Source organism: Procambarus clarkii, chromosome 29 (genome assembly GCF_040958095.1).
Source record: "Procambarus clarkii isolate CNS0578487 chromosome 29, FALCON_Pclarkii_2.0, whole genome shotgun sequence".
NCBI classification, from domain to species: domain Eukaryota; kingdom Metazoa; phylum Arthropoda; class Malacostraca; order Decapoda; family Cambaridae; genus Procambarus; species Procambarus clarkii.
In genome coordinates, this window is record NC_091178.1 from 19496546 (window position 1) to 19568634 (window position 72089).

General features: G+C 42.6%; 1 long non-coding RNA gene across 1 annotated transcript; it reads right to left on the bottom strand.

The window, feature by feature from the left end:
- Window positions 1–29715: 29715 nt before the first annotated feature.
- Window positions 29716–59479, bottom strand: LOC138369736 (uncharacterized). Its single transcript, XR_011229907.1, has 3 exons — window positions 59305–59479; window positions 35235–35485; window positions 29716–30344 (listed from the first exon to the last, which is right to left on the bottom strand). It is a non-coding gene; the product is annotated as an uncharacterized lncRNA (long non-coding RNA).
- Between the last annotated feature and the right edge of the window lie 12610 nt (window positions 59480–72089).

A 72089-nucleotide genomic window follows, 5' to 3' on the forward strand; every position in this document is an offset into this window, starting at 1 on the left:
AACGGAAACAACGTACAAAAAACGCAATCAAATCATAACATAGAACGAAAAGGTAATGTAAAGGATTTGGATGTACTCATGTCCTAAGACCATACATTTAAAGATCACAATAAAGTAGCCGTCACAACTTCAAGACAAATCACAGGGAGATAACAAGAACCTTTCACACTAAACATTTTATACCGATGATGAAACTTTTCAAGACGATAGTGCTTTCTAGAGTTGAATACTGCTGCACAATGAAAGCCCCTTTCAAAGCCGGAGAAATTGCTGACCTGGAGAGCGTGCAGAGATCCTTTACTGCTAGAATCCACTATTGTAATGTGGGTTGGTGGTGTTGTCACGTTGTTGATCCTTCTTTACAGACAACCCAACCCACAACTCGGAATGCTTATACTTTACCAGGAGATCACACTGGGTGCTTCTGGCTCATGGAGAGGGGCTCAACGTCCCACATTTAGGGGATGCGGCTCCAACACTCAGCCTCGTTGTCACGTGCACACACCCACTCGAGCCGCTGTGACTCCCCACTTTTTCCTTATGAGATATGATCTCCTCAATCCTCATTGACTTATTAGTATTACCTTCAACCCTGTCCACAGCAGTGGTTCTTGGTTCTTTCTCTCTCTCTCCTTCTTTACTACCTCCTGGAAAGCCTCACTAGGACAAGGTCAGACACTAGCAAATTGGAATATTTTTAATAGACAGAGCACATACACAATACATATACACATATAATAATAATGAATCATACACTCTACACTATTTCAGTCAGGTTGCACTCCAACACCATCAGAACTCTATCATCAGCTTATCAAGTAGTATCCTATCTCCTGGTTCACCACCTAATATTACCAACCTCCTCAAGTAGGTCAAGTCTTATAATACAATGTTGTACTATCAGCAAGAGAAATATATATATATATATTCGTATATTTTGGTAGCAGTCTTTCCTGTAGACATATATTATTAAATATGACGGAAAAAGTAAGATTAATAATTCTAACACGAATTTTCTCAATCTTTCGTACATTACGCTTCACTGTTGGAGGTAAATCAAAAATCACTTCTCCAAAATTCATTTTTATTTCTAGTCTGACGCGACACGGGCGCGTTTCGTAAAACTTATTACATTTTCAAAGACTTCACAAATACACAACTGATTAGAACGTATCTCTGATTTTATATCTACATTTGAGTGAGGTGGTAAGGGTGATGTGGCATTAACACAAGACAGAACAGGAGGGGATATTAATAGGGTATTAAAAGTATCAACACAAGACAGAACAGAAACAATGGGTATTGAATAGAAGTGTTTGTAGAAAGCCTATTGGTCCATATTTCTTGATGCTTCTATATTGGAGCGGAGTCTTGAGGTGGGTAGAATATAGTTGTGCAATAATTGGCTGTTGATTGCTGGTGTTGACTTCTTGATGTGTAGTGCCTCGCAAACGTCAAGCCGCCTGCTATCGCTGTATCTATCGATGATTTCTGTGTTGTTTACTAGGATTTCTCTGGCGATGGTTTGGTTATGGGAAGAGATTATATGTTCCTTAATGGAGCCCTGTTGCTTATGCATCGTTAAACGCCTAGAAAGAGATGTTGTTGTCTTGCCTATATACTGGGTTTTTTGGAGCTTACAGTCCCCAAGTGGGCATTTGAAGGCATAGACGACATTAGTCTCTTTTAAAGCGTTCTGTTTTGTGTCTGGAGAGTTTCTCATGAGTAGGCTGGCCGTTTTTCTGGTTTTATAGTAAAACGTCAGTTGTATCCTCTGATTTTTGTCTGTAGGGATAACGTTTCTATTAACAATATCTTTCAGGACTCTTTCCTCCGTTTTATGAGCTGTGGAAAAGAAGTTCCTGTAAAATAGTCTAATAGGGGGTATAGGTGTTGTGTTAGTTGTCTCTTCAGAGGTTGCATGGCTTTTCACTTTCCTTCTTATGATGTCTTCGATGAAACCATTGGAGAAGCCGTTATTGACTAGGACCTGCCTTACCCTACAGAGTTCTTCGTCGACTTGCTTCCATTCTGAGCTGTGGCTGAGAGCACGGTCGACGTATGCGTTAACAACACTCCTCTTGTACCTGTCAGGGCAGTCGCTGTTGGCATTTAGGCACATTCCTATGTTTGTTTCCTTAGTGTAGACTGCAGTGTGGAAACCTCCGCCCTTTTCCATGACTGTTACATCTAGAAAAGGCAGCTTCCCATCCTTTTCCGTCTCGTAAGTGAAACGCAGCACGGAACTCTGCTCAAATGCCTCCTTCAGCTTCTGCAGATGTCTGACATCAGGTACCTGTGTAAAAATGTCGTCAACATACCTGCAGTATATGGCCGGTTTCAAGTTCATGTCGACTAAGACTTTTTGCTCGATGGTACCCATGTAGAAGTTTGCAAACAGGACACCTAGGGGAGAACCCATGGCGACCCCATCTACTTGCTTATACATGTGCCCATCCGGGCTCAAGAAGGGTGCCTCTTTAGTACAAGCTTGGAGTAGTTTCCTCAGAATACTTTCTGGCATGTCAAGAGGAGTACAGGCTGGATCACGATACACTCTGTCGGCTATCATTCCGATTGTCTCGTCCACAGGTACGTTGGTAAACAGCGATTCTACGTCCAACGGGGCTCTTATCCCTGTGGCCCGTGTGCCCCGCAGTAAGTCCACAAATTCCTTTGGAGACTTCAGGCTGAAGGCGCAAGGAACATAAGGAGTCAGCAGGCCGTTGAGTCGCTTTGCCAGTCTGTACGTGGGTGTGGGTATCTGGCTAATGATTGAAATAGAAATCCGGACTCCACCTGCCAAAGATCATTGGGGAATATAAACCTGGATATGCGTATGGAAATGTCAAGACGCACAAGCCTGGAAACCCACTTCGGCCAATCATTAGCCAGATACCCACACCCACGTACAGACTGGCAAAGCGACTCAACGGCCTGCTGACTCCTTATGTTCCTTGCGCCTTCAGCCTGAAGTCTCCAAAGGAATTTGTGGACTTACTGCGGGGCACACGGGCCTCAGGGATAAGAGCCTCGTTGGACGTAGAATCGCTGTTTACCAACGTACCTGTGGACGAGACAATCGGAATGATAGCCGACAGAGTGTATCGTGATCCAGCCTGTACTCCTCTTGACATGCCAGAAAGTATTCTGAGGAAACTACTCCAAGCTTGTACTAAAGAGGCACCCTTCTTGAGCCCGGATGGGCACTTGTATAAGCAAGTAGATGGGGTCGCCATGGGTTCTCCCCTAGGTGTCCTGTTTGCAAACTTCTACATGGGTACCATCGAGCAAAAAGTCTTAGTCGACATGAACTTGAAACCGGCCATATACTGCAGGTATGTTGACGACATTTTTACACAGGTACCTGATGTCAGACATCTGCAGAAGCTGAAGGAGGCATTTGAGCAGAGTTTCGTGCTGCGTTTCACTTACGAGACGGAAAAGGATGGGAAGCTGCCTTTTCTAGATGTAACAGTCATGGAAAAGGGCGGAGGTTTCCACACTGCAGTCTACACTAAGGAAACAAACATAGGGATGTGCCTAAATGCCAACGGCGACTGCCCTGACAGGTACAAGAGGAGTGTTGTTAACGCATACGTCGACCGTGCTCTCAGCCACAGCTCAGAATGGAAGCAAGTCGACGAAGAACTCTGTAGGGTAAGGCAGGTCCTAGTCAATAACGGCTTCTCCAATGGTTTCATCGAAGACATCATAAGAAGGAAAGTGAAAAGCCATGCAACCTCTAAAGAGACAACTAACACAACACCTATACCCCCTATTAGACTATTTTACAGGAACTTCTTTTCCACAGCTCATAAAACGGAGGAAAGGGTCCTGAAAGATATTGTTAATAGAAACGTTATCCCTACAGACAAAAATCAGAGGATACAACTGACGATTTACTATAAAACCAGAAAAACGGCCAGCCTACTCATGAGAAACTCTCCAGACACAAAACAGAACGCTTTAAAAGAGACTAATGTCATCTATGCCTTCAAATGCCCACTTGGGGACTGTAAGCTCCAAAAAACCCAGTATATAGGCAAGACAACAACATCTCTTTCTAGGCGTTTAACGATGCATAAGCAACAGGGCTCCATTAAGGAACATATAATCTCTTCCCACAACCAAACCATCGCCAGAGAAATCCTAGTAAACAACACAGAAATCATCGATAGATACAGCGATAGCAGGCGGCTTGACGTTTGTGAGGCACTACACATCAAGAAGTCAACACCAGCAATCAACAGCCAATTAATGCACAACTATAATCTACCCACCTCAAGACTCCGCTCCAATATAGAAGCATCAAGAAATATGGACCAATAGGCTTTCTACAATCACTTCTATTCAATACCCATTGTTTCGTGTTCTGTCTTGTGTTGATGAAATTAATACCCTATTAATACCACCTCTTGTTCTGTCTTGTGTTGATGAAATTAATACCCTATTAATGCCACCTCACCCCATCCACCTCTCTCAAATGTAGATATAAAAACTGAGATGCGTAAGTTCTATTCAGTTGTGTATTTGTAAACTAAAGTCTTTGAAAATGTAATAAGTTTTACGAAACGCGCTCGTGTCGCGTCAGACTAGAAATAAAAATGAATTTTGGAGAATTGATTTTTGATTTACCTCCAACAGTGAAAAGAAATGTACGAAAGATTGAAAAAATTCGTGTTAGAATTATTAATCTTACTTTTTCCGTCATATTTAATAATATATGTCTACAGGAAAGACTGCTACCAAAATATACTAATATATATATATATATATATATATATATATATATATATATATATATATATATATATATATATATATATATATATATATATATATATATATATATATATATGTCGTACCTAATAGCCAGAACGCACTTCTCAGCCTACTATTCAAGGCCCGATTTGCTTAATAAGCCAAGTTTTCATGAATTAATGTTTTTTCGTCTACCTAACCTACCTAACCTAACCTAACCTAGCTTTTTTTGGCTACCTAACCTAACCTTACCTATAAATATAGGTTAGGTTAGGTTAGGTAGGGTTGGTTAGGTTCGGTCATATATCTACGTTAATTTTAACTCCAATAAAAAAAATTGACCTCATACATAGAGAAAAGGGTTGCTTTATCATTTCATAAGAAAAAAATTATAGTAAATATATTAATTCAGGAAAACTTGGCTTATTAGGCAAATCGGGCCTTGAATAGTAGGCTGAGAAGTGAGTTCTGGCTACTAGGTACGACATATATATATATATAACTGTACTTAACATGTACAATGTCTTAACATATATACATGTATTATATTGTATATAATGTACTCTCTTGTGGTTCGTGATATATCAGAATATATCCATGACGAAGTTTTTATACAAACTTATTTCTTGTCCTTTGTCAGACCTCAGCACAAAGTGTGTCGCACCTGAGAATAGGTCATGCTGAGGCTGACACCTGAATAAATCAAAGTATCCATGTGGCTAAGAATAACAAAAGCAATTACAGAACCAACCTATTTAAATGTGTTGGGTTTTCGATAGTTCGATCCCAACAGTGTACAACACACACTATGTTGTAATGTGTGTCTGCAAAAAAATAAGAGGGGTTACTCTACGGTTACAGAGCTGCTGTTCCTCATTTCCTTCTGGGATTGATCGGTTGAGTACTGTTCTCTCCTCTCTCCCTGCACTTCTTCCTTGCATCTGTTATCATGATTGGAAAACGGAAACAACGTACAAAAAACGCAATCAAATCATAACATAGAACGAAAAGGTAATGTAAAGGATTTGGATGTACTCATGTCCTAAGACCATACATTTAAAGATCACAATAAAGTAGCCGTCACAACTTCAAGACAAATCACAGGGAGATAACAAGAACCTTTCACACTAAACATTTTATACCGATGATGAAACTTTTCAAGACGATAGTGCTTTCTAGAGTTGAATACTGCTGCACAATGAAAGCCCCTTTCAAAGCCGGAGAAATTGCTGACCTGGAGAGCGTGCAGAGATCCTTTACTGCTAGAATCCACTATTGTAATGTGGGTTGGTGGTGTTGTCACGTTGTTGATCCTTCTTTACAGACAACCCAACCCACAACTCGGAATGCTTATACTTTACCAGGAGATCACACTGGGTGCTTCTGGCTCATGGAGAGGGGCTCAACGTCCCACATTTAGGGGATGCGGCTCCAACACTCAGCCTCGTTGTCACGTGCACACACCCACTCGAGCCGCTGTGACTCCCCACTTTTTCCTTATGAGATATGATCTCCTCAATCCTCATTGACTTATTAGTATTACCTTCAACCCTGTCCACAGCAGTGGTTCTTGGTTCTTTCTCTCTCTCTCCTTCTTTACTACCTCCTGGAAAGCCTCACTAGGACAAGGTCAGACACTAGCAAATTGGAATATTTTTACTAGACAGAGCACATACACAATACATATACACATATAATAATAATGAATCATACACTCTACACTATTTCAGTCAGGTTGCACTCCAACACCATCAGAACTCTATCATCAGCTTATCAAGTAGTATCCTATCTCCTGGTTCACCACCTAATATTACCAACCTCCTCAAGTAGGTCAAGTCTTATAATACAATGTTGTACTATCGGCAAGAGAAATATATATATATATATTCGTATATTTTGGTAGCAGTCTTTCCTGTAGACATATATTATTAAATATGACCGAAAAAGTAAGATTAATAATTCTAACACGAATTTTCTCAATCTTTCGTACATTACGCTTCACTGTTGGAGGTAAATCAAAAATCACTTCTCCAAAATTCATTTTTATTTCTAGTCTGACGCGACACGGGCGCGTTTCGTAAAACTTATTACATTTTCAAAGACTTCACAAATACACAACTGATTAGAACGTATCTCTGATTTTATATCTACATTTGAGTGAGGTGGTAAGGGTGATGTGGCATTAACACAAGACAGAACAGGAGGGGATATTAATAGGGTATTAAAAGTATCAACACAAGACAGAACAGAAACAATGGGTATTGAATAGAAGTGTTTGTAGAAAGCCTATTGGTCCATATTTCTTGATGCTTCTATATTGGAGCGGAGTCTTGAGGTGGGTAGAATATAGTTGTGCAATAATTGGCTGTTGATTGCTGGTGTTGACTTCTTGATGTGTAGTGCCTCGCAAACGTCAAGCCGCCTGCTATCGCTGTATCTATCGATGATTTCTGTGTTGTTTACTAGGATTTCTCTGGCGATGGTTTGGTTATGGGAAGAGATTATATGTTCCTTAATGGAGCCCTGTTGCTTATGCATCGTTAAACGCCTAGAAAGAGATGTTGTTGTCTTGCCTATATACTGGGTTTTTTGGAGCTTACAGTCCCCAAGTGGGCATTTGAAGGCATAGACGACATTAGTCTCTTTTAAAGCGTTCTGTTTTGTGTCTGGAGAGTTTCTCATGAGTAGGCTGGCCGTTTTTCTGGTTTTATAGTAAATCGTCAGTTGTATCCTCTGATTTTTGTCTGTAGGGATAACGTTTCTATTAACAATATCTTTCAGGACTCTTTCCTCCGTTTTATGAGCTGTGGAAAAGAAGTTCCTGTAAAATAGTCTAATAGGGGGTATAGGTGTTGTGTTAGTTGTCTCTTCAGAGGTTGCATGGCTTTTCACTTTCCTTCTTATGATGTCTTCGATGAAACCATTGGAGAAGCCGTTATTGACTAGGACCTGCCTTACCCTACAGAGTTCTTCGTCGACTTGCTTCCATTCTGAGCTGTGGCTGAGAGCACGGTCGACGTATGCGTTAACAACACTCCTCTTGTACCTGTCAGGGCAGTCGCTGTTGGCATTTAGGCACATTCCTATGTTTGTTTCCTTAGTGTAGACTGCAGTGTGGAAACCTCCGCCCTTTTCCATGACTGTTACATCTAGAAAAGGCAGCTTCCCATCCTTTTCCGTCTCGTAAGTGAAACGCAGCACGGAACTCTGCTCAAATGCCTCCTTCAGCTTCTGCAGATGTCTGACATCAGGTACCTGTGTAAAAATGTCGTCAACATACCTGCAGTATATGGCCGGTTTCAAGTTCATGTCGACTAAGACTTTTTGCTCGATGGTACCCATGTAGAAGTTTGCAAACAGGACACCTAGGGGAGAACCCATGGCGACCCCATCTACTTGCTTATACATGTGCCCATCCGGGCTCAAGAAGGGTGCCTCTTTAGTACAAGCTTGGAGTAGTTTCCTCAGAATACTTTCTGGCATGTCAAGAGGAGTACAGGCTGGATCACGATACACTCTGTCGGCTATCATTCCGATTGTCTCGTCCACAGGTACGTTGGTAAACAGCGATTCTACGTCCAACGGGGCTCTTATCCCTGTGGCCCGTGTGCCCCGCAGTAAGTCCACAAATTCCTTTGGAGACTTCAGGCTGAAGGCGCAAGGAACATAAGGAGTCAGCAGGCCGTTGAGTCGCTTTGCCAGTCTGTACGTGGGTGTGGGTATCTGGCTAATGATTGAAATAGAAATCCGGACTCCACCTGCCAAAGATCATTGGGGAATATAAACCTGGATATGCGTATGGAAATGTCAAGACGCACAAGCCTGGAAACCCACTTCGGCCAATCATTAGCCAGATACCCACACCCACGTACAGACTGTCATTTATCTATTTTCTTATTCACTGCCCATAATTTTAAACTGTTTATTAAATCCGACTAACTATTTCACATCTGTATCTTTACCTCTATGTTTCCAGGACCTTCCAATCAGGTCAGGCTTGATAGAATAATTCTCAAAGGGGAGACTCGTTTTTCGGCTTCCTGGGATCATAACACTCCCTCCCCCTTGTTTTTGAGAATTATTCTAGTGGCTAGGCTCGAGATAACGCATCAGCTACTACATTGTCTCGCCCTCTTATGTGCGTTATCACCAGGTCATACTCTTGGAACAATAAAAACCACCTGGTTAACCTCTTGTTGGCATTCTTCATTTTCCTCAGGAAAACTAGGGGATTATGGTCTGTATACACCGACACTGGGTGTCCTCCCATACTCACATACACTTCAAAATGTTTCAATGCCATCACCATAGCCAAAGTCTCTTTCTCGACCGTACTGTACGACCTCTGGTGCTTAATGAACTTCTTCGAGAAGAAGGACACAGGGCAGTAAATTCCATCATTCTGCTGCGTCAATACAGCTCCAGCCCCTATATCACTGGCATCTACAAATAACGTAAACGGCACTCCAAAATCTGGCGACACTAGTACAGGCGCCGCGGTCAACAGTCTTTTGGTCTTTTCAAACGCTTCTTGTGCTGTTCCATTCCACTCCCACTTCTTGCTCTTTGATAGCAGACTCGTCATAGAAGCGGCTATGGTGGAGAAATTTTCGCAGAACTTCCGGTAATATCCAATCATACCGAGGTATCTCAACAATTCTTTCTTACTCCTGGGCACCGGGAAATTGTCAATAGCCTCCACCTTTGTTCTTACCGGAGCAACCTCGCTTTGCCCTACTATATATCCAAGGTACTCCAGGCGGGCTCTCCCGAACTCGCTTTTTGCTAAGTTGATCGTCATGTTGGCCTTCTCCAATCGATCAAACAAATCTAAAAATCGATCCACGTGATCCTTCCAGGAAACAGCGAACACTACAATATCATCGATGTACACTGCACATCCAGTTGCACCTCGTAATACCTGATTCATTATTCGTTGGAAACAACTACCACTATTCTTCATTCCGAACGGCACCACTTTATATTGGTACAAGCCGTCGGGTGTCACGAACGCTTAGATCCTCTTGGCCTCCTTGGACAGGGGTATCTGGTAGTATCCCTTCAGCAGGTCTATTTTCGACACATACCGTGCACTCCCAATCCGATCTATGCAATCGTCAATGCGTGGTCTCGGGAATGAGTCAGCGACTGTGACTGCATTCACTTTCCTGTAATCGGTGCAGAACCGGTACGTGCCATCACTCTTCTTCACAAGGAGGCACGGTGAACTCCAGTCACTGTCGCTAACCTCTGCCAAGTCGTTACCTAGCAGATACTTCACTTCTGCTCTCATCGCCGCGACTTTCTCCGGGTTAACTCTGTAAGGGTGCTGCTTGATGGGGTCAGCACTCCCTACATTTACCTCGTGCACCGTTCCGCTGTGTCTTCTGGGCACGTCTGTGAATAACGACTTATTCCTCTGGAGGATCTCCGCTAGTTCCTGACGTTGGTCATCCTCCAAATGACCCAAACGTTCATCTATCATGACCAGGCTTTCCGTATTCGATATCTTCTCGCCATCGGCCATCTCTAACTTACAGTTCTCCTCCTCTATTCCTTTGCCGTCTTCCACGCAAAGCACAGTCGTCTGCAACAGGGTTTCCATCTGTTCTTCACCGCCTAGAGGCTTATCTCTTTCATAGTACCTCTTTTCATGTTCACGTGGCAAACCTGTGACTTCCTCGGACGATCTGACATGTGGATTACATAATTCACATCCCCTAACGCCTTCTGGATGGTATATGGTCCACAAAATCTTGACTCGTATATACTCCCTTTCACCGGCAGGAGGACTAACACCTGATCTCCTTCTTGAAATCTCCTGCCCTTCGCCTTCCTGTCGTGATATCTTACCATCTCTGCCTGGGACGTTCTCAAATTTTCCTTGGCCAAATCTCTGGCCCTAGAGAGTCGCTCTCTAAAAGTTTTCACATATTGTCCCACATCCACCTTAGGCCTATCCGCGATGAGCTGCTCCTTCAGCGCACCCACTGGGCTCCTCACGGAGTGTCCATACACCAGTTGAAATGGAGTGAATCCGAGTGATTCTACTACCGCATCCCTGATGGCGAACAACACGGATGGTAATGCCTCGTCTCAACTACTCCCTTCCTCAGCGCAGTATATCCTCAACAAGCTCTTGAGCGTTCCAAGGAAACGTTCCAAAGCTCCCTGCGACTGAGGGTGATACGGTGACAAGCGCACTTGCTCTACCCTTCATCCTTTCACAGTTTCCCTAAACAACTTCGACTGGAAGACACTCCCCTGGTCCGTCTGGATAACCTTGGGCATTCCTACCCACGCAATGTAGGTCTGTAGTCTATTCAGAACGGCTCTCGACGTCACTCTTCTCAGGGGGGATCGCTTCTGGGAAATGGGTGGCTGTGCACATTATGGTCAGCAAATACTCGTGGCCTTTTCTGGTCCTTGGCAACGGACCTACACAGTCTCTCAAGACTCTCTCAAAAGGCTCGCCAAATGCCAGTTTGAGCTTTAAAGGTGCCTTCGGTATAGCCGGAGTCGGCTTACCTGCACGTTGGCATGCCAAACATGTCCTACAATACTTCTTTACCTCCTTCCACACGTTCGGCCAGTAGAAGTGCTCCTGCACCTTATTTAAGGTCTTCTTCACCCCTAAGTGCCCTGCCATATCTACGGAGTGGGCTAGTTCTAGCACTGCTGCCCTAAACTCCTTCGGCACTAACACTTGGTGCTTCTCCAACCATACCTTATCTGCGCCGGCTTTGTCTGGTCGCCACTTCCTCATTAGTACGTCATCGTCCAAGTAGTAATACACGGGGGACTCTGGACATGAGTTTCCCCCTTTTGCCTCCCTGATTAGACCTATAAACTCCTCTTTCTGAGCCCTAATCAGGTCCGCTCGGTTCACGCTGAACCTATCAGGTAGGGTCATCTTCACTTCCTGTCTCCTCGAATCCTCATTCTTCTGAGCTGGATCTTCACCTAACAGCCCAGACATGTCCATGTTGACCTCCTCCCTTAGTGGAGTCAACACTACCACATTATCTTCAGTGTCATCATCAGCGGCTACATCCGACTCTGTCACTACACAGGCCGGGTATACGATGACTTGACTGTCCTCTGCCTCATCTTCAAGGATGCTGGCTAGATCTATCTTGTCCGGCGTTCCACTTGTACCGCGGTCCTTCTGGTTCACCTCCGGCACAGCTTTTACTATCAGCTCTGGCAACACCTTGGACCCACACAAGTCATTCCCCAGGATCACTTGGACTCCTGGAACAGGTATGTTGGGGCACACTCCCAACATCACCTCCTCCGCCAAATAATCTGACTTCAACTTAACAGCACACACGGGCATGTCACTCTTAGACAACAACCCATGAACCTTTATCCTCCTACTGCCAGCTAACAGTCGATCATTTCCTATTAGGCCTCTCAGAATCAAGCTCTGATTGGCTCCAATATCCCTGAGGATACTGACCTCCACCTCGGGTTGACCCTCTATGCCGACCCAACCTTTACTAATGAACGGCCTATACCGCTCGTTCATCAAATCTTCCTTCTGTGGTTTATCTTGTTGTACATCAACGTACTTCTTCTGGGGATCACATGTGGTCAGGGTCACGACTCTCTTGCCCTGCCGACAATCTCTCATCATGTGACCTGATCTGTTGCACTTGTAGCATCTCATTTGGGAGAAATCTCTCCTATACGCCCCCGAGTGGTTCTGACTCTGCCTACTCGTATTGGAGTTCCTCGGGCGAGACGTACTACTCGTACTCTGTGGAGCTTCATTGGACTCTTGTCTCCTCTGCACATTTTTTATTTTCCTGCTTACCTCCAGCAGGCGGACTCGACAACTTTTCTTCCTGGGGCTTAAAACTAGCTGGTCTGCTCGTCTGCCCCCAAAAACTTCTTCCTCCCCAGACTCCACTGGGTCTGCTATTGCTGCGTCTCGCCTCACTTCTCACTCTGTTCTCCCTCAAGCTCTTGTATGCTTCAGTAATCATATCTGCTCTATCTGCGTCATCTTTCACCTCCTTTATACCTGCTTCTTGGATCTTGAACTTTGTTTCGGGATGCATTATCTCCAAGAACTTCTCCATGACCATCAGTTGCTTCAGGTCAGCATAAGATCCAACTCCAGCAGCCTCAATCCACTTCTGGAATCGTCTTTCCAGAAACCTTGCTGTCTCAGCAAAGGTACATGCTCCAACTTTGATCATCTCTCTGAAGCGCTTCCTATAAGCTTCTGGGGTTAGCTGAAACGAGCGCAATATGCTGCTCTTTACTGTGGCCTAATCCTGGCACTCTTCCAGTGACAATTGGGTATATGCCTCCCTGGCTGCACCGGTCAATCTTAACTGGACCAGCTGGGCCCATTCCTCCTGTGTCCACTCCTTGATACTGGCTACTTTTTCAAAATGCTCGAAGAAGCTCTCTGCCTCTTCGGGAACAAACAAAGGAATGTCCTTCTCCCTAACCCTAACATCTGGTGAGTGTGATACCTGGGTGGTGCTCTCTGGCAACCCATGTTCAATCCTTTGTTCAGCCAAGGTTCTGTTCGCTTCTATCTGCATCTGTTTTGTTTTCTCTTTTTTTTCTCCGCCTCTAGCCTGGCTTTCTCTTTTTCTTTCTCTTGTTCCAACTCCAGTTCCCTCATTCTGGTTTTCTCTTTTTCTTCCTCCACCTCTAGCCTGACTTTCTCTTTATCCCTCTCGGCTTCATTTTTCATCTGGAGTTCTAATTTCATCTTTTAAAGCTGGAACTATCTCTCCTCACGCTGCATCTGGAGCTCTAACTGGAACCTCTCCAAGCTCCTATTTCGGCTACTCCTGCTACTGCGGCTACTCTTGCTGCTCCTACTCGATCCCTGGGATCTCACTTCATCCTGCCCATCATCCTCCTTTCCACTTCCAGCTCCTTTTTGGGCTTCTTGTTCTGCCGCTTCACTTTTGGCTCTCAACTGTCTCAGGATCTCATCCTTCATCCCAGCTACTTTAGATGCTTTCAACCTAATGCCACATTTTTTTGCTATTTGTTTTAATTGATCCCTCGTGCAACCTTCCAAGTCTTCTGGCTTGCCTGACTCCACAAACGCTTGCACCTTATCCATCTTGTTCTGTGAGTCTTCCCAATAGAGAGAATATACACCTGCGGTCACACAGTTTATCTATTTCAGCAAGGCGTGTACAAATCCACTCTTGGACAGGGTGTGGGTGTGTCAGTTCACTCTCCCGGACACAGGCCCCCAATTTATTGTAGTGTGGGTTGGTGGTGTTGTCACGTTGTTGATCCTTCTTTACGGACAACCCAACCCACAACTCGGTGGAGTGCTTATACTTTACCAGGAGATCACACTGGGCGCTTCTGGCTCTTGGAGAGGGGCTCAACGTCCCACATTTAGGGGATGCGGCTCCAACACTAAGCCTCGTTGTCACGTGCACACACCTACTCGAGCCGCTGTGACTCCCCACTTTCTCCTTATGAGATATGATCTCCTCAATCCCCTTTGACTTATTAGTATTATCTTTTACCCTGTCCACAGCAGTGGTTTTTGGTTCTTTCTATCTCTCTCTCTCTCCTTCTTTACTACCTCCTGGGAAGCCTCACTAGGACAAGGTCAGACACTAGCAAATTTGAATACATTTACTGGACAGAGAACATACACAATACATATACACATATAATAATAATGAATCCCACACTCTATACTATTTCAGTCAGGTTGCACTCCAACAAGATCAGAAATCTATCCTTAGGTTATCAAGTGGTATCCTATCTCCTGGTTCACCACCTAATATTACCAACCTCCTCAAGTAGGTCAAATCCTATAATTCAATGTTGTACTATCAGCAAGAGAATATATATATATATATATATATATATATATATATATATATATATATATATATATATATATATATATATATATATATATATATATATATATATATATATATGTCGTACCTAGTAGCCAGAACGCACTTCTCAGCCTACTATGCAAGGCCCGATTTGCCTAATAAGCCAAGTTTTCCTGAATTAATATATTTTCTCTAATTTTTTTCGTATGAAATGATAAAGTTACCCATTTCATTATGTATGAGGTAAATTTTTTTTATTGGAGTTAAAATTAACGTAGATATATGACCGAACCTAACCAACCCTACCTAACCTAACCTAATCTATCTCTATAGGCTAGGTTAGGTTAGGTAGCCGAAAAAGTTAGGTTAGGTTAGGTTAGGTAGGTTAGGTAGTCGAAAAACAATTAATTCATGAAAACGTGGCTTATTAGGCAAATCGGGCCTTGCATATTAGGCTGAGAAGTGCGTTCTGGCTACTAGGTACGACATATATATATATATATATATATATATATATATATATATATATATATATATATATATATATATATATATATATATATAAACATGTACAAGGAAAATCAGCGTATGAGTGCAATAACATATATATATCAGCATAAACGTTCCTTGATACACAACTATGATCAATCGATCACCCTATCAGTCCTAGAACACATACATCTGTAGGTAATCCAGCCTACGTCTGTAACTATGCTTCAGTATAAACACTCCTCAGCACAAGAACGGCAAACAATCACTCACCTCTCACTGCGTCTTGCACGCTAACGACAACCAAACACTATCACCTCCCTACAAGTATTCATTTAGAACTTCCCTTCCACATCTGGAAGTTCACTACCCTGATCTCTTCAGGTTCTTCCGGGTTTAACTACCAGGATCCGCTGCAGCTCCTCCAGGCTGCTACCATGAAGTTTTCCTTGAGCAACTACGGTGTTTGACCACTTCTGCTAGGGTGCTCCCCAGCTCTCCTGGCTGCTACACCATGAAGTTTCTTCAAACAACTATGGTGCTTCACCACCTCTACAGAAGCACGTGACACTCCTCTTCACTGCTTCTCCTCCAGCTCGAGGTCCTCTCCTCCACTACCTCGGAGTCTCATCAACTGCTCCCTCTGTGTTGGCTTCGAAGTTCTCAGCAACTTCTTCCCCAAAGACAAACCTGCAACCACAGGTTGCCTCAAGTTGAGTGTCGCTGCAAACCTGCAGCGACACTCCAATAAAAATGTTTCCCCTCAAACACATAAACAAAAATAACCACACAATATGTTTGCCTCCAACATCTATCTGCTCTCTACATACTGTGAGAGTGGACTCCCCCGTTTTGGGCTGGTCCATGCTCCACCTCGCCCGGCGGTCCTCACTCACTCTGGGAGGGTCCTCTGCCCTCAGGAGCTGGGCTCCCTCAGTCATCTGCCAGCGCTCAGAGGGGACGGACGTCGCTCCGTGTTCCTCCCTCTCCTCTCTCTTTTTTTAGGCCTTCTGCCTTATCAAAACATGTTTAACTTATCAATAAAAATTGCTACTGTCGCCGGGCACATGACCAACTACAAGTAATCACTATGAACTGGCTTAAATCGTGCTTACCACAGATTGCCTAGTCGAGGGCGCTCCTCCCTCTGACAGAGTCTGGTCAGGGCACTCCCACGGCCCACGATAATGTCTCTGGGCGGCTTAATAAACACTCCTCGCCATCCAGGACTTGAGACCACAATGTCCCAGCTCGATTCCACAGCTGGCACGTCTGCACACTTCTCCTCTCATGGAGATATATCACTAGGGGTTCCTTTCTGACGGGAGCTCAAACGGAGCACGGCTTCCCCCTGCGATGTCGGGCTCTTAAGTGAGCTCAAAGTTCTCCAGAAGCGAGTCTCACGCCTCCAGCAGATTATCCACATCTCCTAACCAGTCATTTATCTATTTTCTTATTCACTGCCCATTATCTTAAACTGTTTATTAAATCCGACTAACTATTTCACATCTGTATCTTTACCTCTATGTTTCCTGGACCTTCCAATCAGGTCAGGCTTGATAGAATAATTCTCAAAGGGGAGACTCGTTTTTCGGCTACCTGGGATCATAACACCACTCGGTAAAACATCTAAACCATTGGGACCGACTAAAGAGCCTAAATCTGTATTCTCTTGAGCGCCGGTGGGAGAGATACATAATAATATACACATGGAAAATAGTTGAGGGGCTGGTCCCGAACCCGCACACAGAAATAACATCACATGAGACCAGAAGGCATGACAGGATGTGCAGAATACCCCCCCCCCCCCATTGAAAAGCAGAGGTGCAACAGTGAGAGAAAACTCTATCAACATCAGAGGCCTGAGTCTGTTCAACATGCTTCCACTACACATAAGAGGCATAACTGGCCGACCCCTCACAGTGTTCAAGAGAGAACTTGACAAACACCTCCAATGGATTCCTAATCAACCAGGCTGTGACTCATACGTCAGGCTGCAAGCAGCCGCGTCCAACAGCCTTGTTGACCAGTCCAGCAACGAGGAGACCTGGTCGACGACCGGGCCGCGGGGTCGTTGAGCCCCGAAATCACCTCAAGGTAACCTCAAGGTAAGTTACGATGCTCTCGGTCCTTGTCATGTCCCTCTTAAGGAATATATATTTGTACTCCCTTATACTTAACAGTTGACTCTTCTTTGCTCCGATTTTCTGTTTTTTGGTCTTGTTTGTGAACACTATATTTAACAGTTGATCTCTGTCCTTGAGGTACCAACCTAGCCTAAAAAAAAACATTTTGTGTTTTTTTTCAGCCCCCTCCATCTGTATCTCCTTTAGGAACTCGATCACTGCTGTTTTATACTTAACTTTCCATTCTGACTGGAACCCTCTTGTATTTTAATGCCTACTACTACTACTGGGTGTGTAATTACTTAAGTGTAATTACCAAAGTGTAGTTACAGGATGAGAGCTACACCTGTGTCCCATCGTCCCAGTATTCTTTGTCATATAATGCTTTGAAACTACTGACGGTTCTCGCCTCCCCTACTTTCTCACATAAATTGTTCCAACCGTTTATAACTCTGTATGTAAAAGAAAACTTTCTAAACAAAAATTTATATCTTTGTCTCGTTAGCTCTGTGACCTCTTGCCGGTTTCAAGAATTCGTCTTTGTCAATTTGGTTGAGTTCTGTAATTATTTTGTAAGTGGTGATCATATCGCCTCTTTCTTCTGGATTCTACCTTTGGCATATAAAACGCTTCTACCTTCCCTTCACAACTCTTGTTTTTCAGTTCTGGAAGCCATTTTGTAGCATGCCTTTACACCTTTTCTAGTTTATTGATGCTACTTGAGATATGGGCACCATACTATTGCTATATATTCTAGTTTTGGTTTCACAAAAGTCAAGAACAGTTTCTCTAGTATTTCACCATTCATGTAATTAAAAACGATTCTGAGGTTAGAAAGCGCAGCATACTCCTTGCACAATGTTTGTGTGCGTGTGCGTGTGTGTGTGTGTGTGTGTGTGTGTGTGTGTGTGTGTGTGTGTGTGTGTGTGTGTGTGTGTGTGTGTGTGTGTGTGTGTGTGTGTGTGTGTGTGTGTGTGTGTGTGTGTGTGTGTGTGTGTGTGTGTGTGTCTGTGTGTATGTGTGTGTGTGTGTGTGTGTGTGTGTGTGTGTGTGTGTGTGTGTGTACTCGCCTATTTGTGCTTGCGGGGGTTGAGCTTTGGCTCTTTGGTCCCGCTTCTCAACTGTCAATCAACTGGTGTACAAATTCCTGAGCCTACTCGACTCTATCATATCTACATCTAAAACTGTGTATGGAGTCAGCCTCCACCACATCACTGCCTAATGCATTCCATCCGTTAACTACTCTGACACTAAAAAAAGTTCTTTCTATCATCCCTGTGGCTCATGTGGGTACTCAGTTTCCGCCTGTGTCCCCTTGTTCGAGTCCCACCTGTGTTGAATAGTTTATCCTTGTTTACCCTTGTAAGGGAGCCGGTCGGCCGAGCGGATAGCACGCTGGATTTGTGATCCTGTGGTCCTGGGTTTGATCCCAGGCGCCGGCGAGAAACAATGGGCAGAGTTTCTTTCACCCTATGCCCCTGTAACCTAGCAGTAAAATAGTACTGACTAACACCCAGTACCTGGGTGTTAGTCAGCTGTCACGGGCTGCTTCCTGGGGTGGAGGCCTGGTCGAGGACCGGGCCGCGGGGACACTAAAAAGCCCCGAAATCATCTCAAGATAACCTCAAGATCAAGATAACCCGGTCGATTCCCCTAAGGATTTTGTAGGTTGTGATCATGTCTCCCCTTACTCTTCTGTCTTCCAGTGTCGTAAGGTGCATTTCCCGCAGCCTTTCCTCGTAACTCATGCCTCTTAGTTCTGGGACTAGTCTAGTGGCATACCTTTGGACTTTTTCCAGCTTCGTCTTGTGCTTGACAAGGTACAGGCTCCATGCTGGGGCCGCATACTCCAGGATTGGTCTTAAATATGTGGTGTACAAGATTCTGAATGATTCCTTACACAGGTTCCTGAATGCTGTTCTGATGTTTGCCAGCCTCGCATATGCCGCAGACGTTATTCTCTTTATGTGGGCTTCAGGAGACAGGTTTGGTGTGATATCAACCCCTAGATCTTTCTCTCTGTTCGTTTCATTAAGTACTTCATTTCCTGTTCTGTATCCTGTGTCTGGCTTCCTGTTTCCACTGCCTAGTTTCATTACTTGGCATTTACTCGGGTTGAACTTCAACAGCCATTTGTTGGACCATTCACTCAGTCTGTCCAGGTCATCTTGTAGCCTCCTACTATCATCCTCAGTGTCAATCCTCCTCATAATTTTTGCATCATCGGCAAACATTGAGAGAAACGATTCTATACCCTCTGGGAGATCATTTACAATTATCAGAAACAGTATAGGTCCAAGGACTGACCCCTGCGGGACTCCACTCTTAACGTCTCGCCAATCTGAGACCTCACCCCTCACACTGACTCGTTGTCTCCTGTTGCTTAGGTACTCCTTTATTCAATGGAGTACCTTCCCTTTCACTCCAGCCTGCATCTCCAGCTTTTTCACTAACCTCTTGTGTGGCACTGTATCAAAGGCTTTCTGACAATCCAAAAATATGCAGTCTGCCCACCCTTCTCTTTCTTGCCTTATTTTTGTTGCTTGGTCGTAGAATTCAAGTAACCCTGTGAGGCAGGACCTGCCATCCCTGAACCCATGTTGATGCTGTGTTACAAAGTTCTTTCGCTTCAGATGCTCCACTAGCTTTTTTCGCACAATCTTCTCCATCAGCTTGCATGGTACGCAGGTTAGGGACACTGGCCTGTAATTCAGTGCCTCTTGTCTATCCCCTTTCTTGTATATCGGAACTACGTTAGCTGCTTTCCAAATTTCTGGCAGTTCCCCTGTTGCCAGTGATTTGTTATACACTATGGAGAGTGGTAGGCACAGTTCTTCTCCTCCTTCCTTTAGTATCCAAGGGGAGATTCCATCTGGGCCTGTAGCCTTTGTCACATCCAACTCTAGTAAACACTTCCTTACTTCACCGCTGGTAATCTCAAACTCGTCCAGTGGTTCCTGGTTAGTTATTCCCTCTCTTATCTCTGGAATTTCTTGTGTGTGTGTGTGTGTGTGTGTGTGTGTGTGTGTGTGTGTGTGTGTGTGTGTGTGTGTGTGTGTGTGTGTGTGTGTGTGTGTGTGTGTGTGTGTGTGTGTGTGTGTGTGTGTGTGTGTGTGTGTGTGTGTGTGTGTACTATTACCTAAGTGTAGTTACAGGATGAGAGCTACACTCGTGGTGTCCCGTCTACCCAGCACTCTTTGTCATATAACGCTTTAAAACTACTGACGTTCTTGGCATCCACCACCGTCTCACCTAAGTGTGTGTGTAAGTGTGTGTGTGTGTGTGTACTCACCTAGTTGTACTCACCTAGTTGTGTTTGCGGGGGTTGAGCTCTGGCTCTTTGGTCCCGCCTCTCAACCGTCAATCAACAGGTGTACAGATTCCTGAGCCTATCGGGCTCTATCATATCTACATTTGAAACTGTGTATGGAGTCAGCCTCCACCACATCACTTCCTAATGCATTCCATTTGTCAACCACTCTGACACTAAAAAAGTTCCTTCTAATATCTCTGTGGCTCATTTGGGCACTCAGTTTCCACCTGTGTCCCCTTGTGCGTGTTCCCCTTGTGTTAAATAGACTGTCTTTATCTACCCTATCAATTCCCTTCAGAATCTTGAATGTGGTGATCATGTCCCCCTAACTCTTCTGTCTTCCAACGAAGTGAGGTTTAATTCCCGTAGTCTCTCCTCGTAGCTCATACCTCTCAGCTCGGGTACTAGTCTGGTGGCAAACCTTTGAACCTTTTCCAGTTTAGTCTTTTCCTTGACTAGATATGGACTCCATGCTGGGGCTGCATACTCCAGGATTGGCCTGACATATGTGGTATACAAAGTTCTGAATGATTCTTTACACAAGTTTCTGAATGCCGTTCGTATGTTGGCCAGCCTGGCATATGCCGCTGATGTTATCCGCTTGATATGTGCTGCAGGAGACAGGTCTGGCGTGATATCAACCCCCAAGTCTTTTTCCTTCTTTGACTCCTGAAGAATTTCCTCTCCCAGATGATACCTTGTATCTGGCCTCCTGCTCCCTACACCTATCTTCATTACATTACATTTGGTTGGGTTGAACTCTAACAACCAACCTGTGTGTGTGTGCGTGTGTGTGTGTGTGTGTGTGTACTCACCTAGTTGTATTCACCTAGTTGTGTTGGCGGAGGTTGAGCTCTGGCTCTTTGGACCCGCGTCTCAACTATCAATCAACTGGTGTACAGATTCCTGAGTCTATTGGGCTCTATCATATCTATATTTGAAACTGTGTATGGAGTCAGCCTCCACCACAACACTACTTAATGCATTCCATTTGTTAACTACGCTGACACTGAAAAAAATCTTTCTAACGTCTCTGTGGCTCATCTGGGTTCTAAGTTTCCACCTGTGTCCCCTTGTTCGTGTTCCATCCGCGCTAAAGAGTTTGTCTTTGTCCACCCTGTCAATTCCCCTGAGAATTTTGTAGGTGGTTATCATGTCTCCCTTTACTTTTCTTTTTTCCAGAGTTGTGAGGTTCAGCTCCCTTAGCCTTTCCTCGTAACTCATTCCTCTCAGTTCTAGGACCAGTCTGGTGGCATACCTCTGATTCTTCTCTAGCTTCGTCTTGTGTTTAACTAGGTATGGACTCCAGGCTGGAGCTGCATACTCCAGGATTGGTCTTTCATAAGTAGTATACAGGGTCCTGAACGATTCCTTACACAAGTTTCTAAAGGCAGTTCTTATATTGTCCAGTCTAGCATATGCCGCTGATGATATCCTTTTAACGTGGGCTTCTGGGGACAGGTACGGTGTGATATCGACCCCCAGATCCTTTTCTCTATTTGACTCTTGCAGGATTTCACCTCCCAGATGGTACCTTGTGTTCAGCCTTCTGCTCCCTTCCCCTAATTTCATTACTTTACACTTTCCCGAGTTGAACTTTAGCAGCCATTTTCTAGACCATTCCTCCAGTTTGTCCAGGTCGTCCTGTAGTCTCTGTCTATCTTCATTTGTTTTGATTCTTCTCATAATTTTTGCATCATCAGCAAACATTGAGAGTAATGGGTCTATACCCTCTGGAAGGTCGTTTACATATATTAGAAACAGGATGGGTCCGAGTACAGAGCCCTGTGAAACCCCGCTGGTGACTTCTCGCCACTCTGATGCCTCCCCCCTCACCGTTACTCACTGTTTCCTGTTGCTTAGATACTCCCTTATCCACTGGAGCACCCTACCTTTTACTCCTGCCTGCTGCTCCAACTTTTGTAAGAGCCTTTTGTGAGGTACTATGTCAAAGGCTTTCTGACAGTCCAAGAAAATGAAGCCTGGCCACCCTTCTCTTTCCTGCCTAATTTGTGTTGCTTGGTCATAGTTGGCACACAGGCCTATTAGGCCTGTGAGGCACGATTTACCATCTCTGAACCCATGCTGGTGGTGTGTTACAAAGCTGTTTCCCTCCAGATGCTCTACGAGCCTTTTCCTCACAATCTTCTTCATCACCTTGCATGGTATACAAGTTAGGGAAACTGGCCTGTAGTTCAATGCCATTTGCCTGTCACCCTTCTTGTATACTGGGACTACATTAGCTGTCTTCCAGCTTTCCTGAAGGTCTCCCGTTCCAGTGACCTGTTATACACCATAGAGAGTGGCACACTTAGTGCTTCTGCACCTTCTTTTAGAATCCACGGTGAGATTCTGTCAGGCCCAACAGCCTTTGACACATTCAGCTCTAATAGATTCCTTTTGACCTCATCACTGGTGAGGTAAATTTCCTCCAAGGTTGTTCGGTTTGCGTCCTCATTTAGTGCAGGGACCTCTCCTTGTTCTATTGTGAAGACCTCCTGGAATCTCTTGTTGAGTTCTTCACACACCTCTTTGTCGTTCTCTGTGTATCTGTTCTCCCCTTTTCTCAGTTGGATCACTTGTTCCTTTACTGCTGTTTTCCTCCTGATGTGGCTGTGGAGCAGTTTGGTGGGGTCTTAGCTTTACTCACGATGTCATTTTCGTACTGTCTCTCTGCTTCTCTCCTCACTCTGCTGTACTCATTTCTGGCCCTCTGGTATCTCTCCCTGCTCTCTTGTGTTCTGTTGTTCCTGTAGTTTCTCCGTGTTCTTTTACTCAATTGCTTTGTTGCCGCACATTCCTGATTGAACCACGGATTCTTCTGTTGCTTTTCATTTTTCACTTTTTGGACTGGGATAAACCTGTCTGCAGCCTCCGGACACTTTTGAGTGACATAATCCATCAAATCCTGTACAGTCTTTTCTCTGAGTTCTGTTTCCCATGGTATCCCCATTAGGATGTTCCTCATCTTGTCATATTTTCCTCTTCGGTAATTTAGTCTTTTTCCTTCCAATCCCATCCTTGGATAGGTTATTCCTACTTCCACCAGATACTCAAATATCAATACACTGTGGTCACTCATTCCTATGGGGGCTTCATATTTGACTTCCCTTATTTCTGAGTCATTTAAGGTGAATATCAGGTCGAGTCTAGCTAGTTCGTCATTTCCTCTCATTCTTATGGGTCCCTTGACATGTTGGCTCAGAAAGTTCGTTGTACTCACTTCCAAGAGTTTAGATCTCCATGTGTCTTCACCTCCATGAAGGTCCCCATTCTCCCAGTCTATCTTTCCATGATTGAAATCGCCCACGATTAAGAGTCTGGATCCATTCTTGCAGGCATCTGAAGCTGCTCTCTCTGTTATGTTAATGGTAGTCATGTTGTTTCTGTCGAACTCTTGTCTGTTTCTTCTGTCATTTAATGGAGGGTTTTAAATGACTGCTATATAAACTATATAAAATAAATATCAAACTATATACTACTACTACTATACTATATAAAAGTCCTTTGGAAGCACAGCATTTGTTATGACTCCTGACAATTTTGTTTCTGTGAGTCCTATTACATCTGCATTTTCTTCCTGCGCCCTTTCTGCCAGTTCAATTGCTTTGTTGGTAATCCCAACGATGTTTGAGTACATTACCTTGAAGCTCACTTTCCTGTATTCATTTTAACCCACCCTCCCCACTAGTGCAGGAAGCTGTTCCATGGGCATTGCTGCTTGGGTAGGCTCATCCTCCTGTTGGGTAGTTACCAGGGGTTCTGAGGGAGGTGGGGGTGGGGGGAATCAGGGGCAGGGGGAGGATGGCTTAGAACTGGGGTGGGGGATGGAGGACTTAATTCGTGTCTGGGCCGGCTTGGGGCAGGAGGAAGAAAAGTGGGTGGCAGGGAAGGGGGTACTCAGGGTAGAGAGGGAGGGTGGAATGGTAGAACTCCCCACCAATAGGGTGGTGAGTTGGGACGTTGCAGTCCACTCTGGGGTTCCCGAGTTGCTGGGTTGGGGCTCCACACTCCCCACTGGAATTGCTGGGTTGGGGCTCCACACTCCCCACTGGGATTGCTGGGTTGGGGCTCCACACTCCCCACTGGGATTGCTGGGTTGGGGGTTGAGGTTCCCTGGCTCCTTTCCCTCTGCCTGTGCCTGTTCCTTGCATCTGCTGCCTGTATTATCTCTTTCCTGGTCATGTCCCTCTGAAGGAGTACCTGTCTGTAATTCGTTACATATTTCAGTTTACTCATTTTGCTAGGATGTCCTCTTTGATGCACTCTTTGCGTGTGTGTGTGTGTGTGTGTGTGTGTGTGTGTGTGTGTGTGTGTGTGTGTGTGTGTGTGTGTGTGTGTGTGTGTGTGTGTGTGTGTGTGTGTGTGTGTGTGTGTGTGTGTGTGTGTGTACTCACCTAGTTGTGCTTACGGGGGTTGAGCTCTGGCTCTTTGGTCCCGCCTCTCAACCGTCAATCAACAGGTGTACAGGTTCCTGAGCCTATTGCGCTCTATCATATCTACACTTAAAACTGTGTATGGAGTCAGCCTCCACCACATCAATTCCTAATGCATTCCATTTGTCAACCACTCTGACACTAAAAAATTTCTTTCTAATATCTCTGTGGCTCATTTGGGCACTCAGTTTCCACCTGTGTCTCCTCGTGCGTGTGCCCCTTGTGTTAAATAACCTGTCTTTATCAACCCTGTCGATTCCCTTGAGAATCTTGAATGTGGTGATCATGTCCCCTCTTACTCTTCTGTCTTCCAACGAAATGAGGTTTAATTCCCGTAGTCTCTCCTCGTAGCTCATACCTCTCAGCTCGGGTACTAGTCTGGTGGCAAACCTTTGAACCTTTTCCAGTTTAGTCTTATGCTTGACTAGATATGGAATCCATGCTGGAGCCGCATACTCTAGAATTGGTCTGACATATGTGGTCTATAATGTTCTGAAAAATTCCTTACACAAGTTTCTTAAGGCCGTTCTTATGTTGGCCAACAGGCATATGCTGCTGATGTTATCCTCTTGATATGAGCTTCAGGGGACAGATCTGGCGTGATATCAACCCCCAGGTCTTTCTCTCTCTCTGACTCTTGAAGAATTTCATCTCCCAAATGATACCTTGTATCTGGTCTCCTGCTTCCTACCCCTATCTTCATTATATTACATTTGCTTGGGTTAAACTCTAACAGCCATTTGTTCGACCAATCCTGCAGCTTGTCTAGGTCTTCTTGAAGCCTCAAGCTGTCCTCCTCTGTCTTAATCCTTCTCATAATTTTGGCGTCGTCAGCAAACATAGAGAGGAATGAGTCTGTACCCTCTGGGGGTTCATTTACGTATATCAGAAACAGGATAGGTCCAAGTACAGAGCCCTGTGAGACTCCACTGGTGACTTCACGCCATTCTGAGGTCTCACCATTCACTGTAACTCTCTGCTTCCTATTGCTTAGGTACTCCCTTATCCACTGGAGCGCCCTACCAGTTACTCCAGCCTGTTTCTCCAGCTTATGCATCAACCTTTTATGGGGTACTGTGTCAAAGGCTTTCCGACAGTCCAAAAAAATGCAGTCCGCCATCCTTCTCTTTCGTGCTTAATCTTTGTCACCTAATCGTAGAATTCTATCAAGCCTGTAAGGCAAGATTTGCCCTCCCTGAACCCATGCTGATGGGTTGTCACGAAGTCTCTTCTCTCCAGATGTGTTACTAGGTTTTTTCTCTCAATCTTCTCCATCACCTTTCATGGTATACAAGTTAAGGACACTGGCCTGTAGTTCCGTGCCTCTTGTCTGTCACCCTTTTTGTATATTGGTACTACATTAGCAGTCTTCCATATTTCTGGTAGGTCTCCCGTTTCCAGTGACCTACTATACACTATTGAGAGTGGCAAGCAAAGTGCTCCTGCGCACTCTTTCAATACCCATGGTGAGATTCCGTCCGACCCAACAGCTTTTCTCACATCCAGCTCCAATAGGTGCTTCTTGACCTCATCTCTTGTAATTTCGAACCTATCCAAGGTCACCTGGTTTGCTGCCACCTCTCCTAGCGCCGTGACTTCTCCCTGTTCTATTGTAAAGACCTCCTGGAACCTTTTGTTGAGTTCTTCACACACCTCTTTGTCATTCTCTGTGCACCTGTCCTCGCCCACCCTAAGTTTCATCACCTGTTCCTTCACTGTTGCCTTCCTCCTGATGTGACTGTGTAGTAGCTTTGGTTCGGTCTTGGCTTTATTAGCTATATCATTTTCATACCTTTTCTCAGCTGCTCTTCTCACACTGACATACTCGTTCCTGGTTCTCTGGTATCTCTACTTTCTGGTGTTCTGTTATTACGGAAGTTCCTCCATGCCCTTTTATTCAGCTCCTTTGCTTTCATACATTCCCTATTAAACCACGGATTCTTTCTTTGCTTCTCTGTGTTTTCCTGTCGGGCTGGGACAAACCTGCTTACAGCTTCCTGACATTTTTGGGTGACATAGTCCATCATGTCTTGTACGGACTTGGTTCTGAGTTCTGTGTCCCATGGTATATCCCTTAGGAATTTATTCATCTCCTCATAGTTTCCCTTTCGGTACGCCAGCCCTTTGATTCCCAGTTCTTTTTTGGGGGTGATAATTCCCAGCTCAACCAGGTACTCAAAGCTCAATACACTATGATCACTAAGTATGTGTGTGTGTGTGTGTGTGTGTGTGTGTGTGTTTACTAGTTGTGTTTACTAGTTGTGTTTTTACGGGGGTTGAGCTTTGCTCTTTCGGCCCGCCTCTCAACTGTCAATCAACTGTTTACTAACTATTTTTTTTTCCACACCACACACACACACACACCCCAGGAAGCAGCCCGTGACAGCTGACTAACTCCCAGGTACCTATTTACTGCTAGGTAACAGGGGCACTTAGGGTGAAAGAAATTTTGCCCATTTGTTTCTGCCTTGTGCGGGAATCGAACCCGCGCCACAGAATTACGAGTCCTGTGCGCTATCCACCAGGCTACGAGGCCCCTGTGTGTGTGTGTGTGTGTGTGTGTGTGTGTGTGTGTGTGTGTGTGTGTGTGTGTGTGTGTGTGTGTGTGTGTGTGTGTGTATTTACTATTTGCGTCGAGTTAATAGCTCGATCCTGTAGAACCCGCCTTTCTAGCCAATCTATTTTTTTTCTCTATTATATCTACATATATATTTCTCTCTAACACACACACACACACACACACACACACACACACACACACATATCCCCTGGAAGAAGCCCGTAGCAGCTGTCTAACTTCCAGGTATCTGCTTATTGCTAGGTGAATAGAACATCAGGGTGAAAGAAACTCTGCCCATTTTTTTTGCCTTCGTCAGGGATCGAACCCGGGCCTTAGGACTACGACTCCGGAGCGCTGTCTATTCAGTCACGAGGCCCCCCTATTTAGTGTGTGCGTGTGTGAATCTATATGTGTGTGTGGGTATCTCTGTGTATGTTAGTTACACTTTCAAGTGTAGAAACACTTTATATGTGTTTCTAACACTTTGTAAGTGTGTTGCACACACTTACACAGTTAGTGTGTGTGCGGGACTGAGTGTGTCTATGGGGACTAAGGTCTAGCTCTTTATGCCCAGCTTAATAGCCGTGTATCAGTTGCGTTTCAGGGACCATCAGTTAGTTTCTTACACGTTGTTCAATGTCAACCAACCTTTTTTGACTAGTTGTATATGAAAAGGGCTGCAACTGTTCTAAGTTTCAGTATCGCAGCCTAAATAGAAAGAGAGATTTTTTTCAACGAATGTTACACATTTTCAATAAGCCTCTACATCCACAAGTTTCAAATGAAATCATTTCTATGACACTCTTCTATCACATTAGTACATAATAAAGGATCTGTATGAGCGGATTTTCCAAAATATTTTTAGTTTTACTAATACAAATAGTCAAAGTTCCCCCAAATTATGCAAATATATCATGTTTATTACTATTTATAAAATCAATAAATGGACTTAGGAAAAAACGCTTTATACAGATTGTAGAGACATAAACTCTACATATAAGATGTAAGTTTCATATAATATGAATAAAACAGTGAAAGAGTAGAGGTTACGTTTATGTTACTTGAAAAGAAATGATTAAAAAATGAAGTCTAAGGTGCTGCCATCTGTGGCTGATGTTGCCATCAAACAATTTTCTCCAAAATTGGCACCCTTACAGATAGTCTTACGTGCAGTCAGGTGTATAAGTTTCATGCAAATCGTCCGGTAAACAAACCAAAAAAAGAAAAAAAAAAAAAGATCTGTAAAAAAAATTTTCAGGATAAAACTAATTACTAAATATTTTATTATATGCTATTGTGGTAGCTGAGAGTCATAGACATGATTTTAGTTGACACTTGTGTTTGATGTTATTTTTTTAACATTTTGGAAAATTGCTGACTCATAATTAAATAATTTTTTCTCCCTTCCTATTTATGCTACGATGCTGAGACTCGGACCAGATGAAACCCTTTTCATATACAACTAGTCAAAAAAGTTTGATTGAAATCGAACTAGTTTTCATTGAGCTGCATATTTGGAAATGATGCCACCTTCAACTTAACTACTCTGACTTTCAAATTCTTTGTCGAATTGGGCCTTAAAGTTGTGGATGAATGTGGTTTCTACAATTTCCTCTTTTACAGCATTCCACTTGTTAACAACCCGTACAGGGTACGAGTACTTTCTTACGTCCCTTCGGCTCGTTTGCGCTTCCAGCTCCATCTCTGTCCTCTTGTCCTGCTTTCTCTCAGTCTGAAGATGCTATCCATGTCCACCTTATTTGTGTCAAACATTAAATTATGTAAAACGTTTAATAATGTCAAATGTTTTGGAGTGACGGACCTTTAGGAAAGTCAAAAGTTTTCTAGTCATCAAATCTTTAGTATTATCAAAGGTTCAGTTGTGCCAAACGTTTAGTTGGGGTAAACGTTTAGGAGTGTCAAATGCTTTATAGTATCACACGTTAAATTAGCTTAAAATGCTAAATAGTGTCAAATTTTTTAAATTTGTAGGAGAGTTAAACAAAGTCAAGGACGTTTCCATGAAAGATTCTAAATCATAAAATTTATTTCATTATACCAAAATAACAGAAGATTTATGTTGAAGATTAATTAACATTTTACTTAAAATTTCGGGAACCTAATATATCCAGGATAATAATAATAATAATCCATGACAAATTTGTAATGTATATTTTACAGCCTCTAATGTATATTTTATAAATAATTATCATTAGTACTATTATGTTCCTTTTAACTCGTGGCAGACGGTGAGGGCCTCAGCCAGCAAGGGCGAGAGAGAGCCACCTACACAATGCTGTATCCGCCGTCAGCGACCCCAGCCACTTGCCCAGGAGACCAACTTCGTCATTTCTGGCTTCTGTCTTCCTGTCTTTCAAGTCATTGGAAGTCTTATACCAAAATATGTTCTCCCCGTCCGCGATGACTGCCGTAGACAGTGATGTGGTTGTCATGGAGGTAGTTGGTGGCAGTGGTGTTCCAGTTGACAGTCCCATTGCGGTGTGAACCATCCTAACCCTGTTAGTCATCGTCGATGGTGCTAACATCATTCTCTGGATCTGAACCATGTTTGAAGTCGTCGTCGTCGTAGTTATGGTTACACTAAAGTTGTTTATGACGGTGTTGTTGATCTGGATGCCACTGCCGAGAGACGGGCAGAAAGTTCCCACCAAGACGTACACACCAAGTCTGGCCACGACGCTTAGCACTGCCAGGATGATCACGCCATAGACGTCAACGAACCTTCTTCCACTGTTGCCTTCCACGTGGGTCGAGTTGCCTCTTGGTGTATCAAGACGGCTGCTACTATATCTGAACGAGGGAAGAGAGAATATATATATATATATATATATATATATATATAAACACCATTTATGAGCATGAGAGTGACATAGATCTAAGCCACAAGTCTCATGTCTCTGACAAATATTTCCCGCTTTAAATTGTTACAAGAAAGTCAGTAACAGTTCTGGAATTGTGGGTTAAACATACTGTAAGTTGGTAATATTTCAGCAAGATGGTCACAATATTGTAAAGTTAGTAACTGTACAGTGAAGCTGGTATCAGTGTGTGTGTACAGGTGTCAACTTTGTGTGTCTTTGTTCTTTGTCGTGTAAGCTCGTTCTTTGTCCAGTATTCTTGTTCTTTGTCAAGTATGCTTGTTTTTTGTTATGTATGATTGTTCTTTGTTATATATGGTTCTGAAGTACAATAGTTTGAGTGCTCAGTCGATTAAGGCAGTGTCTGAGATGCTCCCAGACGCAGGTTCGAATCCGCGTCGCGGCCCTTGTGGATTTGTTCATTTGATGCATCACGTTAGTGTGATCTCTGTGTGTAAGTTTGAGTGTTCCTCCGGACGCAGGTTTTTAGCTCCTTCTGTGTGTGTGTGTGTGTGTGTGTGTGTGTGTGTGTGTGTGTGTGTGTGTGTGTGTGTGTGTGTGTGTGTGTGTGTGTGTGTGTGTGTGTGTGTTTTACTAGTTGTGTTTTTTTTTACGGGGGTTGAGCTTTGCTCTTTCGGCCCGCCTCTCAACTGTCAATCAACTGTTTACTAACTACTTTTTTTTTTCCACACCACACACACACACCCCAGGAAGCAGCCCGTGACAGTTGACTAACTCCCAGGTACCTATTTACTGCTAGGTAACAGGGGCACTTAGGGTGAAAGAAACTTTGCCCATTTGTTTCTGCCTCGTGCGGGAATCGAACCCGCGCCACAGAATTACGAGTCCTGCGCGCTATCCACCAGGCTACGAGGCCCCCTGTGTGTGTGTGTGTGTGTGTGTGTGTGTGTGTGTGTGTGTGTGTGTGTGTGTGTGTGTGTGTACTTACCTAATTGTGCTTGCGGGGGTTGAGCTTTGGCTCTTTGGTCCCGCCTCTCAACTGTCAATCAACTGGTGTACAGATTCCTGAGCCTATTGGGCTCTATCATATCTACATTTGAAACTGTGTATGGAGTCAGCCTCCACCACATCACTTCCTAGTGCATTCCATTTATTAACTACTCTGAGACTGAAAAAATTCTTTCTAACGTCTCTGTGGCTCATCTGGGTACTAAGTTTCCACCTGTGTCCCCTTGTTCGTGTCCCACCCGTGCAGAAGAGTTTGTCTTTGTCCACCCTGTCAATTCCCCTGAGAATTTTGTAGGTGGTTATCATGTCTCCCCTTACTCTTCTGTTTTCCAGGGATGTGACGTTCTGCTCCTTTAGCCTTTCCTCGTAGCTCATTCCTCTCAGTTCCGGGACGAGCCTGGTGGCATACAGCTGAATTTTCTCTAACTTTGTCTTGTGTTTAACTAGGTATGGACTCCAGGCTGGAGCTGCATACTCCAGGATTGGTCTTACATAAGTGGTACACAGGGTCCTGAGCGATTCCTTACACAAGTTTCTTAAGGTAGTTCTTATGTTGGCCAGTCTAGCATATGCCGCTGATGATATTCTTTTGATGTGGGCCTCTGGGGACAGGTTCGGTGTGATATCAACTCCTAGATCTTTCTCTCTATTTGACTCTCGCAGGATTTCACCTCCCAGATGATACCTTGTGTTCAGCCTCCTGCATCCTTCGCTTAATTTCATTACCTTACACTTTCCTGAGTTGAACTTTAGCAGCCATTTTCTAGACTATTCCTCCAGTTTGTCCAGGTCATCCTGTAGTCTCTGTCTATCTTCATTCGTCTTGATTCTTCTCATAATTTTTGCATCAACAGCAAACATTGAGAGGAACGAGTCTATACCCTCCAGAAGATCGTTTACATATTTTAGAAACAGGATGGGTCCAAGTACTGAGCCCTGTGGGACTCCACTGGTGACATCTCGCCACTCTGATGTCTCCCCATCTTACCGTTACTCGCTGTTTCCTGTGGCTTAAGTACTCCCTTATCCACTGGAGCACCTTACCTTTTACTCCTGCCTGATGCTCCAACTTTTTTAACAGCCTTTTATGGGGTGCTGTGTCAGAGGCTTTCTGGCAGTCCAGGAAAATGCAGTCGGCCCACCCTTCTCTTTCCTGCATAATTTTTGTTGCCTGGTCATAGAATTCTATTAAACCTGTGAGGCACGATTTACCATCCCTGAACCCATGTTGGTGATACGTTACAAAGTTATTTCCTCCAGGTGCTCTACGTGCGTTTTCCTCACGATCTTCTCCATCTCCTTGCATGGTATACAAGTTAGGGAAACTGGCCTGTAGTTCAGTGCCTCCTGCCTGTCACCCTTCTTGTATATTGGGACTACATTGGCTGTCTTCCAACTTTCTGGTAAGTCTCCTATTTCCAGTGACCTATTATTCACCATGGAGAGTGGCATACTTAGTGCTTCTGCACCTTCCTTTAGTATCCATGGTGAGATTCTGTCAGGCCCAACAGCCTTTGTCACATCCAGCTTCAGCAGACACCTTTTGACCTCATCACTGGTGAGGTCAAATTCTTCCAAGGTTGCTTGGTTTGCCTCCTCCTCATTTAGTGCAGGGGCTTCTCCTTGTTCTATTGTGAAGACCCCCTGGAATCTCTTGTTGAGTTCTTCACACACCTCCTTGTCATTCTCTGTGTATCTGTTCTCCCCTTTTCGCAGTTTCATCACTTGTTCCTTCACTGCTGTTTTCCTCCTGATGTGGCTGTGGAGCAGCTTTGGCTGGGTCTTGGCTTTACTCGCTATGTCATTTTCAAACTGTCTCTCTGCTTCCCTCCTCACTCTGATGTACTCATTTCTGGCCCTCTGGTATCTCTCCCTGCTCTCCGGTGTTCTGTTATTTCTGTAGTTTCTTCATGTTATTTTACTTAGTTGCTTCGCTACCTTGCATTCCTGCATGAACCACGGGTTTTTCTGTTGTTTCTAGTTTTTCTCCTTTTGGATGGGGATAAACTTGTCTGCAGCTTCCTGGCACTTCTGGGCGACAAAACCCATCATGTCCTCCACATTCCTTTCTCTAAGTTCAGTTGTTATGGTATTCCTCTGAGGAAGTTCCTCATCTCGTCATATTTTCCTCTTCGGTAATTTAGTCTTTTACCCTCCGATCCCATCCTTGAATAGGTTATCCCTACCTCCACCAAGCACTCAAAAGTCAGTACACTGTGGTCACTCATTCCTATGGGGGCTTCAACTTTGACTTCCCTTATTTCTGACTCATTCAGGGTGAATATCAATTCGAGTCTGGCTGGTTCATCATTGCCTCTCACTCTTGTGGGTTCCTTGACATGCTGGCTCAGAAAGTTCCTTGTTGCCACTTCCAAGAGTTCAGCTCTCCACGTATCTGCACCACCATGTGGTCCCCATTCTCCCAGTCTATCTTTCCTTTGGTTGAAATCGCCCATGATTAAGAGTCTTGAGCCATTCCTGCAGGCAACTGAAGCTGCTCTCTCTATCATATTAATGGTTGCCATGTTGTTCCTATCAAACTCCTGTCAAGGTCTTCTGTCATTTAGGGGAGGGTTGTAAATGACTGTCACTATTATCTTAGGTCCACCCATTGTTATAGTTCCACTCACCTAGTTGTGTTTGCGGGGGTTGAGCTCTGGCTCTTTGGTCCCGCCTCTCAACCGTCAATCAACTGATGTACAGATTCCTGAGCCTACTGGGCTCTGTCATATCTACATTTGAAACTATGTATGGAGTCAGCCTCCACCACATCACTTTCTAGTGCATTCCATTTACTAACTACTCTGACACTGAAAAATTCTTTCTAATGTCTCTGTGGCTCATTTGGGTACTCAGCTTCCACCTGTGTCCCCTTGTGCGTGTGCCACCCGTGTTAAATAATCCATCCTTGTCCACCTGCGTATGTGTGTGTGTATGTGCGTGTGTGTGTGTGTGTGTGTGTGTGTGTGTGTGTGTGTGTGTGTGTGTGTGTGTGTGTGTGTGTGTGTGTGTGTGTGTGTGTGTGTGTGTGTGTGTGTGTGTGTGTGTGTGTGTGTGTGTGTATGTGTGTGTGTGTACTCACCTATTTGTGCTTGCGGGGGTTGAGCTTTGGCTCTTTGGTCCCGCCTCTCAGCTGTCAATCAACTGGTGTACAGATTCCTGAGCCTACTGGGCTCTATCATATCTACATTTAAAACTGTGTATGGAGTCAGCCTCCACCACATCACTGCCTAATGCATTCCATCCGTTAACTACTCTGACACTGAAAAAGTTCCTTCTAACGTCTCTGTGGCTCATGTGAGTACTCAGTTTCCACCTGTGTCCCCTTGTTCGCGTCCCACCAGTGTTGAATAGTTTATCCTTGTTTACCCGGTCGATTCCTCTGAGGATTTTGTAGGTTGTGATCATGTCTCCCCTTACTCTTCTGTCTTCCAGTGTCGTAAGGTGCATTTCCCGCACCTTACGACACATGTTAGTAAACACTAACATGCACGTCAGTAGCCTAGATAACATTGTTCACAACTACATCTCAAGACACGTTAACATGGCTCTTCTTAAGGGCTATTATATTGACATAAAACACACATACATACACACACACACACACACATATATATATATACACACACACACACACAAGGTGCCTTACGGCACCTTGTGTGTGTGTGTGTGTGTGTGTGTGTGTATATATATATGTGTGTATGTATGTGTGTTTTATGTCAATATAATAGCCCTTAAGAAGAGCCATGTTAACGTGTCTTGAGGTGTAGTTGTGAACAATGTTATCTAGGCTACTGACGTGCATGTTAGTGTTTACTAAAGGTGTGTCAGTCTCTGGTACCCGGTTACCCACTTGTCAGTAAGGTTGTCAAGGTGTGGACTCCAGTTGTCATCACCAAGCCCGAGGTCGGTGACGTGGTCCTCGAAGGAGCTAATGAGATATGTACTCTGCAGGAATTTCCTTGGGATCGAGAAGTGGTTTGTAGCGGAAGCGTGAAGTCCTGAGTCAGCATGGGTCTCCTGAGAGTGACTACCACTACCTGTGGTAGTCATCAGCACCACCACTACCACCACTACACCAACGTTCTCCAGCAGCCATAACTTCTGTAAGAATAAAGAGAGAGGTCTTGACTGGTTATTGAGGCTCACAAAACTCACTCAGGAGGCCGAGACTCTTAACAGATACACTGTTATTAATTCGGCGAGTACGAAGCTTTAATATTTCATATCTCTGTACTGACAATACAAATAATATTATTAATAAATGATAACTATGCAATAATAAATATATATGTATTATCCTTTCATATCTCTCCCTCTTCTTCCCACTTCTCAACCCTCCCTCCACCTGGGACGCGACGGTGTGTGTGGCGGCGGTTGGAAGGCAAGTATGGATAAGTGGGGTGGAGGAGGAGTGTTCTTGGAGTAGCAGGAATTAATCAGCCACCCATCAACAGTGTCTCCATGCAACCCGTTCTCGCACTTTCGTATAGTCAATATTAACTTATTAAATACGTGCATATGTGACACACTAAACATACTAGTTTACCTTGAAATGCTTCATAGAAAACACCGACCTTACCTAACCTTCTTAGTATGTTAAGATAAGCATCTTATTGTTGTGTAATTACAATTATTACTTAACCTATTATAGGTATAGGTTAAGTAATAATTGTAATTACGAAGCTTTATATGTGTAATTACAATTGTTACTTAACCTATTATAGGTATAGGTTAAGTAATAATTGTAATTACGAAGCATTACGATGCTTATCTTAACATACTAAGAAGGTTAGGTAAGGTCGGTGTTTTCTATGAAGCTTTTCAAGGTAAACTAGTATGTTTAGTGTGTCACATATGCACGTATTAAATAAGTCAATATTGACTGTAAGAAAGTGAGAGAACGGGTTGCTTGATTTCTGTCAGAAATCATCGATAGATACAGCGATAGCAGGCGGCTTGACGTCTGCGAGGCACTACACATCAAGAAGTCAACACCAGCAATCAACAGCCAATTAATGCACAACTATATTCTACCCACTTCAAGTCTCCGCTCCAATATAGAAGCATCAAGAAATATGGACCAATAGGCTTTCTACAATTACTTCCATTCAATACCCATTGTTTCGTGTTCTGTCTTGTGTTTGAATTTAATACCCATTCAATACCCATTGTTTCGTGTTCTGTCTTGTGTTTGAATTTAATACCCATTCAATACCCATTGTTGAAAGTTTGGTTTCACCTCATCCACCTCACCCAAATGTAGATATAAACTCGAAAGATGTGTAAGCTCTATTCAGTTTCAGTTGTGTGTTTGTAAACTAAAGTCTTTGAAAATGTAATAAGTTTTACGAAACGCGCTCAAGTGTCGCGTCAGACTAGAAATAAAAATGAATTTTGGAGAATTGATCTTTGAATTACCATCAACAGTGAAAAGAAGCATAAGAAAGATAGAGAAAATTCGTGTTAGAATTATTAATCTTACTTTTTCGGTCATATTTAATAATATATGTCTACAGGAAAGACTGCTACCAATATATATATATATATATATATATATATATATATATATATATATATATATATATATATATATATATATATATATATATATATATATATATATTTATATATATATATATATATATATATATATATATATATATATATATATATATATATATATATATTTATATATATATATATATATATATATATATATGTCGTACCTAGTAGCCAGAACTCACTTCTCAGCCTACTATTCAAGGCCCGATTTGCCTAATAAGCCTAGTTTTCCTGAATTAATATATTTACTATAATTTTTTTCTTATGAAATGATAAAGCAACCCTTTTCTCTATGTATGAGGTCAATTTTTTTTTATTGGAGTTAAAATTAACGTAGATATATGACCGAACCTAACCAACCCTACCTAACCTAACCTAACCTATATTTATAGGTAAGGTTAGGTTAGGTAGCCAAAAAAAGCTAGGTTAGGTTAGGTTAGGTAGACGAAAAAACATTAATTCATGAAAACTTGGCTTATTAGGCAAATCGGGCCTTGAATAGTAGGCTGAGAAGTGCGTTCTGGCTATTAGGTACGACATATATATATATATATATATATATATATATATATATATATATATATATATATATATATATTGTTTTTATTCCTGTATTTATTATTATTATAAAATTATATAAGGTTATTATCAAAACAAAAAATATATATATATATACATATATATATATATGTCGTACCCAGTAGCCAGAACTCACTTCTCAGCCTACTATACATGGCCCGATTTGCCTAATAAGCCAAGTTTTCCTGAATTAATATATTTTCTCTAAATTTTTTCTTATGAAATGAAAAAGCTACCCATTTCATTATGTATGAGGTCAATTTTTTTCATTGGAGTTAAAATTAACGTAGATATATGACCGAACCTAACCAACCCTACCTAACCTAACCTAACCTATCTCTATAGGTTAGGTTAGGTTATGTAGCCGAAAAAGTTAGGTTAGGTTAGGTTAGGTAGGTTCGGTAGTCGAAAAACAATTAATTCATGAAAACTTGGCTTATTAGGCAAATCGGGCCTTGCATAGTAGGCTGAGAAGTGAGTTCTGGCTACTAGGCACGACATATATATATATATGTATATATATATAGATTTTTTGTTTTGATAATAACCTTATATAATTTTATAATAATAATAAATACAGGAATAAAACCAATATATATATATATATATATATATATATATATATATATATATATATATATATATATATATATATATATATATATATATATATGTCGTACCTAGTAGCCAGAACTCACTTTTTGCCCTACTATTCAAGGCCCGATTTGCCTAATAAGCCAAGTTTTCATGAATTAATTGTTTTTCGGCAACCTAACCTACCTAACCTAACCTAACCTAACTTTTTCCGCTACCTAACCTAACCTAACCTATAAAGATAGGTTAGGTTAGGTTAGGTAGGGTTGGTTAGGTTCGGTCATATATCTATGTTAATTTTAACTCAAATAAAAAAAAATTGACCTCATACATAATGAAATGGGTAGCTTTATCATTTCATAAGAAAAAAATTAGAAAAAATATATTAATTCAGGAAAACTTGGCTTATTAGGCAAATCGGGCCTTGAATAGTAGGCCAAAAAGTGAGTTCTGGCTACTAGGTACGACATATATATATATATATATATATTTGTTTTGTTTTAGTAACACCCGCAACATAGGTGCTCACCGGTGTATTCTCTGGTCATGTTAGCACCTTCTAACCTGAAGATGTTGGAGGCAAGGCTTTACAACAGCACCTCGTTAACGCTTTATGCTATCACGTTCCATTAATATTTTATCTCAGCTTCCAAAAATAATTTTTTTTTTAGTGGTCTTACTAAGTCTCGCCAAAGATGTGTAGCATTTTCCAGGCACTATGATTATGCCGTTCATGATATCTTTTCGAAATTCTAATATTGAGGTTTCAATTTTGTTTATATTCTGGAATATGAAAACACAGTGAATTTCCTTTAATCTGCTCTGATAGTTGTACTTAGAGTTAATCATTTTGTGAAGATTTCTATCCTTGAATGGCAGTAAATTACTGGGTACTGTATTATTAGGTGATGCAGGGAAAACTCTTATATTATATTTACTTTTTTGTATTTTTGCAAATTTTTACGTCTAAGCTTTTCTTTGTTAAGTATCATCATTTTCACGAATCCCTTATTCTATATTTGGTTTTATATGCTTTCTGTTAATTATGGCTTAATATAATTTCTTTCAGGCATTCTTCAATTGTGTTCGAACACTTGTTATTTATTTAATTTGTTTTATACTTTCCGTCAGTGAACTGTTTTTCTAAATATACTTCATAAATATGTTGATCTTTAGGCTACTATTCTTCATTAAATTGTTTTAGTTCACATGTTCCACCTCGCAACACCACACATGACGACAGAAGGTTTGTAGAATAGAACCAGTGAAGAGCAGAGGTGCCATAGGCACAATCAGAGAACACTGTATAAACATCAGAGGTCCGCGGTTGTTCAACGTCCCCCCAGCAAGCATAAGAAATATTGCCGGAACAACCGTGGACATTTTCAAGAGGAAACTAGATTTATTCCTCCAAGGAGTGCCGGACCAACCTGGCTGTGGTAGGTATGTGGGCCTGCGGGCCGCTCCAAGCAACAGCCTGGTGGACCAAACTCTCACAAGTCGAGCCTGGCCTCGGGCCGGGCTTGGGAAGTAGAAGAACTCCCAGAACCCCATCAACCAGGTATCAACCAGGTTTAGCATGATAAGGTCAGACAGAAGGTTGGTTTACGGTGACAGTCAATTGTCGCAGTATTTCTGAATGTATTAACGACCCGCGATGGTAGAATGTTGGACGGAGCTTACAGACGTAAGCCTAGCTTACACGAGAGCTTAATATTAACCATTTTAATGTTGGATCATTTTAATCCACATTATGTATTTCATGGAATAAAATCGAGATATCAAAACTTATATTTATCTTTAATTATTTCATGTCTTCCTGGAGGTTATTTTATATTTTTTCGTGTAAGTGCGTAAATAAAACAACCAGTCCTCATGAGTTTTGTACCCTCATGGTAATCACTTCAAAATCACTACACAATTAATGCTATTATCTACTCCTCATCCATGGTTATGTTAGGTTAAGATTAGATTAGGTTAGGATACCAAGAGTTTTGTTTGGCAATATTATGTTAGAACAGTGTGTTATTTTCAAACATGTGAAATATGAAATTTGAACATTATTTGATTATATATAGAATTTCACATTAAAGAAATCTTAGGCCTTATTGCATACCAAAGTACACGAATTTACCATAGACTTTCTATATTTTAAAACATCGATATATAATGCAATAAAGTTACAGATTTAGCATATGAATGAATGACAACGATTCACTTGCCAGTTAACAAGAAGACTACTATTGTAACCCTAATATGCTTTCTGATCATCATATGCATGTAGATAAATATCCGGGTTATGTAAGAGAGAAGTTGATGTTGACCAGACCACACACTAGAAGGTGAAGGGACGACGAGGCACAGTGAAGTTAACGACATCATCAAGAGGAGCCTCACCACAGCTGGATGCCCAGCTGAAAGAGAGCCCCGTTACCTAACGCCCCGTAACTCTGATGCTCTTATTGGTCGCCCGGATGGTAACACAGTGAACCCCTGGAAGAATGGCAAGCAGTTGGTATGGGACTACACGTGCGTATCAACCCTGGCTAACACCTACATTAACCTCAGTGTTGCACAACCAGGTGGCGCTGCCACCCACAGGGAAGCAGCCAAATCCCGTAAGTATAGAGAACTGGAACACCACTACAATTTTGTCCCCATTGCTTCTGAGACACTCGGCGCCTGGGGTAAAAGTGCAACCAGTTTTTTGAAGGAACTGGGTTCTAGGCTCATTGAAACAAGTAGGGACCCTACAGCTGCCAGCTTTCTTTTCCAGCTCCTCAGCGTGGCGATACAGAGGGGAAATGCGCACTGCATCCAGGGTTCCTGCCTGCCATCTGAGGAGCTGGAGGAACTCGACAACCTATGATAACCATCTTTGTAACCTATATGTAACTCCTTTTTTGTAACAAAGTTCAAATAAAGCAAATATATGTGTACATACAAAAGAATGGGGGTGGTAGGAGAAGATAATATTGGTGTTCAGTGAAAAACCACAAGGTCTCCTCTGAATACTTTATATTTTCTTCTCCGAGGCTATGGGTCCCCACAGGCACCAGAGGTGGTACCCTCACAAACATTTATATGTACATATATATATATATATATATATATATATATATATATATATATATATATATATATATATATATATATAATCTTTGGACAACACCCACCAGTGGGACTCGAACCCAGAAAGCACAACTACCTTCCAGTAGCAGGCATAACTAGTATGCTTTAACCCACTACACCATCAGACCTTTCAAAAGAAGTAGATAGTTCGAGATATATATATCTCAAACATCTCTACTTCCCGAAGGCACCAGATGAGTGTGGGGTCAGTCTGCATTTTCCATCAAGCCACTGTCAATGTGAGAGAACTCGTGTCCAGCTTATAAGCCTATACTTGCATAAACCACAAGTGAAGATTAAATAATCTTTGGACAACACCCACCAGTGGGACTCGAACCCAGAAAGCACAACTACCTTCCAGTAGCAGGCATAACTAGTATGCTTTAACCCACTACACCATCAGACCTTTCAAAAGAAGTAGATAGTTCGAGATATATATATCTCAAACATCTCTACTTCCCGAAGGCACCAGATGAGTGTGGGGTCAGTCTGCATTTTCCATCAAGCCACTGTCAATGTGAGAGAACTCGTGTCCAGCTTATAAGCCTATACTTGCATAAACCACAAGTGAAGATTAAATAATCTTTGGACAACACCCACCAGTGGGACTCGAACCCAGAAAGCACAACTACCTTCCAGTAGCAGGCATAACTAGTATGCTTTAACCCACTACACCATCAGACCTTTCAAAAGAAGTAGATAGTTCGAGATATATATATCTCAAACATCTCTACTTCCCGAAGGCACCAGATACTAGTTATGCCTGCTACTGGAAGGTAGTTGTGCTTTCTGGGTTCGAGTCCCACTGGTGGGTGTTGTCCAAAGATTATTTAATCTTCACTTGTGGTTTATGCAAGTATAGGCTTATAAGCTGGACACGAGTTCTCTCACATTGACAGTGGCTTGATGGAAAATGCAGACTGACCCCACACTCATCTGGTGCCTTCGGGAAGTAGAGATGTTTGAGATATATATATCTCGAACTATCTACTTCTTTTGAAAGGTCTGATGGTGTAGTGGGTTAAAGCATACTAGTTATGCCTGCTACTGGAAGGTAGTTGTGCTTTCTGGGTTCGAGTCCCACTGGTGGGTGTTGTCCAAAGATTATTTAATCTTCACTTGTGGTTTATGCAAGTATAGGCTTATAAGCTGGACACGAGTTCTCTCACATTGACAGTGGCTTGATGGAAAATGCAGACTGACCCCACACTCATCTGGTGCCTTCGGGAAGTAGAGATGTTTGAGATATATATATCTCGAACTATCTACTTCTTTTGAAAGGTCTGATGGTGTAGTGGGTTAAAGCATACTAGTTATGCCTGCTACTGGAAGGTAGTTGTGCTTTCTGGGTTCGAGTCCCACTGGTGGGTGTTGTCCAAAGATTATTTAATATTCACTTGTGGTTTATGCAAGTATAGGCTTATAAGCTGGACACGAGTTCTCTCACATTGACAGTGGCTTGATGGAAAATGCAGACTGACCCCACACTCATCTGGTGCCTTCGGGAAGTAGAGATGTTTGAGATATATATATCTCGAACTATCTACTTCTTTTGAAAGGTCTGATGGTGTAGTGGGTTAAAGCATACTAGTTATGCCTGCTACTGGAAGGTAGTTGTGCTTTCTGGGTTCGAGTCCCACTGGTGGGTGTTGTCCAAAGATTATTTAATCTTCACTTGTGGTTTATGCAAGTATAGGCTTATAAGCTGGACACGAGTTCTCTCACATTGACAGTGGCTTGATGGAAAATGCAGACTGACCCCACACTCATCTGGTGCCTTCGGGAAGTAGAGATGTTTGAGATATATATATCTCGAACTATCTACTTCTTTTGAAAGGTCTGATGGTGTAGTGGGTTAAAGCATACTAGTTATGCCTGCTACTGGAAGGTAGTTGTGCTTTCTGGGTTCGAGTCCCACTGGTGGGTGTTGTCCAAAGATTATTTAATCTTCACTTGTGGTTTATGCAAGTATAGGCTTATATATATATATATATATATATATATATATATATATATATATATATATATATATATATATATATATATATATATATATATATATATGTCGTACCTCGTAGCCAGAACTCACTTTTTGGCCTACTATGCAAGTCCCGATTTGCCTAATAAGCCAAGTATTCCTGAATTAATATATTTTTTTCTAATTTTTTTCTTATGAAATGATAAAGCTACCCATTTCATTATGTATGAGGTCAATTTTTTTTTATTGGAGTTAAAATTAACGTAGATATATGACCGAACCTAACCAACCCTACCTAACCTAACCTAACCTATCTTTATAGGTGAGGTTTGGTTAGGTAGCCAATAAAGTTAGGTTAGGTTAGGTTAGGTAGGTTAGGTAGTCGAAAAACAATTAATTCATGAAAACTTGGCTTATTAGGCAAATCGGGCCTTGCATTATTGGCTGAGAAGTGCGTTCTGGCTACTAGGTACGACATATATATATATATATATATATATATATATATATATATATATATATATATATATATATATATATATATATATTATTAAATATGACCGAAAAAGTAAGATTAATAATTCTAACACGAATTTTCTCAATATTTCTTATATTTCTTCTCACTGTTGATGGTAATTGAAAAATCAATTCTCCAAAATTCATTTTTATTTCTAGTCTGACGCGACACTTGAACGCGCTTCGTAATAACTTATTACATTTTCAAAGACTTTAATTTACACACACAACTATAACTTGCAAACACTAAACAGAGTTTAAACAGCTTTGATTTTATACCTGCATTTGGGTGAGGTGATATGTTACAACATTTTTGGATGAGGTGAAAACAAACTTTCAACACAAGACAGAACACGAAACAATGGGTATAATATTTTGTAAGTTAAAGGGAAGAATAGAATTAACTGCAATGGGCCTATTGGCCCATATTTCTTGATGCTTCTATATTGGTGCGGAGTATTGAAGTGGGTAGAATATAATTGTGCATTAATTGGCTGTTGATTGCTGGTGTCGACTTCTTAATGTGTTGCCTCGCAGATATCAAGCCGCCTGTATCGCTGTATCTATCGATGATTTCCATGTTTTTCTTAAGACTTCTCTGGTGATGGTCTGGTTGTGAGAAGAGATTATATGTTCCTTAATGGAGCCCTGTTGCTTATGCATCGTTAATCGCCTGGAAAGAGATGTTGTTGTCTTGCCTATATACTGAATTCTTTGAGGCTTACAGTCCCCAAGTGGGCATTTGAAGGCATAGACGACATTGGTCTCTTTTAAAGCGTTCTGTTTTGTGTCTGGAGAGCTTCTCATGAGTAGGTTGGCCGTTTTCTTGGTTTTATAGTAAATCGTCAATTGTATCTTCTGATTTTTTTCTGTAGGGATAACGTTTCTATATATATATATATATATATATATGGCACAACTCTCCTAAACACGAGAGTTAAGTATACAACTTTAGAACATTTAGGACTGTTCTAAAGTTGTATATATATATATATATATATATATATATATATATATATATATATATATATATATATATATATATATATATATATATATATATATATATATATATATATATATATATATATATATATATATATAGTAGGCATCCTTCAGTCTCGGGAGACTATGGAGTTGCGCCCTAGTTGTCAATCCTGGTGCAGCGTCTGGTGTGACTGATGAGGCCAATCCGAGAGTGGCAGTCCATCCCACACCGAGCACAAACGAAGTCCGATTCTGGTCTGTCTTCCTGGTTACCGGCTTTCCTTCTCTGTCTCTTTGCCTCCGATTCCTTGGCAAGTGACTCCTCGAACTTGGAGAGACCTCGTTGAACAGACTGCCTCCAGGCTGAACGGTCTGCAGCCAGTGTCTCCCATATAGCAAGATCGACATCCATGGCTTTCAGGTCCCTTTTACATACGTCTTTGTACCGTAGCTGGGGCTTGCCTACTGGACGCTTTCCCTGCCTCAGCTCTCCATACAGGAGATCCTTGGGGATCCTGCCGTCGCCCATTCGCACAACGTGCCCGAGCCAGCGCATTCGTCTCTGTTTCAGCATTGTGTACATGCTGGTGATTCTTGCTCTCCCCAAGACGTTGTTGTTTGTCACCTTGTCCTGCCAGATGATGTCCAAGATGTGTCTAAGGCAGCGCATGTGGTAGGCATTCAGCCGTCTTTCCTGACGGGCACGGAGTGTCCAAGACTCACTGCCATAAAGGAGAGTGCTCAGGACACAGGATCTGTAAACCTGAATCTTAGTATACTCAGTCAGCCTATTGTTGGCCCACACTCTCTTTGTCAGTTTGGACATGGTAGTAGATGCCTTACCGATGCGTTTGTTTAGCTCCGTATCAAGAGAGAGGGAGTCAGAGATTGTGGAGCCCAGGTACACGAAGTCGTGAACAACTTCCAGTTTGGAATCAGAGATGCCGATGTCAGGTGGGGAGTCCACTCCTTGTCCCATGACTTGTGTTTTCTTCAGACTGATGGTGAGTCCGAAAGCCTGAGAGGCCTCGCTGAAGCGGGTTATGAGCCGTTGGAGGTCTTCAGCTGAGTGGGCAGTGACTGCTGCGTCGTCGGCAAAGAGGAAGTCGCGCAGACACCTCAGCCGAACCTTTGTCTTGGCTCTCAGCCTGGCGAGGTTAAAGAGCTTCCCATCCGACCTGGTCCGGAGGTAAATGCCTTCCGTGACAGATCCGAAGGCGTGCCGCAGCATAACTGCGAAGAAAATCCCGAATAGGGTTGGAGCCAGTACGCAGCCCTGCTTTACTCCACTTCGGATGTCAAAGGCGCCTGATGTTAGGCCATCAAAGACCACGCTGCCCCTCATGTTCTCATGGAAAGATCTGATGATGCTGAGGAGCCTGGGTGGGCATCCGATCTTGGGGAGGATCTTGAACAGGCCATCCCTGCTGACGAGGTCGAAGGCCTTCGTCAGGTCTATGAAGGCTACAAAGAGTGGCTGCTTCTGTTCCCTGCATTTCTCCTGCAGTTGTCTGAGGGAAAAGACCATGTCGATGGTGGACCTGCCAGCTCTGAATCCACATTGTGATTCTGGATAAACTCTCTCTGCAAGTACTTGGAGCCTCTTCAATGCGACTCGAGCAAACAGCTTTCCGACAATACTGAGGAGGGAGATTCCACGGTAGTTGTTGCAGTCGCCTCTGTCACCTTTATTCTTATACAGTGTGACGATGTTGGCATCCCTCATGTCCTGTGGCACCTCTCCTTCTTCCCAGCAGAGGCAGAGAATTTCGTGCAGCTCCATGAGCAGGCTACCTCTGCAGCACTTCAACGTCTCAGCAGGAATGCCATCTTTGCCAGGAGCTTTACCAGAAGCAAGGGAGTCTAGGGCATCGCTGAGTTCTTCCAGGGTCGGTTCACTGTCGAGCTCCATTAACACAGGCAGACACTCAATGGCGCTCAGGGCATCTTCGGTGACCACATTGTCCCTGGCGTATAGCTCAGAGTAGTGCTCGACCCAGCGCTTCAGCTGCAGTGTCTGGTCCTGAATCACCTCGCCAGTGGCAGATTTCAGAGGAGCGGTCTTCCTCTGGATTGGGCCAAGGGCCTGCTTGATGCCGTCATACATTCCCCTTACATTCCCTGTATCCGCTGCAGTCTGTATCTGGGAGCAGAGCTGGAGCCAATAGTTGTTGGCACATCGCCTGGCGCTCTGCTGCACTTTGCAGCGGACGGCCCGAAGGATCTGTAAGTTGCACCGACTTGGGCAGGCTTTGTAGGCTGCCAAGGCGTTTCTCTTCTCTTCGATTACAGGTGTCATCTCTTCCGAGTGAGCCTCGAACCAGTCTGCCGACCTGCTGGTCTTCTTGCCAAAGGTGGAAATGGCAGCGTTGAACACAGCGTCTCTGAAGTGCTCCCATCTTTTACAGGCAGTGACCCCAGCTGGGCCAGGAAGAGCTTCCTCGAGCACGTGTGCAAAATCTTCCACCTTGTCCTGGTTGCGGGTCTTGGTGGTGTCGATGCGAGGTCTGCCCGCCTTTTTCGAGTGATGAATCTTCTTTGGTTGCATCTTGACCCTGCTACATACCAGGGAGTGGTCGGTGTCACAGACAGCACTCTGGTAGCTACGCGTAATCTTGACGCTGGGTAGACTTGCACGCCTGGTAAGAATCAGGTCAAGCTGGTGCCAGTGCTTGGATCTGGGGTGTCTCCAAGATACTCGGTGTTGAGGCTTTGTGCCGAAGAACGTGTTGGTGACACAAAGACCATGAAGGCAGCAGAGTTCTAGCAGACGTTGCCCGTTCTCATTCATCCTTCCTATGCCGAATTGACCCAGGCAAGTGGGCCAAATGTTGTGCTCGGCACCCACTCTGGCGTTGAAGTCGCCGAGGATGAACAGTGGCTCCTTTACAGGGATTCTCGCTATGACTCTGTTGAGGTTATCGTAGAATTTCTCCTTTGCCTCTGCTGGAGAAGTCAGGGTTGGTGCATATGCACTAATTACATTGACTGGTCCTGTTTGGGAGTACAGTTGCAGAGACAGAATTCGTTCGGTTTCCCCCATCGGTGGCATAATGTGTCCCAACAGTGCATTCCTGACGGCAAATCCCACACCATGTTCTCTGGTCTCATCTGGAGGTTTTCCTTGCCAGAAGAAAGAGAAGGTCCTCTCTCTCACAGATCCTGATCCTGGGAGCCTGGTCTCTTGGAGAGCAACAATATCCATCTGCAGCTTGCTCAGCTCCCTATCGATGATTGCTGTTTTTCGGGCGTCATTGATTTCTTGCAGGTCGTCAGAGAAACCTGGTGTCAGTGTCCTGACGTTCCATGTGCCCAGCTTTAGGGCAGTTGATATTTTCTTCTTTGGTTTGGTATTGCTTGGTGCAAAGTTGTCGGGCCGCTTATCAGTTTTCACCCTAAACCCCACGCACCCAGTGAGGTTAACGGACCGTGGCGAGGCAACACCTTATTGGCTGGGGTTTGCCCAGCTTGAGGCGGGCGGTAGCTGCCCAGTGGGGCGCGATGACCCCTCCCACCGTCGGAAGCAACCCCTGGCGTCACACTCTTCGCCAATCGAGCAGAAGACTTAAAACCGGTAGACTGTCGCTTCCCGTGTTGGTTCGACGCTGTGAGGCGAAGCTGGAGTGTCCTCTCCAGGGCGCAAAGCCTGGGTAGGTAGATATGGAGGAGAAGCTGTTACCCATGCAGCAGGTCCCCCCTCTCCACGTTGCTGAAATTATCCAATAGAGAGGCAAATGCCAATACGCATGGTTCCAGCAACGTCGCAGGAGCTGCCAGAACGAGGTCGACGTCAACAACGAACTGCCTTAGGGGCTCCAACTCCGGATTTTTCCTCGAGGTTGACTCCTGAAGCCTTCCCAAAAACAAGGGTATGGCCGCAAGGCAGCGGAGGTTTAAAATCAGGGTTTTCCTTCCCCTAGATGGGCTGCCTTCCCAGGCTATCGAGTCCCATCTACCCGGAGCAGCTGGTTTTAAGGCGCCAGAGGCACGCCCTCGCCCCTTCTCCTGTCGGTAAAAGCAGTTCCGCCGGACTTTGACTAAGCCACCCGTGCAGGCCAGGAGTTGGACTTGGTTGTCAGAGGCTATTTGAGACGCATGCCGTATAGGAGCATTTTATAGGTCATGGGAGCTCGTCCCCCATTACCACCCCCTGGCTATGACAACCCCTTGGAACCATATATATGTATATATATATATGCGGAAAATCCACAGGGAAATGGGAAACAGAGATGAATGTTCCGGCCGATCTGGACCTTTGTCAACACCGAACTCGCTGATGTTGAGTCTCCTTCTATCGCTGTATTTATCAATGATTTATGTGTTGCTTGTTAAGATTTTTCTGGTGATGGTCTGGTTGTGAGAAGAGATTATATGCTCCTTGATGGAGCCCTGTTGTTTGTGCTTTGTTAATTGCCTAGAAAGAGACGTTGTTGTCTTGCCTATATACTGAGTTCTTTGAGGCTTACAGTCCCCAAGCAAGCATATGAAGGTAAAGACGACGTTTGTGTCCTTCAGGGCGTTCTGCTTGGTGTCTGGGGAGTTTTTCATGAGTAGGTTTTTTTTTTTTTGTATCAAATTGTCAATTGTATTTTCTGATAGGGATAACGTTCCTATCAATAATATCTTTCAGGACACTTTCCACCGTTTTATGTGCCGTCGAAAAGAAGTTACTGTAAAACAATCTAATAGGTGGGTACAAGTGTTGTGCTAGTTGACTCTTCGGAGGTTGCAAGGCGTTTCACCTTTCTTTTTATGACGTCTTCAACAAAACTGTTAAGAGAAGCCATTGTTGACTAAGACCTGCCTTACCCTACAGAGTTCTTCATCGACTTGCTTCCATCCTGAGCTGTGGCTCTCAGCCACAGCTCAGGATGGAAGCAAGTCGATGAAGAACTTCCATCCTGCTTTCATCCTGAGTTGTGGCTCTTAGCCACAACTCAGGATGGAAGCAAGTCGATGAAGAATTCTCTGCGGTAAGACAGGTCCTAGTCAACAATGGCTTCTCTAACGGTTTTGTTGAAGACATCATAAAAAGAAAGGTGAAACGCCTTGCAACCTCTGAAGAGTCAACTAGCAGAACACTTGCTCTACATGTTCCGTCGAATAGCCCTAAAGCTTGAGTGTGGATGTTTGTAATCACCTAATTGTGTCTGTGATGCCAAATGCCCTCTTTCGTTCCGCGCCTCTTGAAATGTTGCTAGTATAATGCAATGGCTCTAAACTCACTAGATTTCTAACATATCTATAAATAAACTAATAAATTGTATTAGACTCGATTGCATTCTCATCTTTTGTCATTCTATTTACTACCACTATTACTTAGGCTATATAATTTTGTCCTTATATTGCTCGCTGCTCATTGTTGACCTGATTAACCACCCCTACTGAAAGGTTTCAGCAACCCTTCCCACTCATCCCCTCCTATCTTAACCTCTTGTCATTTCGCTTCTTTATTTCCTTCTCTTCATTCTTTAGCTACACTACCACAATCAGTCAGTCACCTTCCTCCAACTTCTCTCCCACCTTGTTTAAAGATCTTCACAATATTTTTACTCCCGCAAAAACTACAAAATACTTCACATAATGTTGTCATTATTACACTAACGTAGCCAACTGGAACTCATGGGTCTTTCTCGTTTCTTTATGAAAGAATCTCTCTCTTCCCTTCATCCAATACTGCTGTACAGGGCCAGCAAGCTTTTACGCAACGCCTAAGAAAATCTCTACATCTTTCCTCAAATACTGTGGCTTTGTTACCTTTATTAAGCAGTTTACGAGCTTGTATACTTCAGAACCCAAGAGCTTTATTGTTATGAACAACTCGTAGTGCTTCAGAGCTCTTAAATTGTTTAGTAAAAAATGCAAACAAAGCCGCCATGATATACGAATAATGTTTAGGTTTTGTTAGTGGTTGCGTAAATGCCTGTTGAGTCCTGGCCCAGGTCTTCTCACTCCTGTTCTTCTCGTTATATAACGTAACATTTGGCTTAGGAAACACATGCTCGATGGTCTGTTGATATATGCAGGAGAGATCAAATTTTGTATCGGGATGTGTTTCATATTACGACCTATTTACAAATTTTGTAGATTCATTTCTTGACTTCTATAGTACTCGTCATGAAGACATTTAGGATGACGCTTGATTTACTTTCCTTGATACATACTGATGGTAATAATAAAATAAAGATACTTGTGGCAGATCAGTTTTTAAATGCATATTCTTTTATTCTCTCATCTAATCAATCAGTCCCCAAGGCGTAATGGTAAGACACTCGCCTGGCGTTTCCCGAGCGCTTTGGCCGGGGAGCATTTACTGGGCGCCAATCCTCAACTGTAGCGTCTGTTTACCCAACAGTAAAATGGATTCCTGGTTGTTAAAAGATTTGCCCGAAACGCTATGCGTGCTAGTGGCTGTTCAAGAATGTAAGAACTCTTTTATATATAAATAATCCACTCGTCTTCTTCTTTCTGATACGTGCAGTTTGCATGAAGGTTTTTCCTCCCGATGACTGCACGAGTGTTGATGTTGAAAGATGTGACACTCGCCGTTCTTTCAATGAGCCACAGATAATAATACGATGTTTATGAAGATAAGTTCCAGTTTCTGTGCTATGGAAAATATGGAACTATATATAAAACGCAATCAAATCACACTAAAGGACGAAAAAGCAATATAAAGGATCTAGGAGTATTTATTTATTTATTTATTTATATACAAGAAGGTACATTGGGTTTATGAGAGTACACAGCATTGATGTTTTTACATTCTTGTAAAGCTACTAAGACGCATAGGGTTTCGGGCAGAAACATTTCAGAAGACCTTACCTTTCAAGAACACAAAGTAGATATCACGACTGCAAGAAAAATGACAGGTTGGATAACAAGAACCTGTTAGGAAGGTCAGGTTAGATAGACCTTTCATATAAGGGATCCCATTCCATTGATGATACTTTTCAAGACACTAGTGCTCTCTTGAATGAAATATTGTAGCACACTGCCAGCCTCGTTTAGAGCCAGATAAATTGCTGGCCTGGAGAGTGTACAAAGATCTTTTACTGCTAAAATCCACTCTATAAAACATCTAAATTATTGGGACAGATTAAAAGTTCTAAATCTGTATTCTCTAGAGCGCACACAAGAGAGAGATACATAATAATTTACAGGTGTAAAATATTAGAGAGATTGGCTCAGAATCTTCACACGGAAATAACATCACATGAGACCAGGAGGCATATGACAGGATGTGTAAAATAGCCTCATTGAAATGATGAGGTACGATACGTATGATGAAAGAAAAATCTATCGACATCAAGGGCCCAAGACTTTTACACACTCTCCCACTACACAAAAGGGGTATAACTGGCCGGCATGGTGTTCAAGAGAGAACTCAATATAAACACCTCCGAATGATACCTGATGAACCAAGCTGCGATTCATACGCCAAGCAGCCGTGTCCAACAGTCTTGTTGATCAGACAACCTACCAGGCGGCCTGGTTGGAGACAGGGCCGCTGGGACGTTGTTACCAGAGCCTCCAGTAGTCATCACCACACTATCCCCCCCCCCCGTAACATCTAGCCCTACTGACCCCAAGGCACATGCCCATCCCTCACCACCTGAACCATAGGGATCTAAGGGTTCCGGACGACCACGCAAATTTTCTACAGGCACCTTACACAACACCATCTTCACCAAATTACTCGGAAGTTGACCGCCATCAGCCACCATTACCCTCCTTCACTGGTCGCCCTCACCACACACTCGACTGGACTCGTTGCCGGCGCCATTGCTAGCTGGCAGCACACGGTTTTGTTTCCTGGAAAACTTAATATTCTGACCACCCATCAGCTCCAATCATCGTGGTTTTGTGAGGAAGAACACATCAATACCCCAAGACCCATTGAATATCTTGTTTGGAAGGAAACAGTACCGATTTCGTCTACAACTGATGGACAAACAACGTTGTTGATTATCTACTGCCCAGCTGACAGGTATTCTGCACAACCCAGTATGCAGGCGACCCAAACTGTCCTTCCACACTCGTCGCCCATATCCCATTGTGTGTGTGTGTGTGTGTGAGGACCGTATTATTGACCAGGTCACTTAGAGTTCTACCCTGAAGGACAAGGCGATACCCTGCAGGCATTACCACAAGGAGGCACCTTAGAAGGTGTGCTTAGCCTAATGGAAAGGTAGACCAAACAGCTCAATTAGGTGTTAAGTATCCCTGATTTCACCTGGAAAATCATTTTACGACCTCCGTTTGAGAGGAATGAATTTCTCCAGGCCTAGGAGTGTCTCAGGCATTAGGTTGGGCAGTAATCTGTCCTCACTACGTTGAGACGTCAAAGAGAAAGAGGCAATGGAGGCAGCTTTCAGACGAGGAGGGGACAGTGGACCGAGGTGCAACAGGCACCAATGAAACCTGCTACCGAGGCTTCACCATGTGCTTCTACCAGCGTCACCAGACATAATGGTCCTAGAGAGGACAGTACCAGTGACACACCAGCCAGTGTCAGACAATGTACCTCTCTCTCCACAGCCCAGCAACAGGGCAACAGTATGAGACAGGAGAGGACACCAACAGTCTCACACCAGACATCATCACACTCTGCACATCTCCTAAAATTCAAGAAAATGCAGACACACCACTTTCCTACATCATATGGAGTAGTAACGGCAATGGAAAAGGAACAACCAGAGCTCAAATTTTCCATCCCAGTCAACCCTGAGAGGAGAAATAATAATGACACCACCAGACCGACAGAATGCAAATTACTTAGAAAAAGTAACAGTCCTGCAAGGGAAACCTGTATGCTTGGAAAAGCTGGACCCTTCAGAATGACGAAACGAACAATGCTTTTGGGATACCCATCGACTTTCTCCTGGATCCAGTACTAGAACACAAGCAAATCTTTCAATGCGTAACGATGCCGCACAAAAGTAGACAAAGCAGCGAGACGTCAGGTTCTGGTGACCGTCATGGGATTCTCAATTGCCTACAGATGACGCAAGCCTCACAACAAAAAACTCAGGAAATCACTTGTGTAATAATGGACAAGATCGTGAAGCAGGCCACAGTTACACAAGAAATACAGTCTGAGACAAGACGGAGCACAAGAGGACAAACAACGCAACGTGGACATACAGACTACCAACAACAGTCGGGTAGTCAAGACACCAGAACATCAACATTCACAAAAGCAACTGCAACAAGCAATGACCACTCAAGATCAACAAAATCTTACAACACAAGAGACAGACATCAACAGCTAATGCAGTCTGATATGCAACAACACCAACAAAGAAGTATTGAACAGCAGAGATGCTCATGCTGCAACAACACAAGAGGCGGGCACGAACAATCAATGCAGCCCGATATGCAGCAACAAATAGCTACAAATGACGTATGTTACTCTCCCCTTCACCAAACAAGAACTAATCAGAGCCAAAAAAGGCGGTAAGGACACTGCACCAGGTGCTGATAACATTACATACTCAATGATCACACATGCAGGTCCTGCTGGAGAACAAGGAATATTGGACGTTATAAATTTTTCTTAGGAGTTAGGCAAACTACCGACCTCTTGGAAGAAAGCAGATATCATTCCTATTCCTAAGCCGAAATGGTCAGAACGAATGGTCTCAAAACTGCAGAACGGATGGTCTTAAATTGGCTACTGTGGAAGATTTGAGACCTGCATAAGCACATATTTGGCTTCACTACAGGAGTAGGTACTGCCAACTGCATAGCAGCATTATTAGGAACAGTTAACTCAGGTCCGGTTATAGTGATCTTCCTTGATCTAGAAAAAACCTTCGAACTTGCAAGCCCGCAAGCAATTTTACACTCCTTAGTTAAAAAAGTGTAAAGGGAAATATGCGAGCATGGATTCAAGATTACCTAAGTCACAGGTATGCTAGAATAAAGCTGCAAGGACAAGTGTCGGACTACCACTTGCATGAGAATGGGACTCCACAAGGTGGAGTCCTAAGTCCTAGTCTTTTTAACATTCTTATGGAAAACCTCACTAACATGACATTTGCAGAAAAAGTTAAATTGCTAAGCTATGCTGATGATATAACATTAGTTATCACAGTTCCTTCACTTTTAAATAAAGCACAAGAGGCGTTAGATAAAGTAACATCTGAATGCAGCATTTTAGGGCTAATAATATCTGCACAGCAGTCTAAGGTAATGAAACTAGATGGCAACACTCTAGACAGACACTTATACATTCAAGACATTAACCTTCAGTGGGTTACACAATATCAATATTTTGGAGTGTGGATAGATTCTAAAATGACATTCATCAAGCAAATTCAATATCTGAAGGAGAGAGCAAAATCGCGACTGAATATAATGCGCAACCACAGGGCCCCGTCTCGAAACGGGACACAAAATGTTAAGAATGTTTTACATACACGTCGTTCGTTCCCTAGTTGATTAAGCAGCGCCTGCCTTCTCACTCTTTCTCCTGACCAGTGGGCAAACGTTGAGGTTATTCAAAATGATGCAGTGAGAGTCATAACAGGTGCTCCCAGATGAACTAAAGTACTGAACCTAAGACTAGAAACAACTAACATCGATTGAAATAAGTGTAGAGGGGAATGCTGCCTGTATGCTTACCAAGATATTGACCAGACCAAGCATCAGTTCACCTAAAGATATAATCACCGGAACACTAACTCTGGACAGAAGAGCTTCCAATAGCAACAAGTGGACCCATTGTGAAATAAACACCTTGAATACATTCGTTATAACAAATACTGTCACTGAGAAAGATGTGGACGAAATACATGCAGACTTCACTATGCAAGACCCTTGGAAATCGCTGCAAGCAGACTTTAAGATTATTGCTCTTGAAGACAAGAAAAACTAATCCTCATCTGCTACGTAATATTACACAGATGCACATAGAAGCAAACTTAGAATCTGTCAGCTTCACATACTTCACAGATGGATCAGTAGACAAGATGGGACAAGACACCAAAGCTGCAATTAAGGCAGGAAATTCTATAGTTAGTTGGAGACCCTCAAACAGGCATTCAACATTACATAGATACTAGGCATTCAAAAGGCTTTGGAACATGTTCTAGCTCAATACCGACATGTTATCATTTATACAGATTCGATAACTTCCATTGAAACCTTGCAACAAGATCACATAAGTGACAACATCCATCTGATCACATATCATTAATGCAAACACTCAAACGTCAAGGCCTTCAGATACTGGGTGCCAAGTCATGTGGGAATATTAGGGAATAACATTGCAAACGAAGCTGCAAAAGTAAGAAAAGAAATGTATATATTTATATACCACAGAGTCTATCATAGACTGAGAAAGAAAATAGAAATAGAGCAATGCAAAAGATGTACAGTGACTTCAACACAGTATCTTCAACATTAGGATCTGCAGGTTAGTGCAAGAATTCAACCAACTACGAATCACTTAGTTTCATGAAAGGGAGCAGTAGAGCAACAGAAGTACACTTACATCACATCAGGCTTGGATACTTATGTGCATGGGAAATAGGCTTACAGGTTCCAGAAGATGAGAGAAAATGTCAACACTGTGGAGAAATGCCCGGCAGACCACTGGAACATTATCTAACACAGTGCACAGTTACCCATTAAGATTTCAACTTAGATTCAACAGAGCAGTTGTTAAACACATGGGACAAAATCCTACTGAAGCGACCATACGAGTCATAAATACTCATACTCCGCCCAAGTAAAACAGAAACAAGCAACACTTAGTAGGCCAGCCAGGGGCTTAGGGCCCGCGCAGAAATTCCGCTGCCAAAAAATATAAACCTCCTTGACACAGTCGTACCACCTCCCTGACACAGTCGTACCACCTCCCTGACACAGTCGTACCACCTCCCTGACACAGTCGTACCACCTCCCTGACACAGTCGTACCACCTCCCTGACACAGACGTACCACCTCCCTGATACAGTCGTACCACCTCCCTGACACAGTCGTACCCACTCCCTGACACAGTCGTACCACCTCCCTGACACAGTCGTACCACCTCCCCGACACAGTCGTACAACCTCCCTGACACACAGTCGTACCACCTCCCTGACACAGACGTACCACCTCCCTGACACAGTCGTACCACCTCCCCGACACAGTCGTACCACCTCCCCGACACAGTCGTACCACCTCCCTGACACACAGTCGTACCACCTCCCTGACACACAATCGTACCACCTCCCTGACACACAGACGTACCACCTCTCTGACACACAATCGTACCACCTCCCTGACACACAGACGTACCACCTCCCTGACAGACAGTCATACCACCTCCCTGACACACAGACGTACCACCTCTCTGACACACAGACGTACCCCCTCCCTGACACACAGACGTACCACCTCCCAGACACACAGACGTACCACCTCCCTGACACACAGACGTACCCCCTCCCTGACACACAGACGTACCACCTCCCTGACACACAGACGTACCCCCTCCCTGACACACAGACGTACCACCTCCCTGACACACAGACGTACCACCTCCCTGACACACAGACGTACCACCTCCCTGACACACAGACGAATCACTTCCATGATGAGGGTGATGACATAAGAACATAAGAACAAAGGCAACTGCAGAAGGCCTATTGGCCCACACGAGGCAGCTCCTATCTATAACAACCCAATCCCACTCATATACATGTCCAACCCGCGCTTGAAACAATCGAGGGACCCCACCTCCACCACGTTACGCGGTAAGTGGTTCCACAAATCAACAACCCTGTTACTGAACCAGTATTTACCCAAGTCTTTCCTAAATCTAAACTTATCCAATTTATACCCATTGTTTCGTGTTCTGTCTTGTGTTGATACTTTTAATACCCTATTAATATCCCCTTTGTTATGTCCATTCACCCACTTGTACACCTCTATCATGTCACACCTAACTCTTCGCCTTTCCAGTGAATGCAACTTAAGCTTTGTTAATCTTTCTTCATATGAAAGATTTCTAATTTGGGGAATTAACTTAGTCATCCTACTTTGGACACGTTCAAGTGAATTTATATCCATTCTATAATATGACAACACTGATGATGATAATGACACTGACGTAATTCTCCCCTAAATCATTGTTGTACCCCTTCCCTGATACACTGACGTACCGTTCCCCGGTATACCGACGTACCACTGTCAGCGACATGTCTCCTCTTCGGCTATTCCTTCTGCGAGCCTAGAGCACCACTGTTGTTTACTGGCTAACCAATGAGTGTTATCTGTATCTAAACATCTGTCACGACCAGAGTATTGTTCAGCACGTGACAACAGTACACCTGAAGCCTTGTCATTCTCAACACTGACGCGCCCCCATGACACGTCACGCCCCCATGACACGTTACGCTCTCATGACACGTCACGCTCCCATGACACGTCACGCCCCCATGACACGTCACGCTCTCATGACACGTCACGCTCCCATGACACGTCACGCTCCCATGACACGTCACGCCCCCATGACACGTCACGCTCTCATGACACGTCACGCTCTCATGACACGTCACGCTCCCATGACACGTCACGCCCCCATGACACGTCACGCCCCCATGACACGTCACGCTCTCATGACACGTCACGCCTCCATGACACGTCACGCCCCCATGACACGTCACGCTCTCATGACACGTCACGCTCCCATGACACGTCACGCCCCCATGACACGTCACGCTCTCATGACACGTCACGCCCCCATGACACGTCACGCCCCCATGACACGTCACGCTCTCATGACACGTCACGCTCCCATGACACGTCACGCCTCCATGACACGTCACGCCCCCATGACACGTCACGCCCCCATGACACGTCACGCCCCCATGACACGTCACGCCCCCATGACACGTCACGCTCCCATGACACGTCACGCCCCCATGACACGTCACGGCCCCATGACACGTCACGCTCCCATGACACGTCACGCCCCCATGACACGTCACGCCTCCATGACACGTCACGCCCCCATGACACGTCACGCCCCCATGACACGTTGCCACAACCTCCATGAACTAACCCAACCTAACCTTCCTAGGCCTAATATACGCTGATACCTAATATAGTACATATGTGTGCTATACTTGGCCTATGAATATTTATGTTCGTTTTTTAGGACTATAAAGTGAATAGTGCAAAAATTCTACTGTCTAATTGCTTAGTACGTCAACGTTTGTACTGTGGTGCAAAAAAGGTACCATCTGAGGAGGAGGATGGATTGCACTTCTCGTACCATCAAGAAGAAGAGCATTCTTTCAGCGTTCATTCGTCGAAAAGCGGAAAACACCTCGTGATGCATATATTCCACCTCACACACAATCCAAAACACGAAATTATATATTCGTATTTTCAGGTGTCAACTGCACCCACTAGCACGTCGTCTAACAGCTCGTCCTCACCCCTACCAAAATTTCAAACAATCCATAGTCACTTTCATTCCATTAAAGAATACCAATTCAAATGTTCCAGTAAAATGTAAATCAACTTATCCACTTTCGAATTAAAATAAGATTTAAAGCTAAGAAATGCTTACCATTATTGCCAATGTAAGAGACGGGATTCTCGTTTATATATCAGCAAAAGTTTCCAGTGGGAAGTGATAGTAACAGACTTTCCGAATGGTGCTTCTATGTCCACTTCAATCACGCTCTACAGACGGAACAAGAAGACTGAGTGAGGTGGAGGAGTGGTGGTAGTGCGTGGGACGGTGGGTGGCAGGCGTGTGGGCGACCTACGCCAGCACCCCCACGCTCGTGAACTACGGCGCCCCTGGGGGAGTGTCCCCTGGATGACTCCCACTCCCCTCCCTGCAGCACTCTCACTGGAGCTTGCTCTAAATAACTGTCTTATTTAGACGTCCATCGTTTTGTGAAAACATATGTTTAAAATACAAACTAGTGGCACAATGAAGCTCACTTGCAGGGAGAAATTAAACAAGGAGTACAGCATATGTGTGTTTGTGTATATATATATATATTATTAAATATGAACGAAAAAGTAAGATTAATAATTCAAACACGAATTTTCTCAATATTTCTTATGTTTCTTTTCACTGTCAATGGTAATTGAAAAATCAATTTTCCAAAATTCATTTTTATTTCTAGTCTGACGCGACACTTGAACGCGTTTCGTAATAACTTATTACATTTTCAAATACTTTAGTTTACACACACACAACTATAACAAGCAAACACTAAACAGAGTTCTACTATGCTATAATTTAAACGGCTTTCATTTTATATACCTGCATTTGGGTGAGGTGAAAACAGTTTTGGATGAGGTGAAAACAAACTTTCAACACGAGACAGAACACGAAAAAATGGGTATAATATTGGGTAAGTTAAAGGGAAGAATGGAAGTAACTGCAAAGGGCCTATTGGCCCATATTTGTTGATGCTTCTATATTGGTGCGGAGTCTTGAAGTGGGTAGAATATAGTTATGCATTAATTGGCTGTTGATTGCTGGTGTTGACTTCTTGATGTGTAGTGCCTCCCAGATATCAAGCCGCCTGCTATCGCTGTATCTATCGATGATTTCTGTGTTTTTTGTTAAGACTTTGTTAAGACTATATATATATATATATATATATATATATATATATATATATATATATATATATATATATATATATATATATATATATATATGTCGTACCTAGTAGCCAGAACGCACTTATCAGCCTACTATGCAAGGCCCTATTTGCCTAATAAGCCAAGTTTTTCTGAATTAATATATTTTCTCTAATTTTTTTCTTATAAAATGATAAAGCTACCCATTTCATTATGTATGAGATCAATTTTTTTTTATTGGAGTTAAAATTAACGTAGATATATGACCGAACCTAACCAACCCTGCCTAACCTAACCTAACCTATCTCTATAGGTTAGGTTAGGTTAGGTAGCCGAAAAAGTTAGGTTAGGTTAGGTTAGGTAGGTTAGATAGTCGAAAAATAATTAATTCATGAAAACTTGGCTTATTAGGCAAATCGGGCCTTGCATAGTAGGCTGAGAAGTGCGTTCTGGCTACTAGGTACGACATATATATATATATATATATATATATATATATATATATATATATATATATATATATATATATATATATATATATATATATATATATATATATATATATATATATTTAAATATATATCAAAAAGTAAGTTTTATCAGTATAACAATATATATATGCTCACGTAATATCAAAAAGAGAAAATGGATTAAGTAATGGTTTGTCCTCCCAGAAAAATTAATCTAACCTACTGAAACAAAAAGAATACACAGACTTATCTTAGAACATGTTGCCCAGCTCAATGCCCTCAAACCACTGGCGTCTGCCCGACGCTCCAACACGTTCTCGCACTTGCTTATAGTCAATATTGGCTTATATAATAAGTCCATATGTGGCATACTAATTGATTGTGAATATTTTAGTTTACCTTGAAAAGCTTCATAGAAAACACCGGCCTCACCTAACCTTCTTAGTATGTTTAGATAAGCATTTTATTGCTTCTTAATTACAATTATTACTTAACCTATACCGTTGATGGGTTAAGTAATAATTGTAAATAATAAGCAATAAGATGCTTATCTTAACATACTAAGAAGATTAGGTGAGGTCGGTGTTTTCTATGAAGCTTTTCAATGTAAACTAAAATATTCACAATCAATTAGTATGTCACATATGCACTTATTAAATAAGCCAATATTGACTACAAGCAAGTGCGAGAACGGGTTGGACGCTCACACCTAAAACACCCCTCCCCCCCCACCTACCACCTAGGTCAGGGGATGGCAAACGAGTACTTTAACATAAAACTAATTTATGAGAAAAGTAATCGTTCTCACACAGACATTAACTAATATTAAATATACTTAGCAAAATCCAAATGACATAATTAAGGGGCAATATGTTTATTAAAGGTAAATTAAAAAATATTAATAGTATAAGAGGTGAACTCAGGCAACCTAACACTTGATCACGGACATTATTCTTGTCCAAAAACTTACCGGTATTAGACAGGTTTGAATCAAGTGAACTCCAACAAGCCCGCTCCTGTCCAAATGTGTTGCAATGTCCTACTGCACTTACAAGAAAGTAAATTACACATACATGAATAATTAATTATATATTGTTCTCAACAATGAATAAATGTGAGAATCCATGAACTGCATGGATTTCTAAACACCAGATCACGATACACTCTGTCCATCATCATCCTGATTGTTTCGTCCACAGGCACTTGGTGAACAGCGACTCCGCATCCAGAGAGGCTCTTATCCCCGTGGCCCGTGCTCCCTGCAGTAAGTCAACAAATTCCTTTGGAGACTTCAGGCTAACAAGGCACATAAGGAGTCAGCAGGCATTTGAGTCGCTTAGCCAGTCTCTATGTGGGTGTGGGTTTCTGGCTGATGATTGGCCGAAGTGGGTCCAGCCATAAGCCAACACCCAGGCTTATGGGTCTTGCAACCCGTTCTCGCAAATTTAATAAGTCAATATTGACTTATTAAATATGTGCATAGGTGACATACTTAACATAATAGTTTCCCTTGAAAAGCTTTATAGAAAACACCGACCTTACCTAACCTACTTAGTATGTTAAGATAAGCATCTTATTGCTTCATAATTACAATTATTACCTAACCTATATCTATAATAGGTTAAGTAACAATTGTAATTGCGAAGCTATAAGATGCTTATTTTAACATACTAAGTAGGTTAGGTAAGGTCGGTGTTTTCTATTAGCTTTTCAAGGGAAACTATTATGTTTAGTATGTCACCTATGCACGCAACTAATAAGTCAATATTGACTTATTAAATTTGCGAGAACGGGTTGGGGTCTTGACATTCCTGTATGCATACCCAGGTTTGTATTCCCTGATAACTTTTGGCAGGTGAAGTCCGAATTTCTTGGCGTTCACAGTTTCAATCAATCTGTTTACCTTCGTTTTTAATTTGGCTGTAGTGTCCCTTGTTACCCTTTTGAATTTAGTTTGGTCGGAGGATGAGGCTCATTTTTGCCAAATATTCGTCTTTTTTTTAAATAACGTATATTGGCAACTTGTCACCTCTCCTGACGTGAATCTCCTTATTCTCACGAAGGTTCTTAACTGCCGCTTTGAGATCGGGGAACAGTATGGTGCTTCTGTAGTTACCTTGAATCTTTACTCCTTCTGCAATAAGTTCCGCTTGCAAGGTGTCTTTAGTAGTAACCTCCTTTTGCTTCTCGAGGTCGAATATGTCTTCCAGCCGAATTGAAAACGAAGGTAAACAGATTGATTGAAACTGTGAACACCAAAAAAGCCGGACTCCACCTGTCAAATGTTATCGGAGAATACAAACCTGGTTACGCATATGGGAATGTCAAGACCCACAAGCCTGGAAACCAACTTCGGCCAATCATCAGCCAGATACCCACACCCACATGCAGACTTCCTAAGTGACTACTGCTTGCTGACTCCTTGTGTGCTTTGCGATTTTAGCCTGAAATCTCCAAAGGAATTATTTTGGAATAATATTTATTCCAAAGGAATAAACAATCTAAGCAAAGCACAGGAATGAAGTATACCATACAAATTGAATAGATCGGATACTAATGACCCGAAATGGATAACAAAGGATCTGAAGAACCTTATAGGTAGAAAGACAGCTTGGTACAAAAGGATAAAGAATCGGGAAGACAGTTTAGAACAAGAATTTGTACAACTTGTTAGAAATGTTAAAAGAAAAGAGATAAGGAGAGCAAAAAGAAACTATAAAGTTCGTACAACAGGGCAAGCAAAAGCAAATCTTAAAAGGTTTTTCAGTTATATTGAATAATAATAATAATAACATTTTTTTTAGTAAAAGTACATTCATAGTTGCAGAGTTATAGTGCAAACATTCTGCTTAATTTAAAGATAGAGGTAGTACATACAAAACCTAAAGCCACTAGTATGCATAGCGTTTCGGGCAAAGGGAGGGGAAAACTAAGATTAGGGGAAAGGATAGGTCCATTAAAAAACCGAGAGGGGTCAGATAACGGATAATGTCGAAGAGATGAGTAGTATTTTTATTAAATATTTTATCTCTGTATTTACTAAAGAAGAACTTAACTCTATGCCTTCAGCCGAACAAGTCTATGTGGGTGGGGACGGGGACAGGTTGACTAGTCTAACAGTTACCAGGAATGATGATATTTAACAAAGAGGGAAACTCAAACCAAACAAATCCTTAGGGCCGGGTAAAGTGTTTGCCAGGGTTCTTAAAGAAAGCAAAGAGGAGCTTTGCGATCCATTGTTTACTAAATTTAATAAATCATTAGAGTCTGGCAGAGTGCCAGAGTCGTGAAAGGAAGCTAATGTTGTACCAATTTTTAAGAAAGGACATCGGCCAATTAGCCTAAATCTATTGGGGAAAGGTTTGTGATGTTGTGTACCTTGACTTTAGCAAAGCTTTTGATACAGTGCCACATGAAAGACTGGTTAAAAAGATAGAGGTTCATGGTATTGGGGGTGCTATATTAAGTTGGATTAGGGCATGGCTATTCCAAAGAAAACAAAGTGTTAGTATAAATGTGGTTAAGTCAGACTGGGAAAAAGTTGTACTGGAGTGCCTCAAGGCTCTGTTCTGGGACCTCTGTTATTCATAATATATATATAAATGATTTAGATTCAGGTTTGGGCAGCAATATTTGCAAATTTGCCGATGATACAAACATCGGGAGGGAAATAAACACGGAAAAAGACTCACTTTCATTTCAAGACGATCTGATAGGATTTTGATATTGTCAAAAGATTTATTTATTTATTTATTTATTTATTTATATACAAGAAGGTACATTGGGGGTTAACAGAGAACATAGAAATTAAGTTGATTTTACATTCTTGTAAAGCCACTACCACGCATAACGTTTCAAGCAAAATTGGCAGATGCAGCTTAATGCTGACAAATGTAAGATTTTGAGGCTAGGTAATGATGATAGAGTTACAAGATACGAGCTAGATGGTGTTGAGATTGTGAAGGCGGATTGCGAAAGGGATCTGGGAGTTATGATTCGTAAGAATTAAAAACCAAAGGATTAGTGCATGAATGTTCGTAATAAGGCAAATAGGACACTGCAATTTATTAATCGAAATGTTAGTAACAAGTCACCAGGTGTTGTTCTTCAGCTATATCTTGCTCTGGTTAGGCCCCATTTAGATTATGCAGTTCAGCTTTGGTCGCCGTACTATAGATTGGATATAAATTCACTTGAACGTGTCCGCCGTAAGATGACAAAGTAAATTCCCCAAATTAAAAACCTGTCATATGAAGAAAAAATAACAAATTTTAAATTGCATTCACTGGGAAGACGAAGAGTTAGGGGTAACATGATAGAGGTTAACAAGTGGATGAATGGACATAACAAAGAGGATATTAATAGGGTATTAAAAGTATCAACACAAAACATGAAAACGAAACAATGGGTATCATTTGGATAAGTTTAGATTTAGGAAAGACTTGGGTAAATACTGGTTCAGTAACAGGATTGTTGATTTGTGTAACCAATTACCGCGTACACGCAACATTGGTAACACTTGAGATCAGCCACTTGGTATAAAGTGCATGCATCGTTGGTAACACTTGAGGTCAGCTACCTGATATACACTACACGCCGCGTTGGCAACACTTGTGGTCAACCACTACTATTCATTACATGGAGTGTTGGCAACACTTGTAGTCAGCCAATTGGTATACAGTACAAGCAGTGTTGACAACACTTGTGGTCAACCACTTTGTACACAGTTCATGCAGCGTTGGCAACGCTTGAGGTAAGTTACTTGTTATACAGTACACGCAGCATTGGCAACACTTGTGGTCAGCCATTTGTTTACAGTACACGCAGCGTTGGCAACACCTGCTTTCAACCACTTGGTATAAAGACCATGCAGCGTTGGCAACACTTGCGGTCAGCCACTTTCATCAGAGGGGAGGATGAACCAGCTTTGCTTGATCTGATATTTACCCTAAATGAGTCGGATATAAGAGAAGTTAAGTTGGAAGCCCTCTTGGGAATGAGTGATCATAGTGTATTGATCTTTGAGTACCTGGTAGAGCTAGGAATTATCTCCACCAAAAAAAGAACTGGGAAACAAAGGGCTGGCGTACCGAAAGGGAAATTATGAGGAGATGAAAAAATTCCTAAGGGATATACCATAGGACACAGAACTCAGAACTAAAACCGTACAAGACATGATGGACTACGTCACCCAAAAGTGTCAGGAGGCAGTAAACAGGTTTATCCCGGCCTGACAGGAAAAAAAACGAGAAGCAAAAGAAGAATCCGTGGTTTAATTGGGCATGTATGAAAGCAAAAGAACTGAACAAAGGGGCTTGGAGGAACTTCCGATATAACAGAACACCTGAAAGCAGAAAGAGAGATATCAAAGAACCAGGAACGAGTATGTTAGTGAGAGAAGAGAAGCTGAGAAAAAGTATGAAAATGATATAGCTAATAAAGCCAAGACCGAACCAAAGCTACTACACAGTCACATCAGGAGGAAAAGAACAGTGAAGGAACAGGTGATGAAACTGAGAACGGGTGAGGACAGGTACACAGAGAATGAAAAAGAGGTGTGTGAAGAACTTAACAAGAGGGGAGCCGGTCGACCGAGCGGACAGCACGCTGGTCACGTGATCCTGTAGTCCCGGGTTCGATCCCGTGCGCCGGCGAGAAACAATGGACAGAGTTTCTTTCACCCTATGCCTCTGATACCTAGCAGTAAAATAGGTACCTGGGAGTTAGTCAGCTGTCACGGGCTGCTTCCTGGGGTGTGTGAATGTGGTCCTCGACTCGGCCGCGGTCGAGTCGAGGACCGGGCCGCGGGGACACTAAAAGCCCCGAAATCATCTCAAGATAACCTTAAGAAGAGGTTCCAGGAGGTCTTCACAATAGAATAAGGGGAGGTCACTGCACTAGGAGGGGTGGCAGTAAACCAGGCGGCCTTGGAAGGGTTCGAAATTACAAGAGATGATGTCAAGAGGCATCTTTTGGATCTGAGCGTGAGAAAGGCTGTTGGCCCAGACGGAATCTCACCATGGGTATTGAAAGAGTATGCAGGAGCACCATGCTTGTCACTCTCCATAGTGTATAGTAGGTCACTGGAGACGGGAGTCCTACCAGAAATATGGAAGACGGCTAATGATGTCCCAATATACAAAAGGGTGACAGACAAGAGGCACTGAACTACAGGCCAGTGTCCTTAACTTGAATACCATGGAAGGTGATGGAGAAGATTGTGAGAAAAAACCTAGTAACACGTCTGGAGAGAAGGGACTTCGTGACAACCCATCAACATGGGTTCAGAGAGGGTAAATCTTGCCTTAAAGGCTTAATAGAATTCTTCTATCAGCTGACAAAGATTAAGCAAGAAAGAGAAGAATGGACGGACTGCAATTTTTTGGACTGTCGAGAAGCCTTTGGCACAGTACCCCATAAAAGGCTGATGCATAAGCTGGAGAAACAGGCAGGAGTAACTGGTAGGGCGCTCCAGTGAATAAGGGAGTACCTAAGCAATAGGAAGCAAAGAGTTACAGTGAGGGGTGAGACCTTAGATTGGCATGAAGTTACCAGTGGAGTCCCACAGGGCTGTGTACTCGGACCTATCCTGTTTCTGGTATACGTAAATGATCTCCCAGATGGTATAGACTCATTCCTCTCAATATTTAATGGCGACGCCAAAATTATGAGAAGGATTAAGACAGAGGAGGACAGCTTGAGGCTTCTAGAAGACCTGGACAAGCTGCAGGAATGGTCGAACAAATGGTTGTTAGAGTTTAACCCAAGCAAATGTAATGTAATGAAGATAGGTGTAAGGAGCAGGAGACCAGATACAAGGTATGATTTGGGAGATGAAATACTTCAAGAGACAGAGAGAGAGAGAGACCTGAGGGTTGATATCACGCCAGACCTGTCCCCTGAAGCCCATATCAAGAGGATAACATCAGCGTCATATGTATACCACATATGTCAGACCAATCCCGGAGTATGCGGCTCCAGCATGGAGTCCATATGTAGTCAATCATAAGACTAAACTGGAAACGGTTCAAAGGTTTGCTGCCAGACTAGTACCCGAACTGAGGCGTATGAGCTACGAGGAGAGACTACGGGAATTAACCCTCACGTCACTGGGAAACAGAAGAGTTAGAGAGAACATGATCACCACATACAAGATTCTCAGAGGAATTGATAGGGAAGATAAAGACAGACTATTTAATTCAAGGGTCACACGCACTAGGGGACACAGGTGGAAACTGAATGCCCAAATTAGCCATAGAAACGTTAGAAAGATTTTTTTCAGTTTCAGAGTAGTAGACAAATGGAATGCATTAGGAAGTGATTTGGTGGAGGCTGACTTCATACACAGCTTCAAGAGTAGATATGATTGAGCCCAATAGGCTCAGAAACCTGTACATTAGTTGATTGACAGTTGAGAGGCAGGACCAAAGAGCCAGAACTCAACCCCCGCGAAACACAACTAGGTAAGTACTTTGCATACAGTAAGCGTAACGTTGGCAACACTTGTGGTCAGCCACTTGGTATACAGTGCACACAGCGTTGGCAACTGGAGCCAGCTGACTGAGAGCAGCAATAAACAGTTTGTCACTAAACAGTGATGAAGATGCTGAGCCTCTCGTGATCTTCACGCAGAAAGGCGTGACGAGTTGTTGGATTCTTTCTTATATGTTGAAATACGCTTATTGAGGTATATAAACACACGAAGGGATGAGGTAGCTCAAGCATGTTGACGAGACTTGTGCATCCGGGAGCAGAAGGAATGGTATTCACGGCTTCGTTGTGTATTGGTCCTGGTGTTTCCACCCAAGTGGTGGGAAAATGTGTTAGTTTTAGGTTGTGGTAATCTGACAGGTATCACATTCTCAACAACAGTCTTCCATATTAACATGTATACCAATGTGATCACCCAGCTTGTTGCTGGTTACTAATACAAATGCAATAATAATTATTATTATTACTATTGCAATAATACAAATAACATCGATGTTGCAGATGGCAGCCCCAAAGGAAATGAAACGCAGTATTCATTTCTGCAAGCTCACGGAGAGAGTCCTAAGGGAAGGAATCATTCATCATCTCACCGTAAACAATCTACTAAAATCACTGCAATATGGTTGTGTTCAAAATAAATCCTGCCTTATAAACCTGCTCACATTTCTGTAAATGGAAACCAACTGTTCAGACAATGGACTCCCAGTAGATGTCGTTTCAATGACTCGATAAGATAACACACGAAAGACTGGCAAGGAAGTTACAATCACTGGAATAAATGGTAGAGTTCTTGAGCGGATAAAACAAATAAGTCAATGGTCGTGCTAAACGGAAATTCATTTGACTGGATTTTTTTTTTATTTTTTTTTTTAAAGATTAATTTTCCTCGAGGAAAAGAAGGTAGTTATTCAACTATATTTATCGTACTTAGACGTATGTTGTGAATTGGGTACCGCAAGGGTACATTTTGGGGCCATCCCTCTTTGTCACTCACCAACCCGTCCTCCTGTTTAGATAGTACTCTTGGTAACAATGTGGACCATCGTACATAAACGTATTGGACAATTAGATAGTAGAATGTGATACTCTTCACTTTATTGTCCTAAAAAAATAAACCTTGAAACAAAACATAAATATTCCTAGGCCTACTATAGCTATACATGTATATTATATTTAGACCCCCAGAGAGCTTGAATTAGGTCTAGAAAGGTTGGGTTAAGTTTACTTTGTAACATCAGTACGAAACTTTCCTGTTTGTCCAAATACAATAGTAGAGATTTCTACTTTCTAATTGCCTTTTTCGTCAATATATGTGCGATGGTCTTCATCGTTACTATAAGCACTTCCTAAACAAGAGGATGGGCCGCATTCACATCAATGACATAGATGAGCATATTATCGCATCCGCATCATTAAATTTCCAGATGGACTAAGATTTAGGGTAAAGTGGGAAGGGAAAATTATACGAGGGCCTTACAAAGTGATCTACATGAACTCTACAAATGGTCAGAAAACTGGTAAATGCTTTATGTCAAAATGCAAGACCTTGCATGTGGGGAATTACATTGCATACTACATCCACCAAATCAACAACATTGCCTTGCAGAAAAATGATGAAGAAAGAACCTTGGAATCAGAATCCACCATTTACTGAAAGTTACACAACAAATAGGAGCGGCAGTAAAAAAAAAATAGCCAACCAATCTCTAGAAGAAGGTAGTTATTTAACTATATTTATCTGGTTCTTGGATTAAACACTTGGATTATTGTACCCAAGAATGAGCACCTCATCTTCAGCAAGGCAGAACTGTTTTGTTACAAGAACTGTTTTGGAGAAAGTTCAACATCAGGAGACAAAAATCATTCCAGAACACAGTCGACTCTCATAAGAGAAACAGTTGAGGGCCTCAGGGCTAACAACACTGCAAACCAGGCATGAATGGGCAGATTTGATCGAACATTAAAATAATAAAAAATCTGACGGATATTGATGCAAACCACTTCTTTAAAAGGTCAGAAGTAACACAAACAAGGAATAGCAGTTTCAAGCTCAACCAATCATAATATAGTAAACAAAACATGAGATTCTTATTCACCCATAGGGTTATAAACCCATAGATTGCCTACCCCCTACAGTCAAAACATTACTGCAATTCAAAATCCAGCTCGATAAAATCATCAAGGCAAATTAAGGGACCCTTTGACAAGACAACTGCTTCGTTTCTCATCAAGGCTACTAGATAGTCGCCCACACGTAAATTCAGGTAAATATCTCTCCATGAAATTGAAAGAAACTTTACAATTTGCCGATCTAAAATAATTACGTTTAAGTTAAAAATGCTGTTTTGTGTTTTAGTGTACCTACCTGCCTTCTTGCATATATCAAATTACACTGAGCAGCTTTCGTTGATAGACATCTAATGTTGCTCAGCGGTCTCCCACGTCGACATAAGGACCCGGACATTGTCTGACAGATGATTATCTTGGGGGAATTATAACAGTACTTGAATCTAAGTAGAAGACGGCGGCGCATTTTCTAAATAAAAAAAAGTTGCACTTTATAAAAATAAGACGTAGTAAGATGGTGAGAAACAGGTCATGAGTCGAAGAAAGTAGAGCACTCATACACATGTTAACGCTCCTCAGTACACATTCACCACCAGATTATGGTAATCAAGTACATAATTTGAACGAATTTTGAATGGCATCTGTCTGTATTTCCTTGATGATGTGTTGAAACACGAAAATGTTTTGAATTTTTGTATTATTTTTCTAGTGGTTACTTACACTTAACCGAATAGAGTGTTTTTTATGATTATTCTTGCTGAAGAAGATCCCGAGTTGGGATCGAAATATACAGCCTACATTTCCTTATTTTTTCCAAATGTATGTATGTGTGTGTTTATATATATATATATAGCTCACACCCCCAGAAGTGACTCGAACCCATACTGCCAGGAGCACTCTGCAACTGGTGTTCAGGACCCCTTAACCACTCAACTATCACGACCGGACAAAAGATGATGGTAGCCTAAGCTAATTCCCAATCATCCCACAGGCACTCTGATGCTAATCTTGGGCATGATATTTTATAAATTTATTTTATACTGGCGGGATGATGGGGAATTAGCCTCGGCTACCATCAGCTTTTGACCGGTCGTGATGGTCGAGTGGATTAAGGTGTCCTGTACACACCAGTTGCATTGCTCCTGACAGTATGGGTTCGAGTCACTTATGGGGTGTGAGTTTTCAGTTGCATATATGCCTGGGGACCATTCAGGCTTGTACGCATATATATATATATATATATATATATATATATATATATATATATATATATATATATATATTATTAAATATGACCGAAAAAGTAAGATTAATAATTCTAACACGAATTTTCTCAATCTTTCGTACATTACGCTTCACTGTTGGAGGTAAATCAAAAATCACTTCTCCAAAATTCATTTTTATTTCTAGTCTGACGCGACACGGGCGCGTTTCGTAAAACTTATTACATTTTCAAAGACTTCACAAATACACAACTGATTAGAACTTACGTATCTCTGCTATTATATCTACATTTGAGTGAGGTGGGAGGGATGATGTGGCATATAGTGACGTGGCATTAACACAAGACAGAACATGAGGGGATATTAATAGGGTATTAAAAGTATCAACACAAGACAGAACAGAAACAATGGGTATTGAATAGAAGTGTTTGTAGAAAGCCTATTGGTCCATATTTCTTGATGCTTCTATATTGGAGCGGAGTCTTGAGGTGGGTAGA